Source organism: Ambystoma mexicanum, chromosome 3p, assembly GCF_040938575.1.
Source record: "Ambystoma mexicanum isolate Mex_15411 chromosome 3p, UKY_AmexF1_1, whole genome shotgun sequence".
Taxonomy (NCBI): domain Eukaryota; kingdom Metazoa; phylum Chordata; class Amphibia; order Caudata; family Ambystomatidae; genus Ambystoma; species Ambystoma mexicanum.
The window spans coordinates 42,119,452-42,191,540 of NC_090925.1; positions in this window are offsets into that span (position 1 = coordinate 42,119,452).

The following is a 72,089-nucleotide window of genomic DNA, read 5'->3' on the forward strand; positions in this document are numbered from 1 at the left end:
GCCGGTTGTCGCGGGTTTCCCTGCTTTGCTCTCAGTGGTGCCTTACAGGTACGGCAGCGTTTCTCCTCCATACCAGCCATAATCACCAGCCATCGGCCTGACTGTGGGGCCCAGCATAGACATGTGACCGAGATTGGACATACTGCAGGGCATTGAGACGGCTCCCCTTATTAATCCCGGCACTGTGCCGACTACTACCCAGATCTCACCCGTCAATGACCCTGTTAAGGGAAAGAACGCTCTGAGGGAAGGCACTGCTGTTTAAGACCCAGTTTCCCTGCCACTTCTCGCCTCATGCCTCCCCCGACAATTGAGAGATTCTGGTGGCAGACATCGAAATAATAATAATAATAATAATAATAATAATAATAACAATAGTGAAGTGAGCCTAAGTGAGCGGTTTTGCGGTTTGGCAGGCTTGGGTGTCGAGGCCGGAGGCCTTGATAAGCCCGGGACTGAACAACTCATTGACTTTGGTAAATCCCATTAAAAAAAAAAATCCAAGACTTTTAATTGATAGCAAACTGATATCATTGCACTATTACTAACTTGTAATCTAGGTGCGAGCAAAAAATAAAAAAGAAATAACACACGTGATTAATGAGACTAACATCTCAGCACCCCATTTTAAATATTTGGATTACTGCATCGAGCAACGCATTTGTAAAATAGGGAGACACCACCTTATATGGCAGAAAACATCAACGAAGACAGATAATGAGTGTGACTGCGGGTGTATACCTTTGAGCACTCAATATCCTGACTTACCTACGATCTCCCATCTAAAAGCTCTGCCTTCCGCTTATCGTGAACCAGTCTGTACCTTGAGTCTATACTAGCGGTCTGCCAGACAGTGGTCTCGCAAAGGTTTCACAGTTGGAGTTTGGCTGAGGTGGGTGTGGCAATGCAAATATACCTCTTTGCCTCAGGCCAACACTCACCACTGGATTTGCTAGTTCCAGACTGTCTTCAATCATGTCCCTCTGCTGAATGTCTAGATTGTGCAGTGGTAGGAAGTGGGGAAGGGCAATCAATACACTGAAGCTTCAAGAAAGAAATACACTATCTGTGAAGACTTTGCTGCTGAAAACGAACAGCAACAGCATGTACCTATAAGAGCAGCCTGTAAAAACAAATAATCAATCTAACGTAATGCTAGACAAGCGGTTTCATCGACCTGGGAACAAAGTAAAAGCAGCACTTCCGAAGGATACGTGCAATCTGGCCGAACAGAATAACTACAGCAGGACTCTACAAGTGGGCGATCAGACTGATCAAGCAGTGAAACAAGTAGCTGCTAATCCTAATTCACCAGGGAAAATGGAGAACATCGATGCACAAAAAGGGCCTGATCAAACTCTTAAAATGACAAAAACCTGAGCACTAAAATCTGGCTGCCAAGCTGCTCCTCCACTCCTAAAGGAGTCAATGCAGTGTGCTCTCTCCCCGATAGGGGGAGCACATCAGGCAATAAACAAGATGTGGGCCACTTGTGCTTTCCCCTCCTTTGGACAAAATGACTTCAACAGAGCAAAATGTGGCTGTACAAAAGTTCATTCAATACCTACATGCCCCCCGTGATCATACCCTACATTTTTGGAAATAAATCCCAGAAAAATATGAAGCCCTTCTTCCTGAAGTTATGTGCCGGATCCACTATGGGGAACAGAATACTCCTGGGATGCCATGCCACGAACCAGTGTTATGTGTTTCGGAGAGAAGGCACTTTGAAGTCTTTTTGTCAACAGAAAAAGAAGGGCAGCAGGTGGGAGACAGAAATACTAATGTGACGGTGGATGTTAGTGATATTAGGCAGGTGGAAGAGGCCAGAATTGACATGCTGGGAGACCCTCCATTATTCCTAACAGAGCACCTTACATTTAACTCAATGGAAGGGCAATACAACTCACACCAGGGAATCCACCATGAAACTACAAGAAATGGATGACAAAGTAACACTATCAGCACGATCAATATCGGCACTGAACATAGTGATGAGCCCCTGTGTCAACCTATATGAAAACATAAAATATATGCTCACTACTACAGTGTACCAATCAGCTGAAATAAAATTGAGACTCGAAATGGTGAAAGATGAGTCCTGTAAGCAACATAGAAGTCAATCACTTTTCAAGACAAAAATGGACTACATCATAAAATGGAAAACCTCCCCAATTTTCCAGAGAAACAACACTCTATCCTCATGAGCAGATTGGATAATGTCACCTCATTAAGTGATAAACTAAAATCTGTCAGTGACAAAATCTCGAAACATACACATGATAAAACACCAGAGACTGACAACATGACAGCCAAAGATAACACCTTGGAACTGTCCCAAACAGAAAACAGCTCAAAAATGGAAGAGCTGAAGTGGGGAAAATAAAGGATAATGATTTGCTTAAAAAGTGCCAGGAGTTGGGATTGTTGGAGGGACACAAAACCAACCTTGAACAGATAGGACTGGGAAACACAAAGAAAAATAAGAAAAATAATAAAAAAACAAGGAACAAGTCCGAAGACCTGATAATGGTAGGAGAAGCACCCAGAATATTTGGATAAAACAGGAGCTAAACGATCAGAAAGAGTGACAAGTAATTGTAGTGTCCAGAGGAAAAGCTTGGAAATAATTGAATCACGCAAATCTGGCAACGGGGAAAAATCACAAAATAATCAGGCTCCTGAAATGAATAATTTCTTAGAGGAACCGGAAGTTGATGAGCATCGAGCAAACAAAGTGATAAGAGAGAAAAAAAAATAACTTACGACTCAAGAAAGAATAAGTCCTATGTAAATGCCGAAACTCAAGTAAATCATAAACAACTGGAACCAGAAGCAGGGCAGAAAGGTCAAATAGCAGTGGCTAATTCAATTCTACCGTGTGATCAATAGCCACCAATTTTCCGGATAGGAAAATATAAAATAGATGTGATCTCGACTGGTAATGAACAACTCTCCGCCAACCAAAAATTATTCTTTTAGCTTATGAATTCTCATTGAAATTTTAACAATAATATTTTTATAATGATTTTATTTTATACTGTACGTTTTAAATGGAATATAGTGTACTTAGTCTAAAAGGTACTAATTGTATCAAAATGCACTTAATACTCTGAGAGAAGAGAATTCACAACCGAAATCGAAAATGGGGTTGGACAATCCAATGGAAAGATGTCAATAACTCATCTGAAAAGGAAGTCAATAAAAAAGGGCAAGAGTTAACAAGTGTGGGGGGTTTCTCGAACTCTTTTTACGAACAACCCCATTTGTGGATAGACCATATAGCAAATGCAGAAGACCTAATTGTTCAGAATCATCAATCTATCTTAATGGTTATAAAGGAAGTACCAGAGCTATATCTCTTTTCCACCTATGACTTAGAATACATACACTTCCCCTATGAGACTACAACTAAAGTAGTAGAAGTGGGGTTGCAATCACGTTTGGGGGTTAATGCTCGGATGTCGGTTGCAGGAATGTTCTTGGAAAAGGGTTTTAAAATCTCGACCACTAAAACCAAAAAGAGGAAAAATGTGATAGCAGAGCTAGTGGCTGGGGAAAAAAGGAGGGGAAACCCTTAGGACCAACTACCCGAGTATCGCATGGTTATGGGAATGAAGCATTAGAGACCCCACGAAGTAGAACATGGGCTGTACTGCCAGGGATATTAACACAAGTACTTCAGAAGCTGGATGAAAATGAAGCTTTACTTTAATAAATAAAGCATTGAGCTGGAATACAGAGGGTTCTAGAAGCTTTGTGACTGATAAGGCACACAATGACATGTTTAGCTACTTTGAGTTAATATTAGTACAAGAGACTTGGTTGCTCTCCGAAATTGGGATGGACGGCTTCAACATAATATGCCAAGCAGCTAGCACCAAAGGTAGTGGGCGTCCATAAGGAAGCCTGTTAATTGCCTCAAGGAACACTAGGTTTAAAAAAGTAGAAATAATGGCCGATTCCCCTTATGGAATCCTGGCTCTAAAACTGGTTAATCAAATAGGTAATAGTAAGACGAGTATGATAGTCCTGAGTGTCTACTATAACCTCGCATGTTCATCATTAGAGGTCCTGCTGGCAGAAATCTCAGAGATTTTAACAAATTCTGATGGGTTAAGTAAAACAAATTCTAATAGCAGGGGATCTTAATGCATGCTGACTAGACCAGCAGTTTGATGTTTGTGGTACTAATCCAAATGATGAAAGGGGCAAGAAGTGGCAAAGATTCTGTGCAGATTTGGATTTTCTAATCTGCAATGGAAATATGGCAGGAGACCTCCCCACAAAACATACTTGGGTGGGAAACAATACACAATCTGTCATAGACTATATCATTCTTTCTCGAAATCTGTTTGAACGTGGTAATGAGTTCCAGATAAAAGAAACAGAGAGGAATGATCATAATGTACTAACTCTTAAAAATCCGGGATGGAGCGTATTTGAAAGCTATTGTTAAGCATATAGATCTGGCCATCAAAGAGGGGAACAATTGTCTAGTAAAAATCAACCGGAATGGGAAAGATTTGAACAAAAAAATTGGTAATTACTGTCAAAAGTATCCCCTGGGAAGACCTATACACAGAATGTCAACCTGATAAGTTTGGTCAATTCCTGGAATCTGTAAAAACCATGGAGAATAGGGCAAAAGAAGGGGATGTCTCATCAATTTCTTTTTAATAAAATATTTTATTGTTTTTCATAACAAGGTCGAAACAACCAGAAAACAAGAAAGCAAAAACAAACGAAAAGGACAGCAAAATCATTACAGAACAGCATCCCCCGTCAAGACTCTGCCAAGTATTAATGTCATTGGCCACCATCGTTCCTCCCCCCAGGCCTGCTCTCAAGCCAGTCATATAATGACTACCAGCGTCCAGCCCTCAGGGCCCATATTCTTCCCATTTCCCCCATATTTTGGATGCTTTAGTTGGGCATTCTCTCATACTGTAGATCCGTTGTTCCATCATGGCACACAAGTCCATATCCAGTACCCACCGCTCCAGGGTTGGGGGGTCCAGGACTCCCCACTTTTGTGCAATTTTACATTTCATTAGGGCCGCCACAGTATTCAAAAGCAGTTTCTCCCATTTATTGGAATCGGATTCATCAGGCACCCCGAGGACCAGGACCCGTGGGTCCATTTCGATAGAGCGATTGAGTACCCTAGACAGTTCTGTGCAGCAAGCGTTCCAAAAGACGTGGATCTGGGGGCATGCCCAAAGGATATGAAAAAAAGTTCCTTCTTCCTCTCCACACCGGAGACAGTTCGGGTTTGTTGCCCTCCTCCAGCCATACAGGGTGGTCCTAGGGTAGTAGACCCTGTGCAGGATCTTGAGCTGCACAAGCCTCAACCTGGACGAGATGGCCACCTCCCTCTGGAGCTATTTCCCCCACATCCCTTTCCCATTTGGTCTTTAGTCGCAGTAATTCGGAGGTAGCAAAGGATGTCATGGCGTTATAAAGGATGGACGTGCATTTGGCGGGGATGTAGGATGGGAGTATATTACGTTCTATGGGTGTGTAGTCGGGGGCTACCTCCTCCAGAGGTATGTGGGTTTGCAGAGCGTGAATCAATTGCATAAAGTGGTACCGCTCAGTATTTGGAAGTTGGAATTTGTCCTGTAAGTCTTCGAACGAGATTAACTTCCCGTCCCTCAGGATGTCTTCTACCCTCAAGATTCCAGCTCTCACCCAGTGTGGCCACGGTTCGAACTTCTCTATTTCTTTCAGGTTGCTGTTATACCATAGGGGTTGTGCCGAGGTAATCTTGTTTGCCCACTCTACAAACACATGTGCCTGCCTCCAGACAGCAGTGGTGTGCGACCCAATCGTCGGAAGAGAGGGCCGCTGTGGGGATTGGTATGTGTGATGTATTGGATCTGTACATTGCATGGTGTCCACCTCAGCCTTTATGTGAGGCAGTGCCCGGTCACCATGAAGCAGGTCATTGACCACTACGAATTGTGAAGCCCAGTAGTAGGTTTGGAGGTGGGGTACTCCTATCCCTCCCTCCCAGATAGATCTCTGCAAAGTGCTCAAAGCTATACGTGACTGGCCTCCCCCCCAGATGAGTTCCCTAAGGAGGGAATCTATCCGGTTGAATTCGGAGGTGGGGATCGTAAGTGGGGCATTCTGCAGGACATAGAGATATCGTGGGAGTGCCATCATTTTAAAGAGTGCCGCTCTGCCCATGAGAGTCAGGGGGAGAAGCTTCCAGTGACGGATGTCAGCTGCATATCAGTCAGTGATCGGCTGGAGATTGTGCTTTGTGTAGGTGGTAGGATCACTCGTTATCCAGACCCCCAAGTATTTAAAGCCCTGCCTTTCCAACTGATATGGGCAGTCCAGCGGGATGGCCTGTTCCCCCCCCCCTTCACCGGGAAGAGTACGGATTTCTTCCAGTTAATTTTCAACCCGCTAAAATCCCCATAGTCCACGAGCATCTGGGTTACCAGAGGGCAGTTCCGAGTCGGTTCCGCCATATACAGCAGAAGGTCGTCAGCGTAAAGGGATATTCGATCTTCGTGTCCCTCAGGCCATCTGAATCCTGTCCATGCCTCACTCTGACAGAGCCAGAGAGCCAACGGTTCAATTGCAAGGGCAAAGAGGAGGGGGGAAAAGGGGACACCCCTGTCGTGTACCCTTGCCCAGGAAAAAGGATCGGGAAGTCCACCCGTTCACTCTGACCTCTACCTGTACGTTTGTGTATAGAAGTTTTACCCAGCCCAGAAAGCCCTCTCCAAACCTCATACGTACCATAATTTCCCAAAGGCTGTCCCACTGTATTGAATCAAATGCCTTTCCAAAATCTATTGCTAAAAGGGCCAGTGGAGTATCAAGGATAGGAGCCCATTGCATCGCCAGGTGGAGTCGGCGCAGATTCATTCGGGTTGATTTATGAGGCATGAAGCCACACTGATCTGGGTGTATCTGGGTGTATCAGGGTGTCCGCCACCGGTTGGAGCCGGTTGGCTAAGAGCTTAGCTAAGACTTTGGCTTCACCATTAATTAACGAGATCGGCCTATAAGAGGCACATATCTCCGGGGGTTTGTCCGGTTTAGGAATGACTATGTCTCATCAATTTGATTTCGATGAAGCAACTTGGAATCAGAAGAGAGAATTAAGAAAAGATGCAAGACTCTTAAGAAAGAACATTTGAGCTAGAGACTAATTCATAAAAGATTTTTAAAATACTATTAGCCTCTTATGAAAATTAGAATAGAGACAATAGACATTTTGGATATCAGTGACAGGGAGAGGAAATGTTGTAAGCCCTTGTTACTAATAATGCTCATAATTATTGGTCTTTAATGGAAGGCGGACAGGTAACCCAATCCTCAGCACAAAGTAACTGTGTTACAGATGAGATGTGGTGTTCCCATTTTTGACCACTATTCAGTAGTACTCAGCATAGGGAAGATAAAACCTTAATAGATGCTCCCTGGACTGGCTGTGTCACAATAGATGTTATTAGGAATTTAATTAAATAACCATTGCGCTCAAGATCAACAGGGCCAAATGGCCTCTCAAACTCAGTCCTGAAGGACAATGTAGAGACTTGGGCTACAGTCCTCCATTTACTCTTTGAGAATTGTCTTGAGAGGTGACAGTGCTCTGTGAGCTGGAAGTCTGAAGTAGTAGTGCCCATCTTCAAGAGGGGCGATCGGCCAAATCCAAACAATTATCGCCCGCTCGCCCTTCTTGATGCTGACTGTAACATTTTCGCAGGAGCTGTCTTGCAGAAATTGGAAAATTGGGCTGCAGAAAAAACGTTTTGATAAAGCACAAATTGGCTTTAGGTGCAGTCTTTCAGCAACTCTGAAATTCCTAATAATAAATACACTTAGGGATAATGCATGGCGGTCTGGAAGCTCTTGACCATATGTGGCGTTCATTGACTTCACAAAAGCATTCAACACTGTGAATAGGACAAACTGTTTTCTAAAGCTTAAAGAATTGGTTATTCCACCTAGACCTCTGTCTATTTTTGGTATATCTGCATAATGACACTAACATCTTAGTCAGACTGGATGGGCAGGGCCATTTGACCAAGCCCATTACCTACTGAAAGAGGAGTGAGACGGGGCTGCATATTTGCAACTTGCCTCTTTAATCTGTATTAAGCAGATTTAAAGAATACTCTGAATAAGAATTCTCTTGCAAGCCCAACGATTGGTAAGCAGACGCTGACCTGGCTGGCCTATTCAGATGATATTTTACTCATGGACTTTACCCCGCAGGGAATCCAACAACTACCGAATGCCATGAGCAAATATGCAGCGATATATGAGCTTGAAGTGAACACAGGTAAAACCAATCTAGTAAGGATTGGTACACGAGTAAAGAAGGGTCGGTCTCATAGATGGATGATGGAGTCAATCGTTGCAAAACCAGTTTTGGAAACCAAATATCTGGGTTTCAGAGTAACAGCTCATGCACATGTTAGTCAAATAAAAGAGTACCAGCTAAAGTTGACCTATTAGCTACACACGTGGACAATATAAAAAAAAATAACGTTTGTAAATTCTCTCTGATTCCAATGAGTAAACTCTATAAGGGGAAAGCAATCCCCACGATTCTATACAGTATGGGTATTGAATCCCAAGTTTAGGATTTGGATTGGGACTATCTAGAGGAAAGGCTCTGGAAGAAGGCTCTGTCACTCCCCCCTCTCTTTACCAAAAGTATCTCTTCGATATGAATTAGGCTTAAAACCATTGGGGGGTGTTTGGAGTGGACATTGATGCAGCTGTATAGGCTAGTTAATAGCCACAAGATAACACATTATACGTAGACCTATATACTGATTTATTTTATTTTATTTATTTATTTTAATTTTTACATGTCATGAAGATCTCAAAGGAACAAATGACTTCATGAAAAAATTAAAGGCAAAGGTCTCGTGCACTGTGCAGCGCCTCCAGAGAAATGAGGTAGAGCGAAACACTAATCTGAAAGCATTTTAACGATTGCTGAATGGAATGGAAAAATACTATCAATGCCAGGAGAGGGCTAAACCTCCACAGTAATCCATCTTTGCAGGATAAATGCTTCAGAGCTCTGCCACAGTATGTTATATAGTTTCCGGATAGTGGAGGAAGAGATGTCATGCTAAGATTCTGGCTAAATCTACTGCCCACAGGTGAAGTACAATCGAGTAGACTGAGACTTAGACCTAGGGTAAACATTTGTTCGCTATGTAAACTGGCGATCTGACAAACATTATACCACATTCTGATGGAGTGCCAAGGATCAAGAGAATTAAGAATCCAGTCATTTGCGCGATTTGTTGATAAGTCTAGATGGCTGGAAATGAGAGATTTTTGGTATCGCCTATCCTCGGGGCACTAAGCCTTTTTATCTATTGAACTTGTAAAAGTATTGAAGAGGCTAGAGTTGTATGAACAATGCCTCAGGGTTGGTGGATTGACTCTAAAATGTTGCGTTATAACACCATACTTGGGAATAATCGATTTCATGAGCTGTGAGTAGTGTTGTGTACTGTCTTAAGTGAAAAGTCGATTATATGACTATAACACAATAATAATAAGAAAATAGTAATAATAATAACAAATAATGTGTATATTGATTGATGGTGGTGTTCAAAGCACATCTCGGGGAATGTGGAAGCAGGTTGTCAAATGAACAGCCATTTCTAGACTGAGTTAAACGTCTAGCTTTATTACCACTGCCAATAGAAAAAGGCAAGACCCACAAGGCATTGCAAGGGTACATAAGGTAGTTCAAAGATAGATAATAGATAGATTATAGCAAGTGGCTAGAGGGAGCAAGGAGGAGTAAGAAAAAGTGGATACAACAAACGAAATCAAGCAAATATGTGCAAGCAGGAGACATTTCTCATAGAGGTTTTGCATGGTGTAATCAACTATTGACTGTTCGTTAGCCTTCTCATAAAAGTTTGGAGAGGGACTGTTGTGTTTGCGCTGGGGTTTGCTTTTACAGGCGGGGATACTTTGTCAGGATTTTTCCTTGCATTGCAATGACAATTCTCTGACTCTGCCATCAAAACCATGGTATTTTCAGAGTGACCAGGTGCTCAGTCCACTTACAAGGATGTGTGCTGTTCGCATCCATTGAAAAGTTCTAACCTCACACCTGCCACCGCAGTGCCAGGTGTGAGGTTCAGTTATGGGAAGTTAACATAGGCGTGCAAAATTCCATGACAGAGGTGGCAAACTACATTGTTATCACTCTGCACAGCAAGGTCATTATTCAATGATATCAAAGCAAAGCCGGATACTGTTGTGGCCCTGGGCAAACAAATTAACTGTAAACCCAAATTCAGTAGTGCACAGTTAGCACAGCAAGACCATATTCCATGCATCTATATGTGCTTAGTGCTGGGGGCAGAGTGTGTGTGTTTGTCTGTGTGTGTGTGTGGTCTGGTGAGCTGCCCCTGCAGTCATATTATCTGCCTGTGCAGTGCCTAGGGACATAATGCAAAAAGCATCTGGGCATATCATTGTAACAGTTGGTAAACGTGGAATCTTTCACACATGCCCCCACACTGCTTACACAAAAGCCAACGTGATTGGCTATGTCAGTGCTTGTTTCACTTACCAGCTCTACTCGCTACTTGCCCATACATCTCTTGCTCCATAGATTTACTCCAGCACCTATATTCCTTCCTGTCTTTTGGGAGGCTCTGCAGTGACTCTCACTCGTGGTATCTTCTCCCTCTGAGCCACATGACTGGCACTTTTTGACTGTGGAGGCATCAGCATTTTCTTTGCTTATGGGTGTCACACACACGCCATAGGATTTCAGTTTTTTTCTGTGTTTAAAAATGGTTTGATGAACTTTGGCATACCAAACGTAAACTACCCAAATGTTTGGTGATTTGTCAAGGATGAACCTCAGAAAACGTTTAGAATAGTTTGCCCAGAGTTATTCCACATGACTTAATGGTGGAAACCTGGCTGAGATCCCATTCAGTCTGAGGCAGTTTTCAGAGAGGCTGATGTTAATTGCTGGAGTCATACTTGGGACATTTCGGAAAGACCCTATGAAATGGAGTGCAATTGAATTAGTTGTTCGAAAGAAGGGCGATGAGAGGTAGTGAGGGAATATAGACTCAGTCAGAAAGATGGATTTAGGGGTGTTTTGCTTATGCAGAGCTATGTGATACTTCATGTGATTTGGAATCGATGAACAACACAGCTGCCACCCCCAGAGATTCAAGGAGGTGGGTGGCTTTCCATTCAGTGTCCATGTCGGTCTTGAAGTGCGTAAAGGTTACATGTGCCATAGGGTGACAGCTGGGTGGTGGATCTGGAAGAGCCTGGTATCTATCAGGGCAACTGGTGGGAGAGGCATACACAGCTAATTTTGCCTGCTCGGAGGGAGCAGCAGAGATTTGGGGAGGCATGCCGGTCAGTGTCTGCTTTTTGAAGGGAGTGGATGTCACATTTGCCATCAGTGGACACCTTGGAGGATCTCAGAAACACTCAGGGCAGCATGAGGGACAGGCAAACATGCCTGATCTTTCTGGGAGGGAGCATTAAAGATTCGAGGAGGTGTGTGGCGCAACGATCAGTGACCGTCTTTTGAATTTAGAGGACGAGATATATGCCATTCGTTGACATTTGAGGAGAAACCGGAAATCCAGGAAGACAGCTGGTTGGATAGGCACACTCACTTCATTTTGCTGGGAATGAGCAGCAGTGATTCAGGGACAGACATTTGGAACAACATGTCAGCACCCAAACAAGATTGTTACGGAGCGTACTAACCAGTTGTATGCATGCGCAAGCCTCGTTCTGGCTCACGCATGCAAGTTGAATAAAATAGGAACCCAAAGGCGTCATTCGCCGCCGGGACCCTTTATAGCACAGACGTGTCCATGTATTATTACTGCAGGTGTGTGTGTGCGATGAAGGGCGGCCTGGGGCAATCATAGAATCCAACTTTGGTGACGAGGAAGACGCTAAGTGGGGGGGGCGGAATCCTCAGAAGGACATTCTAATCCGAGGATGAGTTGATCTGACACGCTCACGAAGCACTGATTCCTACATGGCAAGTTGGCTGCCATTTTGGCATATTTCACACTACGGTTGCGGCCTGCAAGGGTGCTCGTGCGCCGATTGTGTTATTTCTAACTCAATTTTTGGAAGCCTCACGACTTTCTGACACCAGATGGCTGTGATTTACTGCATTTGAATTGGTATGCTGGTATCCCATATACCATGATCCTGCCGATGTGAAGATCCTGGCCACATGTGCTGTCTACGCCTTGCACACTGAGGAATCAAGTAACTGGGGCATGCTTCATCGCGAGGAGGAGACAGACATGCGGCCTCACATGCTAAAGTGGGGTGCTCTATGTGGTCTGACAGCACGGGAGACCAGGAAGATGCCTCTGTTGCTCCAGCACCAGTGCCACACAGACAACAAGGTGCTTTGGCGCCTATGCCAGAGTTTAACCTCTTGGGGTCCCTGTCCAAGCTTGGTCCCAAATGGTTGTTATGGGTAGAGAAGCTGGAAACGTTCTTTAGGGCCACCGGTGAGACAGAGGACGACGCAAAGGTGGCAACTATGCTGTACTCTGCAGGATCGGAGGTACATCGGATTTTTGAATCATTGAACTCGCAGGCGAGGACATATGTAGCTGTTCAGACTGCCCTACAAAATCATTTCCTACCGCTAGCAAATATGGATTATGACAGGTTTGTCATGTGTGCAGAGAAGCAGTCTGGGGATGAGACATTGGACCAGTTCTGTGGGAGGTTAAGGCAATTGGCCAGCACATGCAGGTGGGAGAATGAGGAAGGCATGGTACGCAACCAACCTATTCAAGGGTGCAGCTCGCGGAAGCTGAGAAGATAGGTGCTCCGTGAGCCCGGCCTGACGCTGGCACAAATTTTGGACATGGGATGTGCATATGAACTGGCGGAGAGCAGGGAAGCCTGGATGGATGTGGCTGTCCGCCCGGGGAAATGTGAAGAAGGCATAGCCATTGGTCACTCAGCCTTTCAAAAGCAGCGTTGGGGTCAGAAAAAGCCCAAAGGTTCTCAATACCCCAACACCCTGCATTCATGTCAGTACTGTGGTTATGATCTCCCTCATGTGGGAGAGTGTCCAGCAAAGACAAGAATATGTGGCCATTGTGGCGTGCCAGGACATTACGCAAGAGTATGCAGGGCAGTGGTACCAGTGGCTACGTCCATAGGCCTAGCGAGGGTTGGCAGTGGTAACACAAGAAAGTCTAAAAATGTTGCGGCAGTAGAACAAAGTCTACAAGAACTGGACATCGCAGAAGAGGAGGATGATGAAGAGGAAGTATTTTTCATATTGAATATAGCGTCATGCACAAGGAAGCAGATGCAGCCTACCTGCATGGTCAACATCGGGGAAACCCCAACCCCAGTATTAATTGACACGGGAGCATCAGTCTGTGTTTTAGCAAAGAAACACTATGAGGCTCTACCAAGCCCGCCGGTGCTTGTGCACACCAAAGCAAGAATCTACACCTTTGGGGGAGACACACCCCTACCACTAAAGGGGTAATTCGTGGCGTCAGTCACCCATGGACAGAATGCTATAAAGGCCAGATTCTTTGTCACGCAAGTGAGCTCCCTTTCACTGCTGTGCGGCTCAGTGGCGCTGAACATTGTTCATTTTGCCATGTCAGTGTATCTGAAGCCATTGACCACATCATGGAGCATTACGCAGACATTTTCAGAGGCGTGGCAAGCTCAAAGGAAACCCCATCTGTCTCCACATCGATGAGTCTGTGAGGCCAACGGCACTTAAGCACAGGAGAATCCTTTTTCACCTGAGGTTGCAAGTCAAACAGGAATTACAGGCTTTGGTGGATATTGACATTATTGAAAAGGTTGAAGGCCCCACCCCATGGTTGTCCCCAATTGTGGTTGTGGCGAAACCCAACAGCCGGGGGCCATACGCATTTGTGACGATATGCGGCTGCCTAACATGGCAATCAGAAGAGAGAGGCACCTCACTCCGACATTGGATGATACAGCGGGCAAACTCCAGGGTGCCAGAGTATTCTCTAAATTATACCTCCGTTCTGGGTATCATCAGTTGGAGGTACACCCTGAGTCCCGCTATATTACGACCTTCACTACACATGAGGGCCTATATCAGTTCAAAAGGTTAAGCTTCGGCATCTCGTCAATGGCTGAAGTTTTTCAAAATGTCATCCGAGGTGTCCTGACTGGACTGAAAGGTGTCATAAATTTAAGTGACGATATATTGGTTTTTGCTTCCTCAGAAGCGGAACACATGAAAAGACTTGAAATGGCTTTGGACAGGATCAGAAACCTAGGCCTCACGTTGCACAAGGGTAAATGTGAGTTTTATTAAAGACCGAATTGAATTCTTTGGGTTTAGATGGAGAGAAAATGCGGGATATACAAGAAGCAGCGGCCCCGGAACCACCCTCGAAGGTCAGGAGTGTCCTAGGTATGGTGAACTACTGTGGCTGGTTCATTCAGGATCTAGCTTCTTTGTCAGAGCCGTTGAGAGCGCTTACTAAGAACAATGTCGTCTGGGCATGGACCACCAGAGAACAGAATGCTTTTGAAGACATTAAAGCTGCGCTGACTGGTAGTGAAACAATGGCGTACTTTAATCCCGAGAGAGAGTCAGAGATTGTTGTGGATGCCAGCCCGGTGCGACTGGGCACGGTGCTACTACAGGCAGATGCCCAAGGACAGATGTATCCAATTGCGTATGCCAGCAAGGCTCTGTCTGATACAGAAAAAAGATATTCACAGATTGAAAGAGAGGCGCTGGCCATCCTATGGGGGTGTAAGCACTTCAGACTATACATTTTGGGGAAACCTGTGGTGGTCATCACGGACCACAAGCCACTGATCCCCATCATGGAGGGCGGCTTCTCGAAGCCACCCCCTCGGATAGAGCGGTGGATGTTGTCCCTGATCGAATCCCGCTGACTATTTGTCTCGTCACCCTGGGGCCAACCATACGAAAGAGAAACTGGAGGTGATCGAAGGTGTTGAAATGGTCCGTAATTTGGTGGAAGCGGCAATGCCCGTGGCGTTATCAGTTCAAGAGATAGTGGAAGCGTTGAGAAACGACAAGGTGTCTCAAATCATTCAGGCGGCCATGGACAGCGGTGCTTGGAAAGGAGTACTGGCCAACAACACCAGAAGAGAGATGGGGGCCCAACAAGACATGCAGTCACTGTGGAGGGCCCAAAATGATCTCTTGATGTCAGAAGAGGGTCTGATGCTGAGGGGATGGCAGATTATCATACCTCGCACCCTGGTTGTGAAAGTACTGGAACTAGCTCACAAAGGGTACCAGGGCACGGGGAAAATTAAAGCACGTTTGCGAGCCAAGGTATGGTTTCCAGACTTAGATAAGCGAGTGGACGAATATGTGCATCTATGTATTCCGTGTCAGGCTGCTAGCCCTGCCGAGAGGGGACCCACGATACAATCCATGGAAAGGAGCGAACAGCCGTGGGGAACTGTGCACATGGACTTTGGGTCCACGGGGCGAGGTATGTATTTCCTGGTAGTGGTGGACCAGTGGTCCAGGTACCCGGAGATCGAGCTGGTGGAGTCTACGGCTTGCGATCATCCCATATTAGCTCTGGAGAAAATCTTCGCCACACATGGTTTTCCGTACAAACTTTGCTCGGACAATGGCCTGCCGTTCCAGGGTCAGCAATTCGCCAAGCACATGGAGGACCGCGGCATCAGACATTGAAAAGTGACATCCCTCTGGCCAAGGGCCAATGGTGAAGCGGAGAGGTTTATGCGTACATTAAACAAAATATTCCGAATTTCGCTGAATGGAGGTGGGGAGCTACGTCAGAACTTGTTTGAATTCCTTAGGGAGTATAGGGCAACCCTGCACCAGTCTACTGGAGTAGCGTCTGCGGAGGCACTGTTTACACGTTGCCCCAGAGGTCTCATACCTGAGGTGGAGGGAAGAGAACCAGGTATAATTGACAATGACTGCATTCGAGAGGAGTGGCAGGTGAGGAATGAGAGGGAGAGCAGCCGGAGAAATCTACAAGGCAAGGCCATTGCTGTAGGAGACACAGTATTGATACAAAACAGGCATCCCAAGAGGAAGATATCCCTTACGTATGAACCTCATCCCCGGGGGGTGACACATGTGAAAGGATCAATGATTACTGCGGCTGATGGACGCGTAACTGTGACCCGTAATGTGTCCTATTTCAAAGAGATTGTAGGCCATCCGCCCGAAGGAAACCAGGGGGCCAACGAGCCCAAGAATGCAGGCATCACCCTGATGACCGAAGGGTATGACGGTGGAGGGGATCCTCTACCAGTGGACTCGCCACGTCTGACCCAGGAAGACAGCCGGAGATACCCGAGCAGGGAGGCGAGGAGGCATCCAGCCCGACTCCAGGACTACGTAATGTACACCGATGCCTAGAAAGCTGTGGTGGTAATACATTTTGACTCACGTTGATTCGTTGCATATTGTTATGGTACTGTTCTGTTTTTCATTTAAAGAAAAGGAGGAATGTTGCAGAGCATACTAACCAGTTGTACGCATGCGCGAGCCTCGTTCCGGCTCAACTAGGACAACAAAGTGTGCCGGCATTGCACCATTAAAGTTAACACTCAACAACAGAGAAGATTGCACTTTCAGTTCAGTCCACCATCTCAGAAGCAGAAATGGCGATATATGCTGATGGTATTTACTAAGGATCATGGACCTTTGACAGATGGAGTACATGAAAAGCGGAAGGTGGAAGAGTGTGCCAGGGGCCTATATCTGCCATCCTCATCCACTGTGTCAGACAGTAATGATGATGAGATGGATGATGGTCATGAGAAAGAATGTTTTCCATCAGAGTTCAGATGGGATCAAACATTGCTGTTGGAAATCAGCGATATTTAGGAGGCACAGAAGAATGACACCACAGACGCAGAGGCTATAGTATTAATAGAAGTGTGACCCCCACCTATATACAGAGAAACAGCCTCCCTTTTTCTCCTTCCTGGAATCCCCTTTTTTTCCTGCCTTGCTTCTGCCAGGCCATTCTCCCTTTCATCCTGGACTCCGTCTCGTGCTCGGTGCTGCTGGCTCCCCAGCACCCTCTGAGCATTTGATACCTGTTCCCCTTCCTTCCTGGATTCCGCCGCCGTAACCTTCCTCAATACTGAACACAGCCCTGCTTAAGGCAGTCGCCACTCCTCACACTGGAACCCGAAGACTCACGTCCTTTCCTGTACAAGTCCCGATCAGTGAGGAAGAAGGAAGGAGCTCCCAAGAAGACTGCAATCAAGGACATACAGGTGAGAAAGGGGGAAGGGTGTGACAACAAGGGATTTGACATTTGGGAGAGGGTGAAGGCAAAGAAGATGGCAGAACTATGGCTAAGGCCTTGTAGTTAGCGTGTGGGCCTTGTTGCGGAAAACAATGGTTTGGATGTCCTTCCTGCCTTAATAATTGATAAGAGAATGCATGTCTCCTGCTTTGCACATGGCTTTCACCTCATGGCCACATGCTTTGTCAGCAATTGTGAGAGAAAGAAATGATTGCTGTGGGCCAGAAGATCATCTCCCTTTTCAGCTTGGACTACTATGCCAAAAATGCACTGCGCAACTGCAACAGTGCTACACGTTAGCATTGCACATGCATTGGAACTCTGATTTGCACATTCTGAACAGTCTATGCGAGCAATACAATCATAGATTCTTGCAACGCTCACATCAGAACTCTAGATGGTCATTTTTAACCTGTGTCCATTGATGTCTGATGTCTGCTCTGTGCTACAGCCTTTCAAGATGGCCACCATGTAGGTTAGTCCTTACAATATATCTCTGAGTGAGGTTCTCCCTCGGTGCACCTGGCTGAGCTCATTAAGACCACCATGGCGAGTGCCCATGCCTTGGCTGGTGTTGAATTGTGGCACAGCTGGTGAGCAACATACTTTCAAGTGATCCAAGAGTGGTTGTATTTAAAGGTAACACTGACTAACTGCTGGGTTCCCTTGCAGACCCACGTTTCAAAGTAAACGTGGCTGCTGTTCATCTGCCTTTCTCTGGAGGAGTCTTGGCAAACATCGCAAGGAAGCAGCACTGTGGACATGTTCAAGGATGCTTTACTGCAGTGCCTGCAAAATCAATTGCAGAAAAAACACAGGCAGCACGAAGAACAACTACCGGCCTAGGTTCTGTCAACTACACCAGGCATGTCAATCCAGTATTATTAGTGGGCCAAACATCACTGATACCTTTTGAAATATTTGAGAACAGTGTGTGCAGAGCCTACAGGGAGGTGAAACTGTGGGTCACACACTTTAGTGACTTGGACAATCAGCTGCACATATGCTTGATGTCTATCTCTTAGACACTGAAACATGGGAAGAGATGATGAACCGTTATAGCATTGGCACATCAAGGGGCCCATCTGGCCAACGTCACGTGTGTGAGTTGCAGCTGAAATGCTAATATACCCTCTGCAGGTGTGCAGACCAAGAGAGTTCTTAGTGTGGCCTTGGCTATTGTCACTAACCACAGGAAATGGTGTGCAGTATCCTATGTTGAACATTTGACATTTATACAAATTAATGTGCATTTCATTGCGAAGACTATGGAACAATATCTACCCATGGCCCACACATGATCTCGGGTGATGATAATGATGCGTTACCTGGCACGTGTCAGACACTGAAACGTGGAGTGGGGTTGCTTCATGGTATGTGTGGTTGGGAAATGGATAGCTGTACTACTAGTGGCTGCTAGAGACCCTGAACATTTGCTGTCTTACGCAAGCCTTTGTGTTGTCTACAGTGCAAGTATTGTTTGCAAAACCTGACCACACAGTTTCATTTTCCTCCACAGGGTGCAGTTACCTTTTCAGGTTCTCATGTTCCTATCAGGGGGTATAGCCACCCACTGATTGTGTCTATTTTTCCCACCGGCCATACCTGCCCACAGACATTCCTGGCTCTTTCAGAGGGGTCAACAACCCATTAACATTCTCAGGGCATAGCCATTTACTAAGAGTCTTATTTTCCAGGGTGGAGCTGCCCACTAAGGTTCTCATGTTTATTCACAGGGTGCGGTCATGAATAATGTTTCTTGGACTCTTTCACATGGTGCTGTCAACCCTTAAAGGGGAAGTTCACTTAAAAATGTTATTGTCTCGAAAGATGGGTCATCTTAAAAAATATATACAAAAATTATTTTTAAAGAAAGTTGCTATGTAAAATTTTGAGCAAACGAGGCTCAAAGTAAAACATGTCAAGCACTAGGAGACATCCATTTTGTGAAATGAATGAGCCTCCTCTGTTCATGTTAAGCACTGCCCTGGCAGCAATAATCAACCAAAAGACCCCTACTGGGAGCTTTTGCTTGTTGCTGCCAGAGAGCAGAGGGTAACATGAAGAGAGGAGGCTGCCTTGACTTTCATTTTACATTTTCCACCCTCCCCAAACCCAGGGAAGCACAGGAAATGTCAAATGAAAGGCACAACAATTATAAATACGTTGCTGGCCGCTGTCATGACCACTGTTAGGGGCACAAGCTGTGCCACAAGCAGGCTCCCACCAGAACCCTAAGGGCCTTAAAACTTCTGCAAAAAGGCTCCTGGAGCTAGTCCTGGCGCCTTTGGTACCAGGCTCATATGCGGTAAGGAGAGACTTATCAGGCTTGCTTTTTTTTATGTACATGGGTCTTTAAATCCAACATGGAAGCAACCGCATAGCTCAGTTCTTATGAACCCAGCCATGCAGTCTAGTGTTTTGGGTGTGGCTGGGCCTGGAACTACTTTACCTGGTACTACTTTACATGGGCTATATAAACCACACGCAGACTGCAGAACACGCTTCGCGTTATTCTGCAACTAGCAGCGTGACGCTCATCGTGTCCAGCTCCTGGTCTTCAGCATCTTCCTGTTATCCTGCAAGAACAAGAACAAGATTACTTGCCTTATCTGAGAATACACCATCCTACGCTCAGCATTTCAACCGGGCCGCAACCTGTGGAAACAGAGAGAAGAAGAAACATCACCTGTGAGTACTAGCTTGAGGAATTCCAGCATCCCACGGCCACAGGATGGCTCCCGTTCGAACATCGCGACCTGCAAAGCAAGAGAGGGAAAAACAATATTAGAATGCGTGTGCTTCCAAAACATCGAATTCCATCATTCTTACCTGAATTCCATCGCACTACGCAGCGCTTCCATCCGGAACGCCACGGCAACACCCTGCAAGAGATAAGGAAAAATATTCAGGTTCGCTTTCAATATTTAATGCCCACATAGCGCTTAACTTACCTTAACGTATCCATGGGGTCAGTTTTCATTGTGCTCTCATCCACTCGTAGCATCGCAGCAGCCTGTGTGGAGAAGAAGAATAGAACACAGGTTAGCTTCAAAAAGACAATAAAGAACACCTCGCTTCGTGCTTTCCCTTACCTTAGAAAGTGCCTCTTCATCCAGCACGACAGCATCACACCTTCGCACCTGAAAAGAAGACGATAAAAACATTAAGGGGATTTCCACCATAAAAAAGAACTAAGACTTACAATTAACAAACCTACCTGCCTACTGGCAGAGTCGAGGTCGCAGCAGGCCTGGACCCGAAGAAAGGCACACTGCACCAGTGAAGCAACTCAGGCAGATTGCCAACAAATGCCAAGCGCCCCTGCACCAGACGCAGGACGGATAGCTCACCCTGCAAACAATTAAGGTGAGAGACTCAGTGGGAGAGGGATCAGTCAGAGGGAGGTGGGAGATTCACCCATTAGAGGCAGTTATCCTCCCTTCTGTGATTGCAGATTTGTTATTCCGCGCTGGGCAACTACGCATCCAGGGTTCCAGATCCCAGAGCCTTCCAGACGCACTGGGGATATCAAGTGAGCGTTACAGCCGTCTGCAGAGTTTTCATATTTTCTGCGACTTTCATTTCTAGTTTCCCGATCACGGGAAACTGAAAACTCAAGTCGCAGCAATTATGAAAACTCCACCCGCGGCCGGCGAAGTATTCACAATTGCCTGGACTTTCTTTTTAAGTCTCCCGGGCTCTGCCAGACTTGGGGGAGCCCGGGAGACTTAAAAACAAAGCCACAGCGATCATAAATACAACACAGTTGTATTTATAATTGCCAGCACTTTTGCTTGAAGGCTCCTGGGCTCCCCCGGCTCAGGGGACCTTGGGAGACTTAAAGCGAAAGTGCCGGCGATCATAAATATAACAACGTTGCATTCATAATTGCCGTTACAATACCCGGGGGAGGCCAGCAGACTTAAAAAGAATATACCGGCAATTATGAATACAATGCAGAGCTTAACACAAGCACAGAAGGCTAATTCATTTCACAAGAGGTATGCCTCCCAGTGCTTGACGTTTTTACATAGGAACTTTCTTTAAAAATATGTTTTGTATATATTTTTTATTATGGCCCATCTTTTGGGACAATACAATTTTTGAGTGATCTTCCCCTGTAAGGTTTATGGATTTATTCACAGGGCTCAGCCACCCCTTAACTTTCTCTGTGTATTTTCACAGGGTACAGTCACCAAGTAAAGTTCCCCACCTCTACCTCAGGATGCTGCCACCCTCACAGTCCCTCCTCTATGATGTTCTCATTCTCCTCCCCCAATCCCTGAAGAAGGAGGGAAATATCGTAGAGCTCCATATGTCATCTCAAGTTGCCCGCCATCACTATGTGGTCCAGATCCCTGACCACCCGTAATGAAGGCAATAGCTCCCTTCATTCCACATGATGTGATCCAAGGGGTTCTGCTCAAGAAAGGTGCTGCCAATGGTGCACCACACTCAGCTGCTTGCTTGTGGAGAATGCAACCGATAATTAATGGGCGGGCAGGACAACGCAGAGGCTTTGCCACATCATGCATGATGTTGCTGCCATGATGAAACCCAAACTTGAGCCATTGCAGATGCCTCTTCCTCCTCCTCATCACATCCAGTTGCACCAAATATTCATGCTCCATCTGTAACACTGCACATGCAGATCCATCACTTGCGGGAGTGTCGGATGACTTTGCTGTGAGCGCTCACTGTGCTGAGCATGCACTCAGAGTGTGTGACTGTGCTTTAGCATCAGATCTGTAGCCTCCATATGTGTAGTGAAGCATTACACGGGTGGAGCTCTGGTGATGTGAGGGCCTGTGCACCCTTACTTCCTGCTCCGGTGCATTTAAGGTGAGTAGGCACCCAATGTAAACTGGCAATGGTTAGCAATGTCTTCACTCACATCTGCTGATAGATAGTTTGTGCTAGAGGAAGAGAGTCCACTGAAGCTAGAACTACTTTGGGTCACGTGACTCAGGACATGGCAAGATCAGCATATTTAGCTCAGGTCTGTTGTTGTACAGTAAGGAGAGGAATTAGCACGTACGGCTGGTTGGTGTGGGTGGCACAGTTGTCCCATGTTAGGAGAGAGACAAATAGCTTATCAGTGAGAAGAGAGGTTGGGTGAGGCTTGCTCAGGTCCCACGGGGCTGTCACCTGTGCTTTCTGCACAGGTGAGGAGATGAGAGCTCCAACAGAGTAAACCTTGGTCACCATCCTTCTTGAGTGTCCCCCTTTGCCTGCGCCTTCCTCATTTTGTCCATGGGTTGCCTGCATCCTTGGATTATACACGCTGCCATAGGCCCCACAAAAAGCATGCATGTGCACTGTGCAAGGCCCTGATTCGGCACCACATGACCTATTACACATACCTCTAGACCCGGTACATGGGACTTATTCTGTTTCTGCTTCTTTGACCCACAAGATGTGGCTGCATAGTCATGCAGAGAGGGGGAACCAGGGGTAGCTAGGAGCTGCAGTGGTCTGCAGGTTAGCATCTCTGATGTTCCAGTAAAGGAAGTCCTAGACCATACATCTACCCCAGGGCCACCATAAAACAACTTGAGTGAAGGAAATGGGGGCATGGGTGGTAAAGCTTGCAACAGATATATTGGTGCAGACACTGGAGAACTGTGACTCCAGCATTCCCTCGCCCACTTTGATTATGAACCCTATACTATGCAAAGCTTTGTCCAAATATCACCCTGATTAGCACCACACATCACTGTCCTTCAAGAACACATTAACAGTTATGAAACAGACCATCAGAGAACTAACCCAATGACACCCTCTGCCCTGATGAATTGCCAAATCCAGCATTCAAGAGAAGTAAAGCGCTAAACTGCACATTTGCAGCTCCCTAACTGTGGCCCTGTTCTGCTCTTCCTCTGCCCCCTTTTTTGACCCTGCGCGCCACCTACATTGTGAGCCTGAGGGCTGCCCCTCGTTCTGGAGCTGTGTGCTGCCCTCCTCTTCCAAAGTGTGTGTTGCCCCATTCTAAGCGTGTATGCTTCCCCCATTCCGAGGCCTGGGTGCTGATCCCAAATTTGACCCAGGTGCTGCCTCCATCCATAGCTTGTGACCTCAACACTCATTCTGAGCCCGTGCGATTTTACCCCTCTTGAGGATTTGCTCTGTCCCCATACTGCGCCTCTGTGCTTCTCCGAGTTCTGAGCATGTGTGCCAGAGTTTTCCCAGAGCTATTCCTGTGGTTATGATTAATTCAAAACCTTCCAGCCATCACCTTTTTGTTTTGCTCCAACCACATTCTAAGCCTGTAATCCTTCCCAAATTTTGAGATACCGAAAACACAACCCCATTCTGAGCCCGTGAATGGGTAGCTTAATCACATTTTAGATTTAGGTTTAGATTAAGCATTTTTCTCACCCATTTATACAGTTTAATAAACACCCTTGAACTCTGATATTTTGTGTCTATCTTTACTGTTGCCACATAAGTTCCTTACATGGGGCATGGGACAGATAAGAAGTGTCTAGCCACATATGTAATGTAATGTGTAATGTAATTGTCATTAGTATAGCGCCTTTGACCATTGGTGTGGTCCCAACGCGCTCTAGGTTGATCGCCCCTGGGGGGCAGAAGTCCAGGTAGGGGAAATGTATCAGAGAATTATAGAATGCGTGTGTGCATTTTATCCAGTACAAAGGTAGGTAGGGTGGGCCAAGCCCCTCCTAGTCACCCCTGTCTAGCTGGCATGTGGATGGGTGCAGAGTGGTAGTCTGGAGAGTATGCAAGAGCAGAAGAGTCATTAAGTGTGCAGCTAGACCTTATTTGTAGCATATGGGATAGCTGCATTCTAATGGCAGAGGAGATGTGCAATGTGCCTTAGAGTAGTGCATGTAGTGGATGTGTGCTGAGAGGTAGTCTGGAGAGTGCACAAGAGCAGCTAGACCGAATATTTATCATGGGGGGATAGCTGCATTCTGATGACAGAGGTGCTGTGCAATTTGTTTTAGAGTAGTGCATGATAGCAGATGTGTGCGGGTGGGTGGTTGTGCCTTTAGCTAGTATTCATCGGCATGGAGTGTGATACGTAACCGTGTGTCCCGGCTGGATCTTTGTTGTGAAGATGCAGCTGGATTTAGAAGGGGATGAATTCAAAGTGCGGCTAATTTCGGCCCATTGGCTATATAAATGCACCTAGTAAAATACAGTATTGGCTTCCCACAAATATTCATCTTGATGCAAATACAATGGCTATCCTCAAAGTTAATCTAAATTCAATACATTGGCTACCGACAAAATTCATCTAAGTGCAATGCATAAGATACCCCCATAAATGTTTATAAATGCAATACATTGGCTACCCTAAACAATTCATATAAATGCAATACATTGGCTACCCTAAACATTCATCTAAATTAAATACATTGGCTACTCTCAAAATTCATCAAAATGGAATGCAATGGCTAGCTTTGGAGTGCAGTGAGATTTCAAAAACAGTGATATGGATTGTGTAGTAGTGATAAAGTAATAAAGTATTGGCAGTATTCAGAAAGCGCAGCACTGGCTATGCTCCCAATTCCTGCCAATTTACCTGTTTGTAACAGTAGACAGCTTTGTATGGCCCCCACGGCAAGCAGGTAAACAGGGGGTGGAGGTGCCCTAGGAGGTGTCACTTGTCCTTGGGCCTTTGCCGACTGTGCAGGCAAGGCTGCCCTGGGGCTCACTCCTAAGAGTGCTTCCTGGAGATGGATGGGCGTTTCAGGGATGGGGTGGGTGGGAATGGGGCAGGAAGATGGACAGGGGAGAGGGAATGGAGGGTGGAGGAGGCTGATGGAGATTCAGCCGATTTTTATGAAGAGAGGAGAGGGGAAAAAGAACCGACACAAAAAAAGGACTACATCACAAAGGCAGTTCCCTCTAGAGGCAATCCAGCAAAAATACAGATTGGAAATCACACTAAAACACAGTTAAATCCCTCCAAAAGAACTCCAAACAAGCTATAAACTCCTTACCAGGTGATTTCTGTACAGGAGAGCTCCAGATTACTTACAAGAAGACAGGGCAAGGCAGTAACAAAGGACTACAAAACAGAGGACATGAACACCTGACTGCCTCAGTCAATTGCTCTGAAGTTGGGAGGAGAATATTGATGCCTGCACCCACCTGCAATACAGCTAAATGCCATGCCCAAACGTGTGTTGTATGGAACCCCCATGCCTTAGCTGCAAATCCTACTCTGGCACATCAGAGGTTTATTCTTCCTTAGTACCAACACCAACAGGGCTAGTACTTCTTCCCCGTACTAACCTCCACCATGTATGGGCGCTCCCCAAACCGATAAATTCCAACAAACTATTGATTGCGGGTCTGATGCCATATCTTTACTGGGGTTGGACACATGCATGGCGTGCATCCATGTTTGTTTGCAGGTTTGAAGAGGTTCCTGCAGGAGCATTTCTAAAGAAACTTGGCTCATCTGAAGTATGCTTTCTCATGAGTATCCTCCTCCCGAGGATCACCCATTTGCAAGGGCTGAGCTTGAGTGAGTCTACAGGGGTTTCACCCTAGCGTGTATACAGGACCCTTGTGATGCCATCCCTTCCACAGAGGTGGACACAGTTTACAGAAATTCGCCATCAGCCATAGCAACATCCGTGAAGAGAAACGGTGCGTGAACCCCAAGCCCACTGAGCAGCTACGCTTGCTGTAGTGATCCCTTCACATATTGTGGATCTGTTTCTGGCACTTACATCACTAACTGTATAGCTCACTCTTGAACATCGTTACAGGTTGACTGCCACAAATTCTCCACTAGGTGCACCTGGTGAAGTCACGCTTTGGTGATCCAGTAGCCTGTGCATTTTCATTTAACAGATTGCTGTCCACAAGACCAATGTTTGACCTAGTCTGGCGAAACCACCATCTACGTGCCGGTAAATATGCCAGGCCAACCTAGCGCATCCAAAAAACAGGCCAAATTGGATGGCCACATAGGAACACGTCACATGGAGGAAACTAATGAAGGATGATATCAGTGAGGAACGTATCAGAACCACAGGCAAAAAGATAGACACGCTAGCTGAAAAAGATGACTCTTCTAATGCCAACATCAAAAAACTGTGCACCAGGATGTCTGAGCAAAGCAAAGAATTTCCAAGTCAGAAGATTTGATCCTGGAACTAGAATCTGCAGTGAAGACTCTGCAAGCTGAACAGCTCTGCCCAAGAATGATGATCTTGAAAATTGTTGGAGTTGCAAGGTGCACATTCTTGGCCTTCCTGAATGATCTACCATTGGCCCGCTTGAACTCTTCTAGAAGAAAAAAATACATACCAAGAAAAGGTGTTTATATCTGAAAATCTTTCAGATATTGAGAAAAACATGAACTAACATCATCATCTAAAAGAGACAGTTCCTGGTTGCCTCGCACTGGGTATATCGAGAAAAGGATGAGTATCCGCACAGTATTTGGTGGTTTCAGTGTTATTTATTCAAGCGAAGACATTTAATCTTAGTAGTGGTCAGCCAAATATCAACATCTATTGGAGAAGTATGTTGTAATTAAGGGAATGCTTGAAATAGATACCTATTGGCGTATTCTAACTACATTAGAGGTTAGCAGATGTTTTGTTATATGATAATTGAGATGGCATATTTGAAGAGCTTTGCAATGAAGGTATTTTTTTAAGTAGTTAGATACCGGTTGGCGTATTCTAACTAGATTGACTTTAAAAATGTGTTCTTGTAGTATTATGAATGTAGTTAGACACTGCTGGAAATGTTCTAACTCTTAATTGTGCTATAGTTTAGTGACTACATTTGGGTTGAAGGAATATTAAGTAGGCATTTGTTAAATTTGCTGGTAACCTATGTTTTTGGGTAATGGAGATATCGTTACATTTAAACCAATGACTTTTCTTTTTATCAAATATCCAGTGTAGTGCCCTGAAGTAGTTGCAGCACCAGCATTGTATTTTATGCCTACTGTTGTGAAGGTTTTCATTCCCAGCGATATTTATCCATGTGTGAAGCCTGTAAGCTTACAGTTATTCTTGGTACCATTTGCATAGTACCTTAGAAGCATTAGTATGACATATTGGCTATGTGAGTTATTTGTATGGTGGAACAATTGTCTGAATTGCAAAAAGGGCATAATATGCCATGATTTGCATTCTGCAAAAGCTGGTGAAATGGAGTAGATTCCGAATTCGTATGGATACAAATAGAACTTGTTCATTAGGGATGTGGTCTTCTGAAACATGGTTGCAGAGAGTGCATGCATGCTTCCACGTGTATGAAAGTACTTGCAGTAAGTACATTAGGAATTCTTGTGGATATTCATGTGTGCTTATGGTGAATGTTACCATTCCTGCACAGTAGCCCAATTATTGCCTTATGCCTGAGACACTGTAAGTGTTGTCAGGATTATTTGTGTCATTTCTGTGAAGCGCGAGCCTTTGCAAATACAACTGGTCTGAGCCATTTAAGTAAATGTTGTGAACAATTGGTGGCAACTGAAAAGGGAAGATTCATTGTCACATGAGCATAACAATTTACTTCAGTTGGGTTTCTGAATTTAAATGGACCAAAGAGTTCTGTTTGTGGATCAATAGATGGGCCTGCAGATCTTTCTGGAGAAGAAACATGCGTGTCTTTCTTTTCTGGTGGATGTGAATTTGACTTTGTACTTGACCGTTTTGTGGCTGTATTGTTTGATGCAGGACTTGGTCGTTGTTATTTTAGTTGTATGACTTTTAAAATGTTTCATTTTTTGAGGTATAGGGTACCTATCTAGATGGGTGGTGTTTAGTGCCAACCACCTGTTGTATTCTAGGATGCAAGGAATATCTGCATTTACTTGTTTGCATCAAAGTTAACTACCTTCTTTAAAGACTGTGCTGCCAATGTCAATCAATACTTGATCTAGGGTTAGACCTTGTGATTTGTGCATAGTGACAGCATATGCAAGTGACAATGAAAATTGCTGTGTGCGTACGTACATGTCTTGGAAAAGAAGGAAACGTCCTATTGCTCAGCCAATTTTTTTAACTTCTGCAAGTTTGTCAAAGTGGATATTGACAAACTGAATGTTGTTGTCATGCGGATATGTTTGGAAAACAACAACTGTACCAATTGACTAGGTCTTGTTCTACGTCAAGGTTACGTTTTAGAATTACTCTACAGTTCAGACACAAAGTTAATATTTTCTTCAATTCGACTGTGTTGAAGATACATTTTTCTAAGCTATTTAGTCATGCTGTTGCTTGTTGACACATAGGAAGTGTCATGCCGTGCACCTCTAGTTTGTCTGTGGAGCTGATGTGCAGTGTAGGCTGCATTCCTTTATTCAACATTGTCTTGTTGAATTGACTACAGCTTGCAAGGGTTGTCATTAAGGACATGCATTTTAGATTTTGTTGAGTTAATTGTTCATGACATCAGGAGCAGATGTATTTTGCCCATATAGCTCATGGATTAGTCCACTATTTAAGATGGATTTAGCATCTTCAGTAAGTTGCCCAGTTCTAATGGTTTTAAAGTGTTAGCATATGTGAGGTCTGCAGACTGGCACATGTTTTGAGTTAATTCCCTGTAGTGAAAATGTTGCCAGAGATTTACATTTCCAATGCAGCCGAGAGTATTACAGCATTAATTGCATCTTAATGTTTTGAAAATAGATTACACTTTCACTGGCGTTAACTGTAGGAGGACTCTGAAAACAATAACATGCTTTCCTCCAAAAAGTTCCTCGTAGTTGTTTTTTGAGACTTCTTGCATTCTGAGATGAATTAAAGCCACCATGAGGTTGGACACCATGCTTACTTCATCTATCAGGAACACTTTCATTTGTTTTAGAATTCTGCATACCTCAGTAGAAGCTTTTGCTAACAATTTGTAGTATTCTCATTTGTTTGGTGTTCTACAGGGAGGAGTAGTAGTCAATGTAAAGTGACACCACCTATGTTGTAAGCAGCTAATCCTGTGGGGGCTGTTGTTTGTACAGTATTGTAGAAATGTGCTGTTTATATTAATTAAGAATGTTTTGCTAGAAACAGCTTCATCACTTAAATACAGGAGTGTTTTTACAGGTACAAGTTTTAGTTTCATGTTTAAAACCATGCTCAATTTCTTGAGTGACTTCTAGATAAATGATGAGTTGATCATCATTTAGCTGAGATTCCAGAACAGACAAGTGTTCCTCAGATTGTTTATATTGATACAGGGTATTTTCTACCTCAGCCAATGCTTTTTCAGCTGTATTTAGAATGAGTGGTTCTCCAATTGGGTCTTGGCTTCCTGTAAGGGAACGCTGACTGCCCTCAGGAGTGTCTTTGTCCAATTCAGCTTCAATTTCTTCCTCTTGTTGGTGTTCAGTGTCCAACATTTGTTTGAATTGTTTGAAATTGTCATTTGTTATACTGCTTTTGTTTGCTTTAAATGCAGCTTCAAATTAATCAAATTTTCCTAATAATTATTTTTCTTTTCTCCAAGGTTTAAAAAGTTGAAGTAGGGTCATGTAATACAGATCTCTATGTTGTGGAGTTTTACTTGATAAGTTTACATGATTAATTAGACTGGGTTTGGTTAGTTTCACTAGGCTTCCTTCACAAGTTGAAAATGAATATATGCCACCAGTTGTTTTATTTGGTGTGACATTGTTTTTGTAGGTGTTGTTTTGGGAAATGTCATACAGACACATGTTTTCTAAAGCGGTACTTCTGTTTTGGTAGTATGTGTCAGGTACATTGTTTATTTTAAATGTCCTGGCTGTTGGGATCATTTATGGCTATGTTTTCTATCTCTTGGTAGGATGTTAGTACTCTTTTTTGGGATGAGGCTGGTCCAAGTTTCAGCCAGACAATGTGCTCAGATATACCATATTTGGTTGTGTTTTTTTATTTGTATATGGTTCCCAAGAACCTTTACAAAAGCAAGAAGAACAATAAAATCAATTCAAATCAAATAGTTCTAGTTAAACAACCATGAATTAGTATAAAAGTTCACAAAGAAAAGGAAAAAATAAATAAGATATTACATAAATATGAAATAAAAAATAAAATAAAATGAAGGCTGTACTTGTTAAACAGTCTGCAGCTTCGTAGGACCCGCATTCTCTACGGGAGAGCATTTTTATACCAAAGCTGTACAATTTCTGTAATAGTGTTTTGTCAGATTATATGTCATCCCAGAGGTCCTTCAGCTTTGTTTATTCACCTTGGTGAGATAGGCTGTGACATATCTTGCAACTACAGCAGAATTGTCTGAAATGTATTGTATATCTAGGTTAGCATTCGACAAGAGGGCAATGATTGCATTGAAATCATTTATGTACTTGGATGCTTCGTCCCTTTTAATGTATGTATTTTTAGGGGATTTGCCATTTAAGCTGTGTCTAACAGAAGACATCAAGCTATTTACTTGTCTTTTTTTGCACACTGGTCTAGGGAAACCAAAGCGACATTTGGTATAGTATTTACCTTTGTTTTTATATCTACTTTGGCAGTATTTGCCACATATATGTTGTTGGAAGCGTAACACTTGTGTATGTAGGTCACTATCTATGGCTTCTGAAGGGATGTCGCAGGTAATGTATTATTCAATAAACTATAAAACAGTGGCATGTGGATGTGTTGTGCTCCTCTGGATTGATATTCTTTTCTCCAAAAGAAGAGTTGCACTTCTCAAAGTGGAGCGGTAGTTTTATTGCAGATAAAATGCATTATGGTTATGAAGCAATGGTGAAAGTACCTTGATACATTTACAAGGTAAAGAGAACAAAGTTTTCCTGTTGTTTTTATGTCTATTCTGTCTTTATTTTGGTTTGTAGTGTGTATGAAGTTGTGCAAGTCATCCCATGTGTACTCTGCACAACTTAAAGTAACAAACCATGTGGGTGGGCCTAGCTTGCTTAGCATATAACGTACATCAGCCTGACGTCGGAACCAGTAATCTTTTGTACCTCACATGTTTGCCAAGAGATTTGTGATACTTGACTTCAGACTTCATATTTGTCTTTTATTTTTGAAGCAGTTCGGTAGCGGATATGTTTAAAAAGTTAGAGCCTATTTTTAATGTGTGTGCAACTCCATAACATAGAGTTGCTAGTTCAATTTGTAAGAGGAGATGGAAAATGTATTCAACATTTTGCCTGAATCTGGGGTCTTCAGAATACACACAGAAAGAGTGATATTCTGATGCACTAATTTGTGTGGACCTTTCATCATATCGTCCTCCTTTTCCGATAGCAAAGAATAGAGGAGAAGACTGTGCTTCTACACTTTTTTCCCAATGCTCATTGGAGATCCTTTTGGTTGATCCATTTGATATGGTTCTAATGCATCATCAATTGTGTCTTTGGAGTGCATTGGGTGAATGGTATACTGTTCTAAAATGTTGGCTGCTGTAACAGGATCTAAACATTTCAATTGGCCAGTTTCTTGTGACTCTTGAATAATGTGGGTGGTTTCTTTTAAGTTTTCCTCTATGTTTATATCTTTGTAGTATTCATTGTTTTCTTTCAGATATTGTAGGGCTTGTCTAACTTTGTTTAAGTCGACTAGTTGGTGCCAATTTTATTTGTCTTTTGTTGGCACATCATTAACTAGTACAATCAATGATTGACTTATTGGCCATTAAAGTCCTAGAGTTTGTACATTTTCTTTTAGATCCAATGGTAAATATACTACTTTGCCACGGATGCCCTTTAGTAGGTCGGATAGAGGTAATTTGGCTGATTTTGGTTGAAGGCTCATTATAGCTTGAAATGGGTGCACTGTTTTTTATTATAATGCAAGTGCAAGTTAAGCTATTGGAGAGCTTTTGGAAATGGGAATATTTATAAGTTATTAGTGATAGCACGTGATGGCATTTGGTTATTGTCAAGATTTGTATTGCAGTGCGTGCACACTCTTGAGGGGTTCGTTATTTTCTATTTATCTTCTGCTGTTAGATATAAAGCTAATTGGAACCATTGGGATTATTCATTGTCTTCTGTTTTTTAGGCTAGATCTACTATTTTTGTGCTCTTTTTTATAAAACGTTATTCTGCAACAGACACATATTTGGTCTGATATTTCAGCAGATGTGTTTTGAAACTTAGCTATTTCTTTTTTTCTATGACTTTTTTAGGATGTTGGTGTTTATGAGATTTTTGGTAATGTTTTCTGAAGGTACAGAATTCTCTAAGTCACCTTCAGTTCCAAAGTATTTACGTTGGGTGTGTTCTATTTCTTAAAGGAGTTCTTTGGCTGTTCCATGTAGGAGAATGCTATTTCAATTTTGCACTTCTTGAGCAGGACTTTTTGCATAGTATAGTCGATGCACAAGATTCCGTATAGTAGAATAGTGTGTCGCTAATATTTTAATGGGGTGAAAAGTGCTTTTCCATGCAGTTCCTATCATGCTGTCTAATGAATGTTCTCAACAGACCAGTGTGGCTGTGCACTGCACAGGAGTCTATGGTTTGTAAAGTTTTCATTCTATTTTTATCTTTCAGTTGTATGTAGTGATTGAGGAATTGACGTAAAGATTTAAAGGATTGTTGGCTACATTACACATTGAGCTGCATGTCCATTTGTACACTGGACGGTTTGTTTGTGTGTAAGGAGCATTTGGTTCAAAGCTTGTTTGGGGATTTTTTTTTTCTATAAGTGTTTCTTTTGCATGGGTTGTTCCACCATTTTATACCCTCAACCAGTATTGTCTATGGCAATTGTTTTTGCTGTTCTTGTTTATAAGCTTCTTCATTGAAGTATGGTTCTGTGCTGCTTGTTTGAATCCATTCACCATTACAGATGTTTGAAAAGGTCTCTATATTGACACTGCACATGTTTAAAAGTACTTGTAATGTATTCATTAATTTAGTAAGTGGTTTCAGTCTGTTTAAAATCAATGTAAACAATGTTCTCTTAGTAAAAAAGCACTGCCAATTAGAGTTTGCAGGATTACTCTCCTGTTGTAATTTTTAAGGGAAGACCATGACTTTTCAGATGTTTTTATAAGATTGTGAAGAACTCTACAGTGGAACATTTTTTGTAACAAGATTTTTTTTTTATTGCTTTACCGTGACTACGCTAGCACTGGTAGATACAGGATTGGGTTCTTTAGTAGATATGCTTTTCTTTGTACATCATTGTTTACTTTTTGTTTTTGCAAGAGGGGCCTTACCTTCTTTAGTCGTGGTTGGTTTTCTTTTGTTTAGTATGGTTACTAGCTCCTTTGTTTTAATGTTTTAGATGAATTGTTTTAGAGGTGGATGACTATGTGTTGTACTGTTTGTCTTATCTGCTCTAGTTTTTCTTTCTTTTCTACGGAGTTGCTGTTTAGTAGGCATTTTGTTGTGTCTGATGGGAAAAGAGAAAGGTTGTATTGGAAATGTGTGCAACGTATATGCATGTATGGTGCATGGGTGAGATTGTAGAGATGAATAGAGTGCTGTTTGATTGTGAGGCGGTAGATTAGGTGTGGTTGGAATAGTTGTGAGAATACGACCATACAGAGGTGTGATGGTGTTGAGTTAGTGAGGAACATAGTGGTAGTGTGTTGGAATCTGTACAGTGATTGTGCTGTTTTGAGGAATAGAGAGGGTGTAGCAATGGTGGTGTGTAGATGGGAATAGTAGGAGTGTGAAAGGTGGAATATAATGGGCTAGAGTGAAAGAAATATTGGTTTGAAAAGAGTAGTCTGGGCTAATATATATGTTGGCACTGTGCTGTTGTAATAATATACATATACCTGGTCCATTAATGTACTTACTTTGTCGGATGTGAAGGGTCTTCATTTTTCAGGTGATAATTGCAGTGATGTGCTTCTTTCCTGTAATTGTAAAAGAAAGTTAGTTTGAATATGTGGTAATGATAAAGTACTGTTAGGAAAGAAGGGACCTATTTGTAATGGAAGGATGAGTGGTGGGGAAAATGTTAATGAAATTGATGGACGGTCAAAAATGGTTGCTTTTAAGAGCTTTTTCATGAAATGTAAGAAATGTGTATATGCATTTGCAGAAGCTCTGTAACATTTTGTAAAAGAGTAGAAATGTTGATGGAAAATATTTGTAGTCCACTTTTAAATGGCAGTTGGTGTGTATAAGTTTAATGTGTTAGGAGTATATTCATACTTGCCAACATGATGCATTCTAATATGTAGGTGTTCATGTAATCAGAGAGTGTTTGTTTGCATTATGGGACTTGTAGTTCCACTTTTACCATTGTGAAAGTTGGAGTACAAGTCACAGAGTGTAGAGAAAACAGTAGGAATGCATAAACAGCTGAAGATTGGAATGGGTTATGTTAGGAGGTATGCATGTACTGTTAATATATTAAACTGGCACTCCCGAAGTGCCAGTTACATATGGTGTACACATCTTTTTTTGTGCTTTTACTCTCTTTTATGAAAACGTGACAGAGCTACTCCTGGAAATGCAGAAATGCATTTTTGTACTTTCTTAAAAAGGCTTCCAAAGAATATTTTGAAAAGCATAGCATTTCATATGTTTATTTGATAAAGATGGCACAGTTTCAAATTGTGAAGTTCATTTGTGATTTTTTCTTTGCATTCTGGGACTTGTAGTTTCAGTTTTATAATGAGTGAAGTCAATTGGAAGTGACAGAATGTAAAGGAAAAAGGAAAAACTTAAGCCGCACCTATACATTGCAATGTGGATGCTTGGCATAGAAAGAGGACTGTGGGGTGTAGTCAATCAGGCTTGATGAGAGTGGTGTACAGAAAGAGAGGGTAGTAGGAGTTTTGTTTGCAGGAGTTGTGAGAGCAGTGATAATGGCTATGTGTTTGAGAAGGCAGAGTGTGTGGATTCTGGAGCACTCTTCAATTCAGTCATGAAGGTATATGCTGATAATCATGGCATCCTTGGAAATATTGGATTGGCAGAAGTGGAAGTTTCCTGGTATGCAGTTTGTGGCTCAAACTGGGCAAGCTTTCTTTCATTCTGTGAGAGCATGGTTCACTTTAAATGTCCAGATATTGTGATTGCCCATTGTGGAGGGGACAGCTTGAGGTTTGTGACTCCAGTGTCTTTGCAAGTTACGCTGAATGATTTTTTTAAAAGCCTAATGCAACTGTTTCCTGCTGCTCATATTATTTTTTCAGAAATAAATATGAGACACACATGGAGATGTCCAACAAACATTTTCACTCCTCAAATTGAACAATCAAGGCAGATTGCCAATAAAGGTGTATCTGCTTTTTTGTATGCTGCAGGAACGTCATCTTTTGAGAATGATGATATCTATTCTCAGGGTGTGATTTTATTTGTCCAGATGTAGTTCAATTCACAGATGTCCAAAATGCAATTTTCCTTTACAATTTTAGGAATGCATTGAAGGGATTAAAAAAAAACATAAGAGGAAAATAGGTGTTTGTTGACAACCCCCCCAAAAAAAAGTTCTTTTCAGAGCCACCAGTAAAGATTAAATAACTTACATTGGGCCTCATTACACGTTAGGCGGTAAGGGAATAACAGTACCAGTAAGGGATTACCGGTATCGCTAAATTCCCTAGCTAATCACGACCCGGACTGGTTGCTATTGGCGGCACCGCTAAGAACGGTGCCACTAATAGCGGCCAGTCCGTGGGCGTGCGACCCCTCAGGTCGGAAATAGCGGCATGGCACTAGTAGCACGCCATTACCAGGCAAGCGGACATGCAATAGCGGCATGTAATTGGCCTAAGAAGCCCATACCGGCATGGAGGAAATAACGGCATCGCGAACCACACGTTAAGAGAGCTGAGTAGTGTCCCCACCTGCCACAGGTGGCCACAACAGCACAGGTGGAGGCAATGGAGACTGGGGCAGCACACCCCTTCCCACACCGAGATCGTTCCAGTACTTGCAGCATTACATGGGCTGGAGTACATGATTGCATTGCAGCACCAACAACAACAGGCAGCACAGAGGAGATGCAGGGGGAGGAGTATGGCGATACTGGCCCAGCAAGCCACATCAGTGCACCCAGTCATACCACAGAGGCAGCCAGCAATCGCCAGGATTCTAGCCATTCCATTCAACCTAACCCCTGAGCAGATACACACCCTGTGCCACCTGGACCGGGATACCATCACCACCATGGTGGACATGAATCACAATGACATAGTGAGCCACATAGACATCATACTGCCATCCCCCCTCTACTGAAGGTGGTAACTGTGCTCCAGTACCTGGCCACAGGCACCTACCACCATACGGTAGGGCAGAAGCATGGCATTTCACAACCAGTATTCACACGCACGCTGACCCAGGTGCTCGATGCCCCCCTGAAGCACACAAGTGAACACATATCCCTGCCACGGACAGCCCAGGAGATCTCCAATGACAAAGTTGGCATCTATTCACTGGCATGCATCCCAAGTAGCATTGGGGCAATCGACTGTACCCATGTGGAAATGGTGCCCCCACATCACAATGAGGCTGTCTACCGAAACAGAAAGCATTACCACTCCATCAATGTCCAAATGGTATGTGACTCAAAAAAGAGAAAAACACATTGTTGTGAACGATACCCCTGATCAACCCATGAATTAATGGTCCTGCGGAACTCAATGATACCATGCAACATGGAGCGCCATGCTGGACAAAGTTTGTGGCTACTTGGTGAGTAGCAGGGCAGGCACATGGCAGTGTGCTGTGGGGTGTGTTTGGGGGGGAGAGATGCATACTCCAACTGGTTGTGGATTGTCGTCCATACAATAAAGGGACATACAGATGTACGCCAATGTCCACCAACGCAGCCCACAATGGAGAGGACACAAAACCACATGCAAGTAGTAAACTGCACAACAAAGACATCAATCCATAACGCAATACATGACACATCTATCCACATGCACATTGCACATCATACCATACCCTACATGACACAAAGCTGCTACATGCAGCCAATATGCATAATGTAAATGTGCGTTTAACAACATCACAACAGATATGCACCCTTGAGTGGATGCAAATAGATCACCTGTAGCCACTGTACAGAACCACACCCGTAAACCACTACTGATGTGCCGTTTCACAGCACGGGGACATTGGAATCATAATGACAGTACACTAGCAGTGTGGTACAAAGGTTGTCTGGGCCCAGGAACACCTAGGACCTATCCACACCCAGGACATGGGAAATACTGCCGGAGGCATGCATGGTGCACGTCCACTTGCAGGGACTAGCTTACCTTCTCACATTGCAGTTACACTGATCGTCTCCATGCATGCTGGGATTCGTGGATGCCAATAACAATGCTAACAGAATTAGTGTGAAATGTCCAGGTTGCAATTGAGGTGACCAGTAACAAGGCCCCATTGTTCCAGCCATGCAGGTGATGCTGGCTATCCCCTGAAGAATTGGGTCCTTACCCCTATACGGAACCCACAGAACAGGCACAAAGAGGAATAGAACCTTGCACATAACCGTACCCGCATCGTGATTGAGCAGGCATTTGGACTTCTGAAGACACAGCTCTGGTGCCTAAGCTGGCCGGGTGAGGCTCTCCTGTACGGCCATGACAAAGTGCCGAAGATAACCATGGCATGTGTCATGCAGCACAATATGTGTATCAGACGGAATGTACCTATGCCCCCTGACATTGACATGCAACCACCTGATGAAGATGATGTTGATGGGGATGAGGATGGGGGAAATGAGCCGCCAGGACATGCAAGAGGCGATGGCCAGGAGGGACACGATGTGCGTCAGCATCTGATATATCAAATATTCTGAGAGACAACGGTCAACTATTTTGGATGGAGATGGGTATTGTTGTCCTGCTGTATGTGGTGAGGCACACAATGGACCCTGTCCCCAATAAAGTACACATACACAATGATGAAGACCAAGCCTGTGTTTCAACTTTTCAACAGTGTATTATGATTAATTTGTGAACAAAAAGTGCATGGCCCCAACTGTGCAAACACCCTTTCCGCCCTGCCCCACAACACTCCCAAAAACACCCTTTACCCCCTCCCCCACAACACTCCCAAAAACACCCTTTTCCTTCTCCCCCCACAACACCCCCATGTGTGGCTTGTAGTGGGTAGGTGTCCTGCTGCACATGTACCAGCTAGTTCTTGCTGGCCCTACTTCTCATGGCTTCCACTGCCATTGGGAGGTTGGGATGGCGTGCGCCTCATGGTGCGCAAGGAGCGGCGGCGGGGGCTTGTCTGACGTGAACTCGCAGAGGAGGAGGTGCCCGGTTGATCCTGTGGTGGGGGGGATATTGTCGCTCCATAGCGTCCGCTATGCATGTGAGGACCTGCCTCAGTTGGGCCATCTCCTCGTACAGCATCTTTTTGTGCAGGCCTCCTTGCCCTCTCTTGTCTGGCTTGCATTCAACCTAACCTCCTCCCTCAGACGGGCTGCCTCTTCCACATGCTGGCCAACCAGCGCTGTAATTTCTACCTGCCTCTGGCTGATGGTTGACAGGTCATGGTGACTGCGTCCAGCTCTTGGGGTGGCTGCTGCACCCTGGTCCATGCGTCGGCCATCAGGTGAGGACACCTGAGGACTCCAGCGCCCTTCCATGGTGTCATTGCCAGATTGTCCATGGCTACTTGATTGCGATGGTGGCCGTGGGCTTGGCTCAATGGATTGCAGGGGACTGGGGGTCTGCCTTTGCGTTTCAAGGTCAATGGTCTCCTCCACGTCCGACAGCGGCGCGGTGGCTGCTGCCTCACCAGTGGAACTGGTGGTAGTAGAGAGCAGGCCCTCCGTGCTTGTTTCCAATGACAGGGGGAACACTGCCGTGGGTGCAGCAATTATAGCTGCCGTGGCTCCAGGCCGTGTTGAACTGGTGCTCTTGCTGCCTTTACCCCTCTGCTGGTGCTCACTCCTCCCTGTGTCCCTTGAGGTGGTGGCGGTGTCCCCTGTCTCCTGTGTCCTGGCCTTTTTCTTGGCCTGGGGAGCATGTGCCACAGTGCCCTGTTCATCACTGTCTGTCTGTGATCCTGTGGGGGACAAAAATAGGGAATATCAGCGGTGATGGTTCTACGTGCCTTATGCAGATTGATTACGTCATGCCGCTCTATGCATTGGGACCTCTTTAGTTGGGAATCCGGTAATGGGGATGTCGGGTGGGTCATGCATGAATGGGTCTGTGTTGCACGTGTATGTGGTGATGCGTGCATGTGTGTGAATTGGGGTGTGACACTCACATTGGCAGGGTTGTGTGCATTTATGTTTGTGGCTGGATCCATGGGCTGATTCTGGACTCCAATTTGGGGATCCCTCACCCTTCACAGTGCATTGTTTAATGTGCACACTCACCTCCATCTGATGAAGTGGGCGCACCACGCTCCATGTCTCCGACTCCCTCGATGGATTCCATGCCAATTGTGCCAGCGCAGGTCTCCTCCAACTCCCAGAGTTTTATTGGTGAATCAGCGCCACCTCCTGTGGCCATGGCCAGGTTGCAATTTGCAGCAAGTATGCTGCGGACCCGGAGCCGTAGATCGTCCCACCGTTTTCTGCAGTCATTGACAGTGCGGGTGGTGATGCCCACCGCACTGACTTTGTGGGCCAGCTCTGCCCAGATGGCCTTTTTCTTCACAAGGGTCTCACGCCGCATGTCATTGGCGAATACAACATTGGCATTTGCAGCAAGGGTCTCGGTTAACATGATAAGCTCCTCGCTGGTGAAATTTTCTTTGCGCTGCCGATCCGCGCCTTTCTTGATGGCCTTTGGCATCGTTAGGGTATCCGGGATGATTTGGTGTTGGAGTCGTGTGGAAATAGGTCCTGGGTGCTGAGAATGGCAATGGAGTTTGTTTTTAAATATGGCCGCCGTGCTCTTTCCCGTTCCTGTGCGATGACGCTATTTCCGGTTCCGCAATTTTACAGTCACCACTAATAGCGGTGACCGCTATTAGCGGTGACCGCTATTTGCATGTAGCGGGAGGTCGGAAGTGTTATCAGCGCTTTCGTCGATGCCGGTGAGGGACTTTTTGGGGTCTTTTGCGGCATGGCGGTAGGGTCATTACCGGCATGGCGCTGTGCTCGTGTCCGCGTACTCGTAATTCCACGCTATTAGCGCTATCATGCGAAGCCGGACACGTTAATAGCGCCATGCCGGTAATGGACGGATTTTACCGCATAATGTGTAATGAGGCCCATTGTGTTTAGTTTCCCTCCCCACCCCCATCAATTGGATAATCTGTCCGCGGACACCGCAGTAGTCCGTGGATGGCATGTGCCACATCTGGATCTTTTGAGGTTGCCTTGCATGGAAAGGGGACTGCAGAGGCCTAGTACTAAGTAAAAATGTGTCACAAGAGAACTGACATGTCCGGACATCACGCCTGTCTGGAGGCACCTCCCTTTTGAGTGTGGACACCCGGACAGTCACATAGCATGTGGACCCATAATGGGAGTTTTGAAAAAACAAGGGAATGCCACACAACAATAAACAAAACATTTGTAGTACAAAATATATATTTATTCAAGAAAGGGCTGGGGTATCATAATGGGAAACATGAATGGGAGGATTAGGAATTTTTGTACAATAATCATGAGGGGAGGAAGGGAGCGAGGTTTCATCAAATCATCTTTGATTAAAATGTTCAGAATTTTATGGGTATGATTGCTGGGGACATGAGGGACAGGAACAAGAATGACAGTGATAGGGAACATGTTTATTTTTGATGTATTTTTGATGTATTGTAAAAGTTCCTCAAAATCATTACTTAGGGAGGCCATCAGGGGGCGCACGGAGCATGGCAGCTTAAGCCGTGTGCTCGCAGTCTGAATGTAACCCGAGCACCCACCTTCTGACCCCCCATGGAGTGATAAGGCAGTGGACTGGCTGTGCGGGACCCCACAGGAGCCTGAGTTGCAAGAACAGGCACAATCGGTGCCTTAGGAGTGGAGTTCAGGCCAGCTGCATTCAGAGCGCTAAAGTGAAAGTTGCTTTCCCTGCCTGCGGCAGCTGGCACACGCAGCAGAGACCGGAGGAGGAGCACTGTGTTGGGCAAGCACTGCCCTGAGAAGAGGGCCTTGCACAGCAGACACCCCAAGCTGCAGGTGGGTGGCCCTCACAAGGGGGCCCAGGTGGACTACCCCACCCCCATTACCTCGCCCTTCCCCCACAAAAGGGGAACATAGAGGGCACTAAATGGAGAAATCGGGGGCAGATTGTGGGGGCTCAAAGATATAAAGATGCTAGCGGAAACAACCTGTATGAGGGGTCAGGTTGGTGGTTTGGACATACCCTAGCATGGATCCTGGGGTAGGGCCGAGTACCAAAGGGGTTGGGGGAGGTGGGAGGGAGGGGTTGAGTTGGAAAGAGGGATTACTCTGGACCAGGATCGAGCTGCTTGAACTGCCCTTGAGCAGCTAAAATCTGCACTTGTCACTTTATCCCAGCTGGACACGGCCACCCAGGAAGTGGCGTGTACAAAAGGAGTTCGCCGACACCCTTGTGGCGCTAATCCCGTAGAGGAGACAAGGGCGCAGCTGTTAGGCTGTTGGGCAGGGAGCCAATACTTCTTTTTGTGCTAGAAATCAGTCTATGGGGCGCTTTAGACTCGAGTTTGCTTTGCTATAATCTGACTGACCATCTGAATAACGCTGCCCGGCACATTTACACCAAATCCACATAGCCGCTGAGGGCGGGAGCGGAGTGTGTTGAATTGATTGTGCCTGTGTGCTCAGCGGTGTTTGGTGAGGGACACAAACAGTGGGTCAAGATCTTCAAGGTAATCGAGTTCCAGTATACGTGTTTTATATTATTTACAGTGCCAGAAAAATACAGCAGCCAAATCACACTCTGTAGTGTAAAGCATTTGAAGTCACGTGCTAGTTTTTAGGCAATCAACTAATATACAGTGAACTGTGTGAGTTTTAAACATGCCGGGGAAAGTACAAAATAAAAACAAACATTATAATTTAAGGAAAACGAAACCATATGGAAAATCAACAAAATCTAATTCTGTAAGTAATTACTCATCAGAAAGACTTGAAAAGATGGAGGCGATTAAAGGTCCCTGTAAAACAAGAATATTCCCTGGTAGATCACCAATCTAAATTACAGACTTTTTTAAACCTGATAAAGAAGGACATGATGACAAATCGGGGGACATTATGGCGCAGGTGCACGCGAAGGAGGGAATGGGCAATGTGAGCCTTGCTGATATGTTGTTACCGCTTATGTGGTTCCAACCGAGCAGCAGCAGAATTGAGTAATAACTGTGTGGGGCAAGCAGGAGGTGATTCAAATAATGGAAGTATGTTGAGAGATGTGAATGAAGGACAGGCGGCTGCAAGACTATCGAGTACCCCCTCTTTGTTTCCACTCTCTAAGGTGCCGGAAACACAACCCTACAGCATTGGACTAGAGGCTGGCGGGAAAAACACTCATAATAATGAGGACTCAGTAGGAGAGAGTAATGAATCCATGAGGAATGATAAAGTACCTATGATCAATACCCCGATGCCATCTCTTAACTTATTGCATTTGGCCCTCAAAATTTTGATTCAATTATGCGACAGGATCTACACACAATAGTGAGTACTTGGATCCATTATTACGCTATAATAAATCAATGGGAATGCCCAATGAGGTACGAGATGATGGCAAACTTGAAGCAGAGGGAGGGGAGATAATGAACAAATCAGTGTTGATTGTGGACACAATAGTCAAGCAAAATAACACTATGGGTCAGCCTTTCAACCATATATCCAAAAAGAAAGCTAGAGAATTAGCCCGACTAAATAGGCTGCCCCTTGAAAAGCAGTTAAAGGATACATGTAATAAAGAGATTGAAAATGCATCCAGCCATCCCCTTAATTCCACAACAACGTCCCATAAAGAAATGAAAGGAAATAAGAGGCGGGCTCGGAAGTGCGCTAACCGAAAAAGGAAAAAAAGAAATTAAAACAGGCCTACTCACGAGTTGGCTATTGCAAAACAAGAAATCTAATAATAATACAGACTCCTCGGAAAGTGACCTAGAAAGCACATTGATCAGTTTGGTCGCTGTACATACGAAAGGTAAACAAAAAATATCACTAAAAGAGGAGAGGGATAATAATGAAAGTCAGATGGCCTATCAGTAGAGCAAGTAGAGGAGCCCATAAACCCACGCATGGTGCAGATAAGTGAAAAGTTAGACAAGAAAACAAAAAATCCAATAAACAGACCCACCCTGCTAGCTTTATTTGCAAAAATCCCAGAACTCAGAATTTTTAAATCATGTGATTTTGAATTTATTGAGCCGATGAGGAGACAGTTTGGGGCGATATCTAGGATTCACTGTGTTCTGCCAGCAACAGCTAAAATAATAAGAGCTCCTAAAGAATCACTTGATTTTCTGGGATATGACTTGGACATGGAGTATACATATGAAGATGGGTTCAATGAATGCCAGCATTGTAAACTGGTTAAACCCACTGAAAAGAAAATGATAGCTACCAAGGAGGAGACTGAGAATGAAGTGGGCATGCAGTGGTTACAAAAACTGGTGAACTTAATGCTAAAGTTCTGCCCATGAGAATGTACGATTGCATCATGGAATACTAGAGGGCATACTCACTTTATTAAATTGGGACACTCATTAGAGAAAATTATACCTCATCCTATCTTTTCACTACAAGAGACATGGCTGGTGAATGATTTTTTAGTAGACACACATGTCATATTTCAAAACCATGCCAAAAAAGGCCCAAAAGGTAGACTATTCGGAGGACTAATTATAGGAGTGAGCCATGACTTTGACTCGGAAAAAATGATGCCCTCTAGTGTGGGATGTTTTTCCCCATGCATCCAAGCCCTACCATAAAACTGTGCAGTACTGGCATGGAAAACATCATGATGGCCAGAACTCCCCAGAGAGTGCACAGGGAAAACATGAAGAATAGGCTGCCACCCATTTTTGCCTATGTTGTGAGCACAGGAGGCCACTGCTTAAAACCACCGTTGGGCTACACACACAGTAGCCTGAAACCATTGGGAATGGCAATGCTGATTGCCAAAAAGCAACTCAGAACTGGGGGGAATTCATTTTCTTAACCCCAAAAATGGTTGAAATACCGGTACTCACCACTATCAGAAAGCCGGCGTTTTAAAACCACCAGCCTTTTGTGTAAAACTGAACAAATGAAACAAAACCAAGCCAAGGAAAGACTTGCTAAGAGGTGGATACAATGTAAAACTATATTCTGAAATGACTTGAAGGAAGTCATTATTTAATATATATGTAAAAATTGTAAGTTGGATTTAAACTGGGAACAAAAAGTGACATTTAGCTGAAACCTGGCTTAATGAGACTGGATTCTGCCTGACAACTACACCGAAAGGAGTTGAAACTGGATCAACAGCCACTCTTCCCAGGCCTAGCTGCATCCTGCTGCCCCTTGCCAAAAAGAGTTGACACCTCTCTGATTGAATTAAGGGAGGGGACCTGGGAACTGGAAGGGACAGAACAATGCAACTTCCTTGACTCAGTTATATTGGGGGCGTCTTAAAATAGCTTCCTCTTGGGAGAAACTGGGGGGCAGCTGTGCCTCTGTGAACAAGCTGGCTTGGGGGAAGTGGATAAACCAGTTATTCCACCATGTGATGTGGGAAGCCACACCCCTTTTTTACCAGAGCATACTTTTAAAAAGATAGATAACTCATAGTGCGGACTTGTCAGAATTATATGAGTAATATCATTATTTATGTGATTTTTCTGTGCACGTTTTAAGAGGTGTTAGGACCCTGTGGTGTATTCTGGGGGGTTGCTAGCGGAAAATAGGGTCTTACTCCAAATGTCAGCATGTTAAAAATCTGACACTTCATCAATTAATGTCCATACTCCTTGTGCACATTTGTGTAATTTTGGGTAAATGCCTGATATTGCAGAACCAGTCAAAAAGCGCAAAATGTTGTCATTTTTGAATGCAAGCCCCCAGGAAGATCAGAGGCGGACAAGCATGGACCATAAGGAATATATAATATGTACATGTAATGTCAACCACTTGTGTACCTGGGAAATATGTATTTGGGTCAGAAATAGATTTGTGTGCAAATTGACCAGGGGAGGATCCTCTGACCCATAAACAGACCTCATCATGATGACTCACATTTCCTTCCCCCAATCAAGGGAGAGAGGAGGAATTGGCCAATGATAAGTGAGAGAGGCAGGTTTAGTTATGACCAACGCACACACCCACTTTCCAAAACACATAAAAAGAGACTGCTGGGACAGGTAGAGACATCCAATTCCATTTGCTGCGGAGCATGCTGGCCGACGACTTCACATCTAGTGATCCAGACTTCAAATCCATCAATCTCCAGAACCTGTAGCAGAAATTAACTCCAGAATTTGTAGCAGAGAGGCCTGAATCCACCAGCGGAATCATCTTCAGCAGGCCTCAAAACCAACCAAACTATTCAACAGCCGGGCGAGCTGTTTGAATTTTTGCCAAGAATTTTTGCAAGAACCTGTAGCAGTATCCAGAAAGCAGTGCTGTATCCAGAACCCGAGAGAACCACAAACCAGAACGTTGTGAGCAGAACCGGTGCCTGATTGACCCGCCGAGCAGACAGAACCGCAGCTGGACGTCTTGACCAGATCCGTGACAAGGCCTAGTTCAAATTTATATTGTGAGTACCTAGCAGAACTGTGCAGAACCAATCTCTTAGTTAAAATAATCTAATCCAAACTATTTTAACCTAAGTAGAACAGCCTCCTAGAAATCGTGTCATCTGTCATTTTTAAAGATGCACAACTGTCACCTGTCAATTCTGCAGCTGCAAGCGGTCACCTGTCATTTTGAGTTTTACTTTAAATCCAAAAATCTACCTTTATTTAATCGTCCGTATCTCTGGAACCGTTTGGGCTAGGAACTTTCATTTTAAAGCTGTGATTCCAGGCTTTCCAAGGAACCTAGAACCGACTTCCTACTCCTTATACTTTTTCCGCAATCACGATTTACGCACTCGCGAAATTTACAGTGATTTGCGATTTTGGCTCAATTTCGCCACTTGTCAAAATAGCAGCTCCATTCTTTCTTTTGTCAAAATCCGCTTGCAACTTGGTAATAACTCATAGAGCATTGCTAAAGTGAGCCTGAACTAATACCAACACGCATCTCCCACTCACCCTGAACCTCTAGAGGGAATTAAAATCAATTTTAGCACCTTTTCACTTCCTTGCAAACCACATTAAAGTAATTTGCCTGTGTTTAAAACTCATCCCTGTTTTCTCTAAGCTTGCTGGGGGAACTGGAACTGTGTATTGCATTATAAAGTGTGATTTGTGGGGATTCTTGAAGACTGTGTGCTCTCCTTCCATTTCTTGTATTGCATAGGGGGGGAATTAATTTTCAAAAGAAAAAGTGATCATATTACCTTTTGCTAAAATCATAACAAGTTATTTCTGTACTGCATTTTATTCCACCTTGTGTTTTCTTGAACCATATAAAGCATTCTTTCCCACCTTATTCTTCTGTTCCTATTCATAAATTACCTCTTGCGGACTACTGCTCATATTCACAAGTGTAATATCCATTATCAATTTATTTATAGAAGTGTGATATATATATATATATATATATATTGTTTACATTTTCAAATAAACCTTTTAATTTGCAAAACAAATCACTTCTTGGCTCAGTGGGGTCAGGGGGATTCTAAGAGAGGGGTGTTATACAAGGGTTGTCATCCAGAGTACTGAACTGTATATAAAAATACATCAATAAGGGTTTTCCTCAGCATCCCAGACTAGGCATTGACTTAGCTGTAGTGTTGTTTGAATATCGCTTACAAAAGTGGGGGCTCGGAGCCGGGATATTCTGGGTTAGATTTACCACTTGTGCAGATTAATACAGTGTGCCAACTGACCAGATACACATATCCGGTTAGATCACCACGCTGTTTTACACTGCGAAAGCACCCCTCAAAGGAACGCTCTAAGGAAACGGTCTGTTTTGCAAAATAAAATACAAACTTCTGTAAGTCAGGAAGCAACTCAAATTCCAGAATGACGACCTTGGTAGATATGAAAATAGCCAGAGAGCACTTCTTACATAAGCTATTTGTGAGAGGTGAGTGGACTCATCAGGACCAAACGGTCTGGTTACAGCCAATCGTGCAACAGGTCACTGAAACAGGGTCAGATATATGGAGAGATCAGGGTCCATTACATGTGGCCCTGAGTGAATTATACATGGCTCCTAAAGTTAAAGATGAACACGACAATATGGTTAGGATAGCGGCATATTTGTATCTATGTATGGGAGCCATGCAGGACAAATGTGCTGAAGGCCAAGATCTGGCAAATAGGCAACAGATGGCATTAGAAAAGGCCCAATCTGACCTGGTCTCTTCTGAGCAGAGGCTGCAGAGGAGCCAGGAATCAGAAAATGATGGTAGGCAGTATATCGTTAAAATAAAAGAGGACATGGATATACTGCAACAGGAAAAGACAGACCAGGATACCAGAATTCTGGCTTTGCAGAAGGAGCACCAAGACAGTTTGGACTCCTTACTGCAGAGCCAGAAAAAGCTGGAGCAACAGGTCAATTTCAACAGGGCATGCACAGAGCAGGTAGCCACCCTGCAAATCCAACTAGACAGAGAGAAAGAGGAAAGCAATACATTGATTTTGAAAGACCTGGATACCCATGCAGAGTTTGATGAAGAACACCAGAAAGCTGGTGCCTTCCAAAGGCAAAGGGACGACCTGGCGGCACAGATGCAGGCTCTTAGTCAGGAAAGGGATACCTTAGGCCAGGAAGTCTGCCACTTAAAAAGGAAAATGGAAGAAAATCACCTGGCCCTCCAAAGACTGGGTGACCTCCAAAAAGAACACCAAAACTTGTTAGAGCACACCAGGAGGTTGGAGGAGGCTCTGGCAAGAAAGGAGCAGGCCAGTAGGGATGGGACTGAGGAGGTAACCCTCCTGCAGCAGAGACTGGCCCAGTACTCCAGGACCAATCAGGAGGCACAGAGAGAAAATGAGGCTCTCTGTCAGCACAATGATAGGCTCCAGCAACAGGTAGCCATGCAGGAGAGACTGATAGAGTCTAGTAAGGCCTTAACTGAGGAACTGAAAGCGCAGGCTCTTGCATTGCAACAGGAAGCAGGGGTGGATAGAGATGAGGTTCGCTGGGAAAGAGAAACTCATGAGCATAACCTCAGGAGCCCTAGTACCATAGGCCTTCATCTCTCCCAGTCCCTGGACTCTGACACCCCCATGTCCCCTCACGCACATGAGCCCAGGGCCACAGGGATGGCAGATTACTATCCAGCTAGAAGTATGGGGCTCAGAGGCCAGTACCGCAGGAATGGATGGGCGGGCATCCGGGTATGGGCACCCAAGCACAGTGCAATTTAGTGGGGAACCCAAGGAGAGTAGGCCCATTAAGGGCATCCTGAAAACCTCTGCCCAGTTAGGTCAGTGGGGGGGGGGGGTACCCATCAAATCCTGGCAGCAAGGAGGGATCTGAAGACTTCTCTGAGCATTACAGGACACAGGAGACCAGGTCCCCACATTCCGCCAGCTATTCCCAGGCTCGCAGAATCCGGGAAAACCTGGAAGATCCGACGGGCACCTCTGGGAGCAGTGCTTCTGAGTCAGAGGATGAATGGACCAGGGTTACCCGAACCAAAAAGGCCAATAAGGCAAAAAAGGGCCTTGCTTAAGGACCCATTGAAACAAATAAAGGTAATAAGGAGTGTCATCACGCCTTATCATAAGAACGCCAAGTATTCTGTTCGGGAACACTTGGAGCTCTATGAAGAAATGATGGAGACTTTCCATTTGAAGGACAGCAGTAGCTGCATCCAGTACGTCAAATGGACCTTCTCACCAGAATACTCCAGTTTCTTTGCAGGGCTGGAGGATCAAAACCATTCAAGGTGGTCCACATACAGGGCGGCCATCTTGAAACATTTTTCTGTGCACAGAAATCCTCAAGAGGCTCGCAAGGCAGCCTACATTTTGCAATGTGGGGAGGATCAGGCCCCACAAGAGTTTGTGCAAGAATTAAAGCGTGCTTTTGCGCAGACCACCAGAACGGTGCGCACGGATAGCAGAGAATTTATCAATACATTTTTCCATGCCTTACCCAAACACATAATGACCCAGCTCGTGAGAGATATATCTTTAGACTGGGTCATTGAACAGGCTACCCGGATCTATGAGGTGCAGAAGCCCATCAAAAATAAAAATAATGCGCTGAAAAACCCCAAAACCAACAGCACCCCTGCTGCTGCCACGGTGGCAGAGGTAAAGGTTGCCCCCATTTTAGATTTGGAGATGGGGGGGCCTAAAAACCTGCCTGCACCAAATAATTCACAGCCCAGAAGGCCCTCGGGCCAGTCACAGACATGGAGTCGAGGAGGTAGTCGAGGAGGTAGTCCCACAAATGGGGTCCCCCGCTCCCCTGACTATGTAAGTCCCCGCTACAAGGGAAACCGACCAATCCTGGGTTATGTGTGGACTCCTCCAGCCCAAGGGGGGAGGATCCAGCCAAGCAGCTGACCCGGGGAACTTCCCTCCTAACTTCCCCCAGGAGGGCAGAAATTCACCAAATCCTGGCCAGAACTTTTTCCCCAGGTATCCACCCAATTTCCAGCCCCAAAATCATCCATCCTTCTTTCCCCAATTCCCTGAGCCCAGACAACCTAATCCGGGAGAGGGGAGGCCAAGGGTGGAGGGGTACCAAAATCTTGCCAACCAGGGGTACTACCAGAGAAGGGATAGCTACCCTTCCCGGTATCAGCCCAGGGGAGAAAATAGAGCCGCGTATCAGCCTGAGCGGGTTTCACAACTTGAGCGCCAGGTCCAAAATATGGCACGGGATCTGGGTCACATACTGAGGGCTCAACAGAACCCTCAGATGAGTATGCCACTGCAGAATGCCCCAAACTCTGGACCTGGTGCTCCAGAACAATGACGGGGGCAGCACCCCGATAACCCACCGGTTCCCAGGGAGGAGGCACAAGGGGAAGGGGGGTGTACAGCCTTGGAGGAAGCTTCCTTCCCAACTTGTAAACAGCCCCTGGAAAACCAGGAACCGGAAACAAAATCTCCTGCCCCTGAAAGCCTGCCTCCCAAGGAGCAGAGGGGGGGGGGTAGGAGAAACAAAGGACCCAAACAGGCCCAGTTTGTGGAGGAGGTACAGGTCTTCCAATTTGAGGGAGAGGGATCCTCAGTAGATCCTGGGAAAAGGATCTTCTCCTTCAGAGATGGGGGAACTCCTCCCAAGGAAAAATGGGTCCCCATGGATGCCAATTCAGACTGGGGAGATGTGGAGACTGAGCTACCGCCGCCCATCATCTCATCCCAGAACCGACAATACGAAAATCCCAAGGGTCAAACCCATCCTGATGACTGCCTCCAAAAAGGGGGGGGCGACCCAGAACCCGAAACCATTTCCAGTTGCCAACTTTTTCTTTCAGATTCCCCAGGCTCTCCACAGAATTCTGCCCAAATCTCTTCTCTTGAAATGTCCAAAACCAGAAAATTGGCCCACCAGTTGTCCAAAAATGTGCATTATCTGTGCCCCCTTGAGGAGAAGGAGGGAAGATATTATGCCCCGGTACAAGTACAGGGGCAGGGTACAATTTCAGCGCTCGTGGACACTGGATCTCAAGCTACCCTTCTGTCCAGAAGGGCCTTTGATGAACTGAATGCAGGAAGGGGAGAGAATTACCATATTCCTCTCACCTCTCTTCCTGGACAACTGCAGAACTTTGATGGGAAGGAAATTCCTGTCGAGGGGACTGCAGATTTGGACATCAAAATTGGGCGACACAAGGTGAAACACCCGGTCATAGTAGGGACCCCAGAAGGCATCCCTTGTTTACTAGGGAACGACCTCCTGAGAAGGTTGTCACCCCTCATAGATTTTGTAAACAAGGTCCTCTGGACCCAGACTAGCCGACCAATAAAATTAAAACAGAGTGTCAACAATGTTAGTTTAAATGGCACCTGCCACATGGTTGAACAAAAATCTGACCAAGTAGAATTTCACTTCCAGAACAACCAGATTCCAGACGTGACAGTAATAGCAGTAGGACAACAGACTGGTGATGGGGGGTCCTCTCTATTTCTGAAAATCAACCTTCCTTCCAGTTTAAGGTGGAATTCCACACTGGAAGGAAACACTCTGAAATTCTTTACCAATCCACAATCAGACACTCCCACTCCTATAGTCCAGAAAGATGTGAAATCAGCTCAGAGCCTGGCTGATATTCAGCAAATTGGAGAGCAGTTATTCATCCCTGTTCAGTTAAATGATGGGAAGGACTCTGTTCTCGCTCGAGTGTGTGTGAACAACGGTAAGAGCCTCATTAGCAAAGCCATGTTCCGCCAACTCCCAAAAGATCCAGCCATTCCCACATTCAAACTGATAGACAAATGGGAAATGGACCTGGAAGCACCTAATTCCAAACATCTTCTGCCAAGCAGGTGTATGCTCAAAATCTCCATTGGCAACAAGAGCATAGTCCATAATTGTTGGGTCGTGCGAGACGTCACTGCCGCCTTTTACTTAGGCAGTGACATTCTCAATCGCTTTGCCATTAGTATGGACCTAATAAACTTCAAAGCTTGGTCCCGATTAGCAGATAATCCCATGGGCTTTGATGATCAAGAAAAAGCATTTAGGTCAGCTCAATTGCTACCTTATGCAGTTGAAATTCAGCTTAAAGAGGAAGTCACCATCCCAGAAAGGACCCGACAATTCTCCCTGGAAGTGAAAGTTAAAAGAGAACAAAAATTGAAAAACCCTGATGCTTATATTCATCTAAATGCTTCTCTCCAACAGCAAGGGTTAGGGGTAAACCCAACACCATTAGTCAACATAGAACATGACACCATTCCAATAGAGGTGGATAACAGCGACTTAAAGAGTATTACTCTAGCCGCAGGCACCATTATTGGAATGGCGGTTGATGACTGACATTTCTCCATTGATTTAGGAAATGAACTGTTAGGACCGATCCCCAAGGACTGTTTTGACAGTGACAGTGAGGACAATACAACACCAGACAGGATTTTCACCCGGCATGGGGGGAACTTCCTGGTGTACTCTTCTTGCCCTTATGGTAAGGAAGATGTGACTTGTGACTTCAGGAGGGATGAGGTGATTTTCCAGGTCCGTGAGGGCTGCCTTGCCCACAGCCTCCGGTCCAAATCAGCACTCTGACCAGGGACTTCTCCACCCAGCTGGAGGAGGCCACTGAGATAGCAAAACCAGAAGTCTTTCCAGGCTTCAGGCAGATGGTGGAAGAGAGAGTCAACCTAGCTGATGCCTGTGTGACTCTGGGACAGAAGCAAAAGTTGAAACAAGTTTTCTTGGATTTCCAAGATCTCTTTGCGGTAGACTCATATGACTGTGGTCGCACCGACATCCACACAACAACAATTCCCACGGACTCCGGCATGACTCCAGTGTTTGTGAAGCAATATCGCTTGTCTCTCGCATCCATGGAGTCCCTTACTGAAATAATTAAGAACCTTGAGTCCCGAGGAATAATCCGTCCAGTCCACAGCACTTTCAATAATCCGGTGTTGGGAATATTTAAACCAAACAGCCAGTGGAGACTCTGCGCCAACCTTAGGGAGCTCAACAAATGGGTCCATACTTCCCGATGGCCTCTGCCCTACATTGACCAAGGGCTGGCCCGGTTCCAGGGGTCACAGGTATTCACAGCAATAGACCTGACCAATGGATACTGGACCGTGCCTGTCAGTAGGGATGACCACTACAAACTGGCTTTTAGCTTTGGGGGCCAGCAGTACACATGGACCCGGACTCCCTTCGGAAACCTCAACTACGGCAATGAATTCAATATTTTCCTACATAAGGCCATGCCCGACCTGGGTGCGAGGGGTAACCTGGCTTATGTAGATAATGTCCTCATCAAAAGTTCATCTGTGGAAGAACACATAGTGGAGATCCGTTATGTTCTGACTCAGTTGAGGGCCGTCGGAGCAAAACTTTCCTTTCAGAAAGCACAGTGGTGTAGAACCTGTGTTAATTTCTTGGGGCATGAGATTACTCCTCAGGGTCTCTGTCCCCAGGAAAAGAAAGTGGAAGCACTCCATAAACTGAAGGATCCCACAGCTCTGCGAGAACTAAGGAGCCTCCTTGGACTGACTAATTACAGCAGAAAGTTCATTGAGGGATACGCAGAGATCACCAGACCCCTGGTTCATCCCTTGAAGGGGGGGTCAAGTGAGAATGGGGTCCAGAACAATCCGAGGCGGTAAGACAACTCAAAAGAAGCCTCTCACAAGCGCCTTGCCTAGATTACCCTGTCAGAAACAAGGAGTTCTTCCTGGAGACAGGGTTCTCTAATACGTGCTTGATGGCAGTATTATACCAAAAGCATGACAAGGTCAATAAAGTAATCTCCTATGCGAGCAAAACTTTATCCTCTGTGGAGGAAAAATTCAACGATTGTGAAAAGGCACTCCTGGCAACGGTGTGGGCATTGAAGAATTACCGCCCGTTCATCCAGGGGGAACACATCATAGTGGAGACTCCACACCAGCCTCTGCAATATCTCCAAAGTGACAGAATCCGGGCCGGAAATGTGAGTAATTCCCGGATTACTTCCTGGATTCTGTCAATGCAAGGCTTTCCTGTGGAGGTCAGATATTGCCAAAACAAGAAGAGTCCCCTCGCGCAAGGTCTGGCTGACTTGCATGATTGTGCCAGAGAAAACTGTCTCGAGGACGAAAGTCTAAAAATCAAGGACAACATGGAGGCATACCTTAATTCCCCACACAAAGTCTTTGAAGAAGACAAGTGTGAGGGAATGCCCACTGTCTATGTGGATGGATGCTCTTACCATGTTGACAACAACGGGGAGAAAGAACTGGTGGCCGGCGTAGGGAACGCATGGGTGAATGAGTCCCCAGAACCCTCTGCTGGATACAAAATTGGTCCCCGAAGTAGTCAGGTGGCAGAGTTGATGGCTGTGCATCAGGCCATCCTCACTGCCATCCAACATCAACTCCACAAACTAGTCATAATCACAGATTTGGATTATGTACGGAACGGGTTCGTGGAGCACCTGGTTAATTGGAAAACCAGAGGCATGTTATGTGCTAATAACAAACCCTTGAAACATGGGAAGTTAATTCAAAACATTGATGATCTGGTCACATCGAATGGGATGACCATCTACTGGAAAAAGATCAAGGGTCATTCCAAAGTAGAGGGACCAGACAAAACTGGAAATGACTTAGCTGATCAGCTGGCCAAAACCGGAGCCATCCAAGGGGATCAAATAGAAATAGAGTCCCTGTTGGGGGAAATCCAGGTCACTGCTATCACTAGGTCCCAGACAAATGCTCACAATGTTCTTTCAACTGCACAATGGAGTAAGGAGACCCCTGATGCTGATTTATTTACAGCTCAGAAGGGGGATCCAATAATTGGTAAGTTTTACCAACACATTGAGGACCCTGAGAACTTTCCCCTGACGGATACCGATTACATTGGGAAAGAGGACCTAAGAGTGTTGATGAAATGTCCAAAAAGGTTCTGAATCCAAGACTGTTTGTTGGTAAGGAAATCCCAAGCTGGCCATGATTAGTGGGTGGTCCCTACCTCATTCCGAAGCCTAATGTTAAGTCACGCCCATGATGCGACCACCGCCGGTCATAGGGGGTTTCACACAACACTGGAAATCTTAAGAGAGGTTGCATACTGGCCACACATGGGGCAGGACCTCGACCAATACTTGAAGGGGTGTCTTGTGTGTGCACAATTTCAGCCATCATCCCTCACACACCGTGCGCTTCTCCAAAAGAGGGGGATGACACTGCCATGGTCAGATTTGCAAATCGACTTTGTAGGCCCTGTAATCCGCTCATCTAGAGGAAACAAGTACATGTTGACCGTTACATGCTTGTTTACCAATTGGGTGGAATGTCTCCCAGCCCCAAACTGCAAGGCAGAAACAGCAGCTGCCCTGATGATTAACCACATCTTTTCCCGTTTTGGTCTACCTCAAAGGATTGAGTCAGACAGAGGTAGCCACTTCACCAGTGAAGTAATGACAAAGATGTGGGAGATACTGGGGGTTAAAAGGAAGCTACACATTGCTTACAGGCCAGCTTCTTCTGGAGCAGTGGAGTGATATAACCGAACCATTGTGAGCATATTAAAAAAGTTTGTGGCAGATTCTGGGCCAAGTTGGGATATCCGGTTACCTCTGGTCCTAATGGCCATCAGATCTACCCCTTCATCTGCAACTAAAATCTCATCATTTGAGTTGATGACCGGACGTAAGATGGTGGTTCCCCAGCATTTGCTCTACAGGACCCAAGAGCAGACACTGATAAATGCCTCCACAACTCATGAGTATGTGGAAAATTTAAGGAAACACCTCCAACATGCTTTTGCCTATGCTCAGCGGAATCTAGAAAGATCAGCTGATAGCATGAAAACCCACTACGACCTGAAGACCACCCGGAAGGAATATAAGGTGGGTGATCGGGTCTATCTATACAATTTCCAAAGGAACCAGGCCAATCAGCGAACATTTTTGCCTACATGGAAGGGACCGTTTGAAATTATAGACAAAATCTCCCCTGTTGCATACAAGATCCGCATCCCCAAAGGCAGTTCGGCAGGGGGGGAAGACAAGTGGGTACATATAAATCAGTTAAAGTGTTGCCATCCCAGACACACCCTGCAGCAACTGGAGGAGTCCTCTGCAATACCAGAGGGGGCCGCTCCAGAGTAAGTCAGTTCAAACTCTAAAATATTCCACATATCAAAAATATAGTAATGTAATGCAAATGTTCCCTGTTATATGTTGTTTTAAAACCAGACTGCAAAATGCATTCGGATGTATAAAATGTCCATGTTCGCCACACCATTAATAGTGGTGGAAAAATGTCTAGGAATGTGTATTGCCGCTGTTGCTTTATCATCCTAGGAGAGAGGAAACCATGGAGACTGGCCAAGGAGGACGACCGGGGACCGGGAGCAGAGACCCGAGGGGCCCGGGGTACCGCCCAATCCTCCCATCAGGACCAGCAAGGAGAACTGATTGATCGACTGGAGGGAGGAAAAGATGCTGAACTGTGCCATCCATGGAATTGGAAGAAGAGGAGGCGAACATCCCAGATCTTGTGAGTTCCATCAGTGAAAGGACAGAATGGCCATCGCAAGAGGGGGGGCTTGTGGGATGTTTTTACCCATGCATCCAAGCCCTACCATAAAACTGTGCAGTACTGGCATGGAAAACATCATGATGGCCAGAACTCCCCAGAGAGTGCACAGGGAAAACATGAAAACTAGGCTGCCACCCATTTTTGCCTATGTTGTGAGCACAGGAGGCCACTGCCTAAAACCACCATTGGGCTACACACACAGTAGCCTGAAACCATTGGGAATGGCAATGCTGATTGCCAAAAAGCAACTCAGAAATGTGGGGAATTCATTTTCTTAACCCCAAAAATGGTTGAAATACCGGTACTCACCACTATCAGAAAGCCGGCGTTTTAAAACCACCAGACTTTTGTGTAAAACTGAACAAATGAAACAAAACCAAGCCAAGGAAAGACTTGCTAAGAGGTGGATACAATGTACAACTATATTCTGAAATGACTTGAAGGAAGTAATTATTTAATGTATATGTAAAAATTGTAAGTTGGATTTAAACTGGGAACAAAAAGTGACATTTAGCTGAAACCTGGCTTAATGAAACTGGATTCTGCCTGACAACTACCCCAGACAGGAGTTGAAACTGGATCAATAGCCACTCTCCCCAAGCCTAGCTGCATCCTGCTGCCCCTTGCCAAAAGGAGTTGACACCTCTCTGATTGAATTAAGGGAGGGGACCTGGGAACTGGAAGGGACAGAACAATGCAACTTCCTTGACTAGGGCAAATGTTATATTGAGGGCGTCGTAAAATAGCTTCCTCTTGGGAGAAACTGGGGGGCAGCTGTGCCTCTGTGAACAAGCTGGCTTGGGGGAAGTGGATAAACCAGTTATTCCACCATGTGATGTGGGAAGCCACACCCCTTTTTGACCAGAGCATAATTTTAAAAAGATAGATAACTCATAGTGCAGACTTGTCAGAATTAAGTAATATCATTATTTTTGTGATTTTTCTGTGCACATTTTAAGAGGTGTTAGGACCCTGTGGTGTATTCTGGGGGGTTGCTAGCGGAAAATAGGGTCTTACTCCAAATGTCTGCATGTTAAAAATCTGACACTTCATAAATTAATGTCCATACTCCTTGTGCACATTTGTGTAATTTTGGGTAAATGTCCGATATTGCAAAACCAGTCAAAAAGCACAAAATGTTGTCATTTTTTAATGCAAGCCCCCAGGAAGATCAGAGGCGGACAAGCATGGACCATAAGGACTATATATTATGTACATGTAATGTCAACCACTTGTGTACCTGGGAAATATGTATTTGGGTCAGAAATAGATTTGTGTGCAAATTGACCAGGGGAGGATCCTCTGACCCATAAACAGACCTCATCATGATGACTCACATTTCCTTCCTCCAATCAAGGGAGAGAGGAGGAATTGGCCAATGATAAGTGAGAAGGGCAGGTTTAGTTATGACCAACGCACACACCCACTTTCCAAAACACATAAAAAGAGACTGCTGGGACAGGTATAGACATTCAATTCCATTTGCTGCGGAGCATGCTGACCGACGACTTCACATCCAGAGATCCAGACTTCAAATCCATCAATCTCCAGAACCTGTAGCAGAAATTAACTCCAGAATTTGTAGCAGAGAGGCCTGAATCCACCAGCTGAATCCTCTTCAGCAGGCCTCAAAACCAACCAAACTATTCAACAGCCGGGCGAGCTGTTTGAATTTTTGCCAAGAATTTTTGCAAGAACCTGTATCAGTATCCAGAAAGCAGTGCTGTATCCGGAACCCGAGAGAACCACAAACCAGACCGTTGTGAGCAGAACCGGTGCCTGATTGACCCGCCGAGCAGACAGAACCGCAGCCGGACGTCTTGACCAGATCCGTGACGAGGCCTAGTTCAAATTTATATTGTGAGTACCTAGCAGAACTGTGCAGAACCAAGCTCTTACTTAAAATAATCTAATCCAAACTATTTTAACCTAAGTAGAACAGCCTCCTAGAAATCGTGACATCTGTCATTTTTAAAGCTGCACAACTGTCACCTGTCAATTCTGCAGCTGCAAGCTGTCACCTGTCATTTTGAGTTTTACTTTAAATCCGAAAATCTACCTACTTCCTACTCCTTATACTTTTTCCGCAATCACGATTTACGCACTTACGGCTCAATTTCTCCACTTGTCAAAATAGCAGCTCCATTCTTTCTTTTGTTAAAATTCGCTTGCAACTTGGTAATAACTCATAGAGCATTGCTAAAGTGAGCCTGAACTAATACCAACATGCATCTCCCACTCACCCTGAACCTCTAGAGGGAATTAAAAGCAATTTTAGCACCTTTTCACTTCCTTGCAAACCACATTAAAGTAATTTGCCTGTGTTTAAAACTCATCCCTGTTTTCTCTAAGCTTGCTGGGGGAACTGGAACTGTGTATTGCATTATAAAGTGTGATTTGTGGGGATTCTTGAAGACTGTGTGCTCTCCTTCCATTTCTTGTATTGCATAGGGGGGGATGAATTTTCAAAAGAAAAAGTGATCATATTACCTTTTGCTAAAATCATAACAAGTTATTTCTGTACTGCATTTTATTCCACCTTGCGTTTCCTTGAACCATATAAAGCATTCTTTCCCACCTTATTCTTCTGTTCCTATTCATAAGTTACCTCTTGCGGACTACTGCTCATATTCACAAGTGTAATATCCATTATCAATTTATTTATAGAAGTGTGATATATATATATATATATATATATATATATATATATATATATATATATATATATTGTTTAAATTTTCAAATAAACCTTTTAATTTGCAAAACAAACCTACTTCTTGGCTCAGTGGGGTCAGGGGGATTCTAAGAGGGGGGTGTTATACAAGGGTTGTCACCCAGAGTACTGAACTGTATATAAAAATACAACAATAAGGGTTTTCCTCAGCATCCTAGACTAGGCATTGACTTAGCTGTAGTGTTGATTGAATATCGCTTACGCTAGGATCAATGACAATGTGCTCGCTGTTGCAATAGGTTTGAAAAAAAAAACACTGGTGTAACCATATTACTAATTAATGTCTATGACCCACCAGGCAGAGAACAGACACCTGCCATTTTTGATACTCCTGATGAATTGCTTACAAGTTTATTGATTGACGTTAATACTACTATTATTGTCATCTGTGGTGAAATAAATGCACAATTTGGTATTATGAACATGAAAGAACGTTTTAATAATGTGGCTACAACTAATGCCCTAGTAAATCCCAAAGGCAATGCTCAAGGTTTATTATGGAAAATATATATGAGTGAATGGGGATTTAGTTCCTTGAATGGTAGAACGCTAAGTGATACCCCAGGTAAAAGCACATGGTCATGTGGGAATAAAAGCTCCACTATTGACTATATATGGGGAAACACTTAATTGTTGAGCTACATTAGTTATTTTGAACTCTCAAACATAGGTTATAGTGATCATGCAATGTTATGCACTAAAGTGAATCTGTGCCTGGAGTGAAACATCATAGGAGGCTTGAGAAGTATTACAACCAATTATAAAGGAACCAAATTAAAATTACATGTTAAAAAATGTAACAAGATGTCATCTAAAATTGTATCCGTTTATGAGATAATAGAAAATAAAGATAGTAACATGAGTGGAGATGTTATCGAGAGGATGATCAAAGTAACAGCAATAGAAGTTGCCTCTGTACAAGGCACCCCCAACATTGAGTCTGGTAAGCAGTCAAATTGTTCTTTTGACGGAGAACTGTTGGCGGTAAAACGTAAACTTGAGCAAAATTACATGAATTAAAACAACAAAATCTAGATCCTTTAGACTATTTCAATGTGAAAAAAAGAATGAGGAACACTTATGGCCATTAAACTTTTCAGTGAAAAGCATAGCAGAAATTATTGGGCATTTGAACAAGTAACGAGCCCCAGATCCCAATGGTCTCGCCTCAATTATTATGAAAGATGACCCTCAACTCTGGAGCAAATTACTCTTTAGATTGTATACTAAAGTATGCAAAGATTGTTGTATTCCTGAATCTTGGGAAACAGCAATATTAATTCCTGTGTATAAAGCAGCTGATAGAGATATGCCAGAGAACTATCAGCTGCTGTCTATACTTGATTCGACAAGCAAGGTCTTTATTGCCATTATCCCGGGTTAACTTTGCATGGCTGGGCAAAAACCAACTCCCTTTTACACCCCTATCAAACAGGGTTTAGAAAGGGCACTAGTACGACCCATAACATACGCATACTAGATGCTATTACTACCAGAGCCAAAACTAGCAATAATCCATCCGTCTACGTTACCTTTGTAGATTTTAAATCTGCATTTGACAGTGTAGATCGCACCAAACTATGGGAGATATTGACTAATAAATTCTGCCCAAGCTGGCTGTTAGAAACTTTGGTTAAATTACACGAACATAATAGTGTGCAGATTCGCCTTACTAATGAGGGTAGATTGTCAAAAGCTATAAGAGTGAACAGAGCAGTGAAACCGGGTTGCCCGTTGGCAACTTATCTGTTTAATCTTTATATGGCACACTTGATAAGACGTCTTTCTGGCAAAAGCCAGCTGTCCAGCTAAATTTGAAATCATCTTGATTTCTACCCTCTTATATGCAGACGACTTAGCGATTATAGATCAACTCCTAATGAAAGCCATGTTTGAAGAACTGGGCAGCTTTGCAAAAGAACATTGTTTGACAGTAAACCTAAAAAAAAACACACATCATGTTGTTCTCCTGTAAAAAAAATAATAAATTAAAAATGGAAGTAACATGGGGCATTGTTAAATACACAGAGTCGTACACATATCTGGGCGTACTGTTTAACAGCAAGACTGGGTTCAGAACTTTGATGGAGAACAAAGTGAGAAGAGCTAAATAAATTACTATGATGGTGAACAAGTTTGTAAAGAATTATGCCGGCTACTCGTTGAAAGGCATATTGATATTATACTGTCAATGGTTTGAACCAGTCATAACATATGGCCTGGAAGCCATAATGATTGTAGACCTAAATGGGCTGGACAGGATTGAGGGCCTTTTTGGTGTACCCCCTTAGGATTGCCCCAGTCCTGCCCCATACACTATACGAGGGTGGAATTTGGTTTGCAATATTTAAGCTCCATTGTGAAACAACAGTGTGGTTTGTTCGCGCTAAAAGCAATTTGACACCCAGAAAGTGAGTTATTGCAGATTATTGGCATGAACGTTGCTAAAATTGATGACCTAAGATCAAGAAGCAAATATGTTATTAGCTGTTGCACCTATTTCCATGAGCTGAATTGGGTAGCTGAATTGAACCAGTGTGGCTACTTTCCTGTAATCAAAAAGGCATTTAAAGCAAAAGCCAAGAGAGATGTCTGGGAAACGAATTTTATTCGCATGAATTAACTTATCAACTATAAATATATAGGATGGATAGTGCACACGTATTTTAGGCGTCAATGGTATTTAATAAGGTGTCCTGACCCTCAGGTTCGTAAATTTAGATTGATGATGCAAACCAACCAACTCCCAGTGAAAGCTACCCACGGCCACCAATGGAAGATACTGAAAAAGGGCAGATATTGTCAGATGTGCCAAAATGTAAATATGCTAGAAACCATGAGGTACATGTTACATGTTGTCCAGAAAGACAAAAACTTTACATGGTTAACTATAGACGATATTTACATATGTACATAATATGGAGTCCAATCAGTAGACTTCTGGAATTGTTGTGTGAATGTGCAATCAGAGTTATTCAGAGTTTGGAAAACTGTTCCACTTTTGGGTGAAATAGAGCAAATCAACTGCTACATCATTTGGGAAATGATTTGTTGTTTCAGGAACCTAACTGGTACTATTGGTACTATTGAGCATGTAAGGTTTATTGGGAAATTATTCCATGAAAATGGAATGAACAATGAAGGATTTTTATTCTTTGTACTTGAATATTTTTATGAGATTTCTATGAAAATTTTTTGTGTGAATTTGTTAGATATATGAATTTTAGAAAGAGTTACCCGATGTGCGAAATATGTGAAATGTAAAAGTTGTATAGTTTTATGAACTAAAAACAACTAAATAAAAGCATAAATAAATAAGGAATGGGGGATTTCGGCTCTTAGTTATTTTGATGTGTGGCTTATTAAATGATAATGTGTGCATAATACAGCAGCATAGCAGGGGGAGAAGAGGGGGCATTGCCATGATCACAGCGCCTGTTGATGGGCAACAAATGGGCGTCCTGAAGGTGGGTACTCTGAATGTAAAGGGCCTTAAAAGAGATCATTGGTGGCAAGGGAGTTCTGTGGGTTGGGGCTTGACGTCCTCTTCTTGCAAGAGACGAAATTACTGAAGGGAGAAGAGCAGAGAATCCCAAATGGAACGGTGGGACATGAAATCTAGGGCTGCAGCCCCTGAGGGAAAGCGGCAGTGGGTATCCTAGTGCGCAAGACACTCAGAATGGTGATCTCAGAGGTTTGGTCAGATGCGGATGGGAGGGCCCTTCTGGTTACAGGAAACATCCGGAAGGTGAACTTTACATTCACCACGATTTATGCACCTAATCAGGGACAAGTGAGATTTATGAAGAGCACACTACCCAAGATACTTTGTGAGAGTTCAGGACACCTGGTTCTGGGAGGCGACTTTAACACCTGAGCTGATGTGGCAATGGAGAGGCACACTACACATATTAGGGGACAGTGAATCTCAAGACCGGGCCCTGTGGAGATTGGGAGACCTTAGAATTGTATGGTCTGTGAGATATATTGCATCATTTCCATCCACAGGAAAGGGGCTACACGTTCTTCCCATCACCCCCCCCACGGAACGTTCTAGGAAGAAGATTACCTATACATCTCAAGGGATCTGTGGAATGTTGCCCAGGGGCCAGAGATCACAAGCTGGTCACGATGGATCTGGGCTGGTTGGGAATGAACCCCTAGGGGGCGAGATGGCAGTGCAATGAATCCCTGATAAAAGTCCCAGTGTTCCGGGAGGTATTGCAAATAGAGAACAGGGAATTCTTCACCATAAACAATAGCAGGGAAGGCAACCTGACATTGAATATTGATTAGAGAGGGGGCACAGAAAAAGAGGGAGCAGTCCATTATTGAATGGGGATTACGGGAGGAGATTCTCAGACTGGAGAAACAGGCTCAGTCAACAGTGGAGGGAAAGAAAGGATGCCTCACAGAGGCGAGGGGTAAGAGGGAGGAGCTGAGATTACGTGAGGAAGGGAAAATAATCCAGAATTTGCAATTCCTCAAATAAAAATTCTATGAAAGGGGTACAAGACAGTTTCACTGCTGGAAGCCAGATTAAGGGGACAAAGGGCGGAGAGGTGGGTCTCCAAAGTCATTGGGAAAGATGTGGTGCTGGTGTCATCACCAGAACTGGTACTAGAGACCTTTGCCTCCTATTACGAGACTCTTTATAAGTCGGAGTCCACGCAGGAGGCAGGGAGAATCGATACTTATCTGGCAGATATCCAACTGCCCACACTATCCAGAGCGGACTCTAGGGAACTGGAGGCCCCCATAACGGGAGAAGAGATCAGGCAGGCAGAGGCGTGTATGCCATTGGGCAAGACGCTTGGTGAACACAGGTTTTTGGCAGGTTTCTATAAATCATTCTTAGAAGTTCTCTTGCCCTTCATGACAGAGCTCTTCAATGACATATTGGAAACGTGGGTTGCCCCCGACTCGTTCTTATAAGCTCTCATTATGGTAATACCCAAGGATGCGAGATATCCCAAGTCCTGCAGGTCTTATCGCCCCATCTGCCTCCTTAATAGAGATGCTAAAATATATGCTAGGGTTCTCATGGCTAGGCTAGGCTAGGCTGGAGGAGCACATGCCTCGATTGATACATCCAGATCAGGTGGGCTTCATTAAAGGCGGACAGGGAGCAGACACGGTGAGGAAATCCCTGCACTTAATACATGGGGCACATGGGGCAGTAAGAGAACCATCCTTTCTTTCAGTGGACACCAAAAAGACATTTGACAGGGTGGAGTGTGATGTCTTGAAAGCGGTTCTGGTGAAATGCTGCATGGGGGACAGGCTCTTATGGGGGATCATGGCAGTCTATCTGTCACCCAGGGCATGTGTCATGGTTAACGGTGGGTGCTCGCATTGGTTCGGCCTGTGGAGAGGAACTAGGCAGGGGTGCCCCCTTTCACCGACTCTCTTCGCGCTTTCCTTAGAACCACGAGCATCAGAAAGGAAAGTTGAGGGGTTCAGCGTGAGGGCAGTAGTATGAAGTATCATATATGCAGATGACATGTTACTACATGTGGTGAACCCCCTGGTCTCCATACCAGTGGCAATCCAACTGATCGAACAATTGGCTCCTTATCGGGATTCAGGATTTATCAATCCAAGTCATTCCTCCGTCCATTAGATAAGACTGGAGCGTAGCCAGATTTGCATCCCTGGGAGTGCAGGTCAGTCTGGGTGCCTTGAGGAATTTGGGGATCAGTGTAACAAGGGACCCTGAAGAGCTTTTCGAGGCTAACTTCACCCCATTGATGGGCAAACTTAAAAAGACCTGTCGAAATGGAGCAAGCTCATGGTCTCCTGGATGGGACGCCTCAACACCCTCAAAATGGTTCTCCTCCCAAAGATCGTTTACCTGTTCCAGATGTTACCCATCCAGATCCCGGACCCATTTTTAGGGATGCTAAGGGCACCATGCTAAAATTCCTATGGCAGGGGAAAAAAGCCAGAATGCCCACTCGGACCTTGGGCCTTCCAAAGGAGAAAGGAGGGGTGGGCCTGCCAGATCTGATACTTTACTATAAGGCCGCTCAACTTAGAGTCCTGATAACCCACCTAAGAGCACAGCGAGATCTCCAATGGGTCACCTTAGGCAACACACACATGCATCCGGCGGCTGTCGGAGACTGGCTGTGGGTCCAGAAAAATAAGATACCACGTAGGATTTGGGAACACCCGATTTTAGGAACAATTTGGCATGTTTGGAAGAAGGGTACGGAAATGGTAGGGGTCACGACATGGCCATCCTCATTGGAACATATCTGCGTACCGGGAGTGAGAGACGCCACAGACAAACCTGAGCGATTTCAGTCATGGTATGAGGCAGGATTAGAGAGGATTGGATAGCTTTGGAGGGAGGGGAAATGCATTACCATCTAAGCACTTGAAGAGGTGTTGAACATCGGCAGACTCCCGGTCTTTCACTACCTCCAACTGAAGGAGCTCACTGGGGAGGGAGAACTGGAGGAAACAGATCCAGACAGACTTTTGAGAGGCACCTAGACACCTGGATTGAGGCAGAAGGGGCTGATCTCGGCCATGCATAGAGCCCTAGTATGTTGGTTCTCCATCATGTGTGCGTTACAAATGCAAATGCAAAAAATCAAAATCTAGGGGAATCAGGGAAGGGGTCCACGGACAAACTGAAGGAAAGATGGGAGAGAGGCATGGGGGGATTGGACCAACCTCTCTGGGATAGACTCTGTAAGGGTGCTTAACAGATCTCAATATCCTGTCAATCCAAACTCCATGCAATCAAGCTCCTACACAGGTGGCAGTACAACCCAGCCAGACTCTCTAGAATGTACCAGAGTGTCATCCCCTTATGTTGGCAGGAATGTGGGACAAGTGCAGATTACTGGCACATGTGGAGGGGGTGCCCTACGGTCTAGGTGTTCTAGGATGACCTTTTAGGATGGATCAAAGACATCGATGGCATCCCTGGAGTCCGAACTAGAACAGGTTGAGGGGGAGTGCTCTAGACTCGCCGCGATGCCTGCAGGGTTACTATTGCTGGCCAGGGAATGTCTGATGACCTGATGGAAAAATGTGCATACCCCAAGCAAAAAGGAATGGATCAGTGTAGCTAGAAATATGTATGTGATGAAAAGAATAACTGTGGGACTCCACAGTGTGGGGGGATCCCTTGAACTGGAACGGGCTGATTTTGTCAACAAATATGTGTCACCTGAGGCATATTGATTTGGTACACTGCAGGAGAATTGTACTGAAAGTCCCGGGATCTCCACGGCAAAAATACCACACTCCAGAATGAAAGCACATGGTTATAATGGACAAAGGGACTGCCCGCAAGGCCCAGAATCTGGTTGGAATCCAATGCAAGCGGACATTGCTGCAATTTGATATGCCAAATAGACTAAATGAGAAAGAGCCATAGTCGGGGAGGAGAGAGTGGGCGGGAGGTGGAGGGATGGAAGCTGGGTTCATTTTTAAGGTTTGGTTGTTGTGTATTGTTGATGGAAGCCCGAAGACGGATTCAGACTCCGTAACAGGTTTTGGTGTGATTAGAACATTCATCTTGTTATCTTAGTGGCCTCATAGGAGGCAGTTTAGTTCTACCGCTCCTGGAAAAAATTTCAATAAAATCTAATTTGAAAAAAAATAATTGCTTAGTTCATCCAATTATTTAGTCAACTTCATAATTTCAGTACGTACACATGGGGATAGAACTTCTCTTTCTGATTCTAGGGACTGTGAATGATTAAACTGGGGCGTGGTTTGTTCATGAAAACTATGTACTGTAAGAGAAACAGAAATCATTATTTTAGTAAGGTTTGTACAAAAAACATTATTTGTTGACATTAAAATATCTATTGTATACCATTGGAGAAGTTATTGTTGCTAAGTTCCTTCTGGAACTCTTCGCTCATCTGCCTCCAACTCCCTCAGGGTCAGTCGCTTCTCCAAGCAACGAGTTGGTGGTAGATCTCTTTCTTCGGTTGAGGCCTCCCTCTGGAACAGCCCCCCTGCCTCCCTGATACTTGAGGAGGACCATCTGCGGTTCCGGAAGCACCTCAAAACCTTCCTCTTTGCTTCTGCTTTCTCTCCTCCTCTCCCCTGATGAATTCCTAGCTGAAACTTTATTGGTAACCTGGCCAACCTCTGATCTCTGGCCCATGTCCCCTCCCCCACCAGTTACACACCTGCACTGCCTCCCTAGCAACCCCTGCATGCACTTGGGGACTGTTTCTGTATTCCTACAGTCCCCCGCCAGCACTTGACACCTGATGTCTGCACTTACCATTGCACTTGCCACAAGCTTGCCCTTCTTCTCTTATTGTTTTATTTATTCTATTACCCCTTGTACTGCACTGTCCCCACAACCCTCCCACTATGCACTTCTCCTCATCCCCCTTCTTTTGCACTTGCACGATCTGAATGACACTTGGCCTAGTAGGATTGCTGTCTCTGTCTTCCATCTGTTCCCCCTCCCTTGCCGCGTCGTGCCTTGAAACACTTCTGTATAGGCGCGTTATGAATGCTATATCATATCATATTAAATTAATTTTAATGAAAAGTCCCTACAATGGGTTGTGCTTATAATGCTGGTAAAAAGATGTCAGCAGTGTTCGCGAGACCTATCATGAAATGCATAATCTATTAAAGAATGTACTCATGTAAAGAAAACATTATGTTGGAGTGTTGCTGTTAATACAGGAACCTAATCAGTGATGTCATTAATGAGATTTGTGATGGCATCTTTGATCTCATGTGTTAATCCTTGCAGTTCACACTGGTGGTGCGAGTTATGGTTGCTTAGCTTACCATAACTGGCAAATTTTGTTTTTGTCTCTTAAACCATAGCGTCCCTGTAACAAAGTTTTTCCATTGAATTTCATAGGTTTTTGCTAGTGCAACTTAACCATAATGTCCCCTTAACAATGTTTTTGTTAGTGAATTTCATAGGTTTTTAGTAGGGCACTGTAACTAGAACGTTGCTTTAGCATAGTGTTTTCTGTAAAGATGATAGCTGTTTGGTACTGCAATGGACCCATAATGTCCCATTAACAATGGTTTGTTATTGATTCCTTGGCTGCCCTCATGCTAAATGTGTGGAAAGGCCAAATTGTCTGGTGTATGTATACATTTGCACTACCCCTTCCTTTTCCGAAAAGTGTTCCTTATTAAGTACAGATGCACATTCTAAATGTTGGTGATTGTGAGAGTAATTTCTCTTTTTCTGTTAACATTGCATGGTGAATCTGTGCCGCACAGTACTGGCCGAAATGACTACAGATGAGCAATATGGATGTTTCCTAGTGAGACTGCTCCTGGTCGGCGTATGTGCAATCACATTGCAAGTATCCGTAGGACTCCATTAGTGGCCACATGTCTGCATCTTCTAATTCACTTTTAAATAATTGTGCAAGCGCACAAATATCCATTCCAGACCTATACCCATGCATAGGTCATCCACTTTGTGCTGGTAACACTGCCCCTATCGCCAGCCCTACGGATTCATGCAGTACGCTTCCACATTTCAAGTACTTCTGCTGACTACATGGATGGCTCTGCAAACCTACCAATGTGTGGCTAAATCACGCCTGACTCTATGACGCCCACTGATAAACAAGAAACAGCAACCTGCAGTGTAACGCGGGCGTGTTAAATGTCTCATTAATTTGTTTGATGTGCGGCTTGCCTTTCCATGACCCGTGAAACAGACACATCGTGAATGCACTGAGCAGTGTGACGGAAAGTGTCAAGAGGTCGCCTGCGGGGCGTAAAGTTGAAGAAAACATGTAAAAGCAGGTGGGACAGTTTGTAGTAAGTCTGCAAAATGGCAAAGCTGGTGCGCCTTTGTCACGTACATACTAGTGCACGTAAAGGAAAGTAAGCAAACAGCAGAATATGCAGAGCGCAAACAATCTTAGTGGTGCTTACAAAAGTACTGTAGCTGCATCGGTAGGCACAGAATAAATGGCTTCCTGCTCCACGTAATGAAGCTGTGTTTCGCGTTGCTGTAAACATTCTTGTATTACACACTGTATGCATCTCTGTGAATGTTACCCCTAAGACTAATGTCGTAGCATGAAGCGTTTGTACTGCATTTGATGACAACTGAAATTAAAGCACAAGCGACCAGTGGACAGTGTAGCGCCCTTCCAACAATTACGTAGGGTCATTTCATGTACAGCATTTGCCCCATCTACTTCGGGCAACAAGAGGGGCACTCCTGTAGACCATATGGCGTGCTGCAGACCCTCACTCTACAGAGGGAAGGTAATTCCATCTCTCAGCACGTCCCGTATGGTATCCATGCAGGTGCTGCCCCTTCTGTACCGGGTCTTTCCTGCCGTTCCTTCTGTGGTGTGTGTCAGAAGACCATAATAAATGGAAATGAACTGGGAAAGGAAAAAAGGAAAATAAAGAAAGCACCTTTTAGAGATGAAAAATGGAATTGCCAATGAACGGATGCAGGGCGGGAGGCATGGCACTGTGCAAAACACTGTAGTTCAATCGGTTAGAAAGGGGGTCGCTGTAGAAAGAGGTTTCTTTACGTATTGCAGAGCATTTTGAAGACTGTCAGTGCGCAACACTTACTACAAAATTGTTTCACTACTTTCAAGAAGGACACCAAGGCAATTTGGATGGGGTGCGCAGAAATCGGGATGGCAGCCATAGTAAGGTGAACGTTATAGCTGGGGAAACTTGTTTGTGCTGTGAAACGTCATATTCCCATTTGTGAAACACGCCATTGGCACATGTCGTACAAAGGCACAACTACACTTCTTCATAATGTACCGTGCTTTCGCCATTTGTGAACCAAATAGAAAATGACGCAGCCACATCGGTGTCTGCATAATGCTATAGAAAGTTATGCAAGAGATCGGAAACAAACGCATGACTTGGGCAAGTGCCTCCTTCATTGCAAACAGCACAGAAACTTGTGTAACATGCTGTGCAATTTTCCCTCCACAATGAACAACAATAATATCAGCATGATTGTGTGTCACCAAAGTGTCACACAGACAAACCAAAATCAGTCACTTCATTGTAGGTACTCCATAGCACTACACATCCACATGATAGATTCCAAAATAAGCAGCCACTTCACAGTGTTATCCATTCACTTTCAGTCAATGTATTTCGAACTCCCCTAAAACCCGCACGCTGGGGCTCGTGAAACACATAGCCATAATCGCACCCACTGCATGTCTGTCGACAAATACACTGTGTACCACAGTCTGTGCATACACACCACACCCAGAAATCTTACTGACCAATCCCGTAGCTGCTATAGGCCTATTTCTATAGCCGTCATCTGCAAAAGGGGCGGATCTAGCACGTGCCACCATGCAACTATCGTGATATGCGCGGACTTTTCATGCTGTGCGTGCGCGGGAGTCGGGGAATAACTTTCAATCAGGGTAGAGGAGGTCATTAATTGTGGTGGCTCTTCAAAGAGCCTTTGTTTTTTTTTTTTTACAGTGCTTCCATAGAAACATCTTTTTTTCCAGTTTTTGTAAGTAAATTTGTGTTTTGAATGTCAGCTCACATTCTTACAATAGGGTCTTGGGTGCAGTCTGTAGATTATGAAATTAAATTTCATTGCCACTGGTCGACAAAGACATGCCATTTGCCTTGAGAAGGTGTATATATCGAGAACCAATGTTCTCATTCTCACAGAAGAACATCCCAGCAGCACGCAAGAAGTCACACATGCTTCTGTTGATGAGACCCCTTCCGACGTCTGGCTGGAGACAGGAATCATTGGAATACTTCCTCACTATTCTCCGGTGTATACATGAGAAAAGCACCTTGGCAGTGGGAAAAATGCGCTGCACTGTTCTTCAGTTGACGGTACACACGGGAGCAAGGCATGCAACCCAAAAAGAAGGCTCCAAAGTGCACAACCACAACATGTACAGTTGCTGAAGAGGCCATACATTGACATTCTACTCTGCCAAAACAGCATGCTTCCACACTGCACCACAAAGCGTCCACTCCCTCCGAACCGAAATTGCTACAAAAGCCTTCTTGGAGGGCATGCAGGAACAGATCTTCCACAAAGACATCACCCACAATGAAAACTGTGCGTCTTGCCATGTTTGCCAGCTGCACTACACAAACTCACGGAAAGAATGATTGCCACCCTTTCCTGTGATGCACACCCTGAGCATCTGTTTGGACATTCCCCACAGTCGCATTGCCATTGGCCACCACGGTGATAAGCGCAGAATGTGGCACGTGCCTTTCACCAATTACCGCGAAGGCTGCACCCCAGTCGAGCCGGGGGAGTCCTTGTCCCTATTGGGGCTCTTTCCTGTGACGTACACCCTGAGCACCTGATCGGCCAAAGACCATAGTCCCATTTCCATTGGCCAGCATGGTGAAGAGCGCAGAATATGGCACGTTCCTTTCCCCAAGTACCACAAGGGCCGTGCCCCAATAAAGTAGGAGGAGTCCTGCTTCCTATTGCTGTGCTTTCCTGTGATGCACACCCTGAGCACCTGATAGGACAATCCCTACAGCCCCATTTCCATAGGCCAGCATGGTGAGAAGCGCAGAATGTGGCACATGCGGGTCTCCAAGCACGGCGAGGGCTGGGCCAGAGTGAAGCATGAGTCCTTCTTCCTATTGCCACACACCCTAAGCATCTGATTGAACAATATCAAGCTGGGTAGTGGATTTGGTCTTCCATCGTAGATGTATAAAGTTTATTTTTTATTTTTTACATGTGTGCAAGCAACTTCTTTTGTTTTTTCTCTTTATGTGCATTTCTGTTTGCCTCTCCTCACATTTTTACCACATTCTGGTTAATGCTTCTTGCACTCTGTAAAATAAAACGGCATTGCCAATGGCACTCAAATAAATGCCATTTCTATGGAACCACTGCATATTTTGCGACCTTATGATCTCATAGTGGGTGGAGAACATGCCAGCAGTCTACATGAATTCACACATAATTCTGTTTATAGCACAC